Source organism: Polypterus senegalus, chromosome 11, assembly GCF_016835505.1.
Source record: "Polypterus senegalus isolate Bchr_013 chromosome 11, ASM1683550v1, whole genome shotgun sequence".
In the NCBI taxonomy this organism is placed as follows: Eukaryota; Metazoa; Chordata; class Cladistia; order Polypteriformes; family Polypteridae; genus Polypterus; species Polypterus senegalus.
In genome coordinates this window covers 13193949-13246270 of record NC_053164.1, presented here as the reverse complement: position 1 = coordinate 13246270, position 52322 = coordinate 13193949, and the positions used below count along the sequence as shown (strand labels likewise).

Genomic DNA, 52322 nt, shown 5'->3' with positions numbered 1-52322 from the left:
AAGAAGATTAAGAGGAGACCTGAGTGAAGTGTTTAAAATTATGAAGGGAATGAGTCCAGTGGATCAAGACGGTGACTTTAAAAAGATTTCATGAAGGACACGGGGACACAGTTGGAAACTTGTTAAGGGTAAATTTTGCACAAACATTAGAAAGTTTTTCTTTAAACAGAGAACGATAGACACTTGGAATAAGCTACCAAGTATTGTGGTAGACAGTAAGACGTTAGGGACTTTCAAAACTCGACTTTAATGGTTTTTTTGGAAGAAATAAGTGGATAGGACTGGTAAGCTTTGTTGGGCTGAATGGCCTGTTCTCGTCTAAATTGTTCTAATATAATGCATTGAAGTCAAATGGGAAGAAGGAACTGAATTGGTTTTATGTGGCTTATAATGCTGCAATGGTGGTTTAAGTGTCCAGGAAGGCTAATAGAAGCATCTACCAACTTTGTTAAGAGGATTATTGTGGTCAAAAATGTGATCTGAGTTGTGAGACAGCAGTGCTAATTACTGTGCCATGGTGCCTCAAGCAATGAAAGCTGCAAATGGAATGAGAACAACAAACAAAATACAACAAATGGCAACTTTCAATATATAAAATGTCACCACATGGTTGCACAGCCAGACTCCAACACCCAGGCAGCACTGTGATGCCACAAGGGATCATTGCCACCTGCCATACTTGCAGCCACTACAGACCTCCAGGACTATAACTGCTTTAGATTGATTGGACTGAACTCAGATTGCCAGCACTTTTGAAAGAATAATCCTCAGTTCACTATATGTATCTTTTAATTCTTTAATTGCAGTTTTAAAAGTTAAACAAGTCTGATAACTCTCAGTGTTAGTTTTTTGGCCGAGTGTTTTAAACAAAAGCATACTGTATTTATCTCACATAGTGACTGTGATGCCTCACTGAACACACTCCAGTGCCCCATTGTCCATTATTTATCGTACAGGAGGCATTCCTAATATTCGTTTAACTCAGCTACATAATGAAATCCGAAGGGAGGGCGGAGAACACCACATTCTTCATCTCACATGACATAGGGCTACAGCTGCCAAAGAGAAATGAGCCTCGTTAGAAATCCTAACTCAATCAGAAATCTCAAAGGCATTCAACTGACTTAACTGGAGTTACATGTGGACTCGCAGGTTAAGGTAATGTGGAGTATTTAATTGAATATTCAGCATGTGTATAATCTGAACTCTACCTATTTTTATTAACATGCATTTTTAAATGATTTGGTTTCTCAACAGTTTGCACTTTTCTGAAATATGCTAACTATACATTTCAATATAGGTCTTTTTTTTTTAATAATTTTGACTTCTATGACTTAAGACGTATTCAGTTTGTTATTTTTATGCAGTAAACAGGTAAATAGGATGGAAAGTGTTTCTTTGCTACATTTGTTCCTACTTTCCGTTTACCATTTATTCCAGTTTATTATTGCATATTTTAAAGAAAATAAAATGGTAATTTTTTTTAAATAATACAATGTTAAAAGAAGTAGGGAAAAAATTTTATTTCCGAATCTTGCAAGCGCTATGAAAAATTTTAATTTGTTGGAGTAGCAGTAAAAGAAGGGAAAATAGACAGGGAGAGAGAAAGAGAGAGAGAGACAGGGAGAGAGAGAGAGAGAGAGAGAGAGACAGGGAGAGAGAGAGAGAGAGAGAGAGAGAGAGAGAGAGAGAGAGAGAGAGAGAGAGAGAGAGAGACAGGGAGAGAGAAAGAGAGAGAGAGAGACTAGGCGGTAGACAGTAAGAGAGAGAGAGAGAGAGAGAGACAGGGAGAGAGAGAGAGAGAGAGAGAGAGAGAGAGAGACAGGGAGAGAGATAGAGAGAGAGAGAGACTAGGTGTTAGACAGTAAGACAGAGAGAAGGGAGAGAGAGAGAGAGAGAGACTAGGCGGTAGACAGTAAGAGAGAGAGAGAGAGAGAGAGAGAGAGAGAGAGAGAGAGAGAGAGAGAGAGAGGTAGACAGAGAGAGACAGGGGGAGAGAGAGAGAGAGGGAGGTAGATAGAGAGAAGGAGAAAGAGAGAGAGAGAGAGAAAAAAAAGAGAGAGAGGGAGAAAGAGAGAGACGCTTTACTAACTGCTTTCTCGCAGGGTGATTAAGTCGCATTCTTTCATAAAAAAGGCGTCAGTCTTGGCACATACATTCCGGGCATTCCCAATCCTAGCATGGGTTGGCATAAAAAGGTGGTGAACCTGAGAGGGTACAAATTGGCACGGGCTGCAGACACGGAATAGGAGAACAAGGTCAGTTCGAACAAGCGGTAAAGGAGGGGAGACACAATGCAGAGGCACTGTGAGACAGAGTAGTGGACCTGATACGCAGCTCAGCATGCACAGTACTCTCGGGTCTGAACGCTGTGTGTAACTAACGGTTCTTTTTAAGACCCACATCCCCGAACCTCTCTATTTGTGTGTGCGTGTGTGTGATAGTTGCCTCCAGACCGCACTTGCTAAGAACTGCAGCACTAGTCTATGACTACATTGTTACAGAACGACTTTCATAACAAAATTGCAGAACAATTTCAAAAACTACACTAATAAATTTAAGGACGGTCTTCAAAATTTAAATTGATTTCTTTTGTTTTTAATGCCTGCCTCGCCAGGAGCATACCACAGCGACCCAGCCACAGCTTGGCGGTCCACACTTTGAAAACCACCGCACTAGTCTACTGATGATCAATTGATAGGAATCCATTGGCTTTGTGCACCTTTATAAGGCAGAAACTTGTGATGGGGCAGCAGAGCATTCGCAGGCATGAGCACACTCTTTACTTCTGGGCCAGTTTAGAGAGGCTCCTCCAAGTTTTCTACTTGGGAATGGAAACTTGGCACATAGAGAGCACCCATGAAGACAGGGGAACATAAACTGGGACATTCATTGAAGAAATGGCTCCTGTGTTAGCCCGGATGTAAACTTTTTTAATAGTAAATGTAATTTTTTTTTAGTTTGGAGTGTAATCACACAGTATGTGGATAAAACCGAGCAAGATGTTTTGTGGGGTTGGCCAGATAGGGCCAGTGAAAATCATGGGGTGGCACAGATAAAATAGACAGGATAGGCAAATTACAAGGTGTAACAGTTAATATTGTAATAGGATTATGTAATGACAATATTACATTAAAGAGAATAGAAATCAGATCATTCTTTGATAGGGCTGGATTAATCATTATGCAAAAAAAAAAAAAAATAATAAATAAATAAAATAAAAAAACATGTGCTTAGGGCATTAAGAGAAGGGGGGCACAACAGAAATTTTCCATTACTGGATTTGCCATGGACCATATATAGGGTAAAACTGCAAAATAAACATTATTTTCCTTCTTACTATAAACTTTGTTTCATTGTGAAAAACACAATTTTATTTTATGATTTATTATTGTTTCTATTTTGAATTAGATATATATAGGGGCAAAAAAATCTGTAAAGTGCTTAGGGCCTCTTAAAGTCTTAATCCGGCCCTGTTCATTGGCCAGATATACCCGTTGCCAAATTCCAATTTGAAGGTTCCATCTGCATTTGCCTACTGCTTATGGATATTAATAGGGTTATGTTTTCTATTTTACTGAATGTTAAATTAAGACTGAATTCTGAATTGGGGTGGCATAGTGCTGCCTCACATCCTGGTTCCTCTCAGTTGGCACTCCACCTGCAGGTGTCCTTGGGTGCTCTGATTTCCTCCCACAGTCTACAGACGTGCAGGTTAGGTGAACTGGGGATTCTAAATATGGCCCTGGTGTGTGTGTGTTTGCCTGTGATGGGTGGGCGCCCAGTCCAGGGTGTGCTCGCGCCTTACACCCTATGCTAGCCACTGCGGCACTTACTTGGATTAAGCAGGTTAGACAATGACATGACAAAATATGAATTATATGTTCATACCATAGAAATGGGAGCTCAGTGGTATGTGTCGGTATGCAATGTTGTATTGACCAATGGTGTCTTCACACTCCTAGTTTGTCTGCTTTGTTCCAAATCAGGGGGTGATTTGTTACTTTCTTTCAATTTCCAGGTAGTTTGGTTGCATTTCACACTGCAATGTCTCAAGAGAACTAAGCAAACAAATAAGCATCCTGCGTCCACATTGTGGACTTTTTCATTGGCTGGTACTTTTTTTTTCCTGGGGAAAAAATATCAAGGAAGGTTGAAAAACAATATTTTCCCTTATTATGTTTATTTACCAAACACAGCTGTGTGAGCAAAGTGCCTTTTATTCAGCATCTTGAAAGCACTTCAGAAGTATGTCTCACCAGGCATGGTAGAGAACGGGCACATTTCAAATATGGGGGTGTAAATAAAGAAGGCAAGCTCTGCTGAGGGCACACACTGAATGGCATCAATGCATGACAGTAGACGTGCCAGGGGAGTTTCATTTAACTGTATGATGTTAGGTATTTAATCGTCAAGTAGCCCCCCCAATGAACCTAACTTCAATATGAGTTCTCTCAAATCGCGTGTGTTCTGTTGTAACTCTGGTAACTGTTTGTTAATACTGTTCATCTGGGAATGTTTGATTAACATTTATTGCATACAGACATGTACAAATTTGTTGGTGCCCTTCAATGATAAAAGAAGACCCCACAATTGTCTTGGAAATAACGTGAAAAACTGACAAAAGTAATTGGTACCCATCATTGTTTATTTCGTATTTAACAAAAATCAGACTTTGCTCTGGAGATTGGATTCCACAGAAAATTTCAAATAAGAACACAAATGAAAAATGGCATGGACACAAATGATGGGACCCCTAACCTAATATTTTCTTGCATGACCTTTAGAGGCATTGTCTGCAAACAAGCGATTCCTGGAGCTCTCCGTGAGATGTCTGCACCTGTCCACAGGTCGTTCGGCCCACTCGTCCTGAGGAAACGGCTTCAGCTGTGTCAGGTGTGAAGGGGTCTTCTCTAGCCTGCATATTTCAGTTCTTTCCATAGATGTTCAGTGGGATTCAAATGAGGGCTCATAGAAAGCCACTTCACAATAGTCCAATGTTTTGTCCTTAGCCATTCTTTGTGCTTCTCGCTGAGTGTTTTGGCTCCTTATCCTGTTGGAGGGTCCATGACATGTGACTGAGGCAGAGTTTTCTGACACTGGGCAGCACATTTCACTACAGCATGTTCTGATCACCTTGAGATTTCATTGTTCCCTGCTCAGACACGAGGCACAAGATGTAGCAAAGCAGCCCTAAAACATAACCAAGCCTCCTCCATGTTTTACAGTAGCTATGGTGGTCTTTTCTTTGAAAGCTTAATTTTTTTATCTGTAGACATAGAGCAGATGTGAGTTGCCGATGTGACTTGCAAGACTAAAGTGTACATAACAACATAACATAATGTAGCTGTTTTAGATTTGCATAATCCAGTTCAGGGTTCAGGTAGAATGGAGTGTATCCATGCAGCATCAAGTGAAAGGCAGGAAACAAAACAAAAAAAAAGAAACAGCTGGCAAGGCTTTGTGTTTTCTTTTTGTTACTCTAGTTTCTTGAAAACCATAAAGAGAAAACAGCATGGGTGGCTTTGTACTTTTTCTGTGGACCAAACACTTGACTAACTTCAGTTTGCAAGTATTTGCATTTTTCTCTTACAATGTAAAACCAATGAAAGAAATGATTTTCAGTTTGTGACATAGCTGCTGCATAAGCTTAAAATGAATATGGAGGGAGGCTGAACTTGCAATATCAGCTTTTTGCCTACATCAAAAACACAAGAACAAAATGTATATTTTATATATTGCTGGGTGCAAGTGACCGGCAGAGTCTGAAGGAAAGTTGTGGTGCCAACCCAGCCACCCCACTTAATACCGAAAGAAGAAAAAAAGTAGATTTCTTATCAAAATAAACAGGTGATCAATGGCACAAGCAAAGGGAAAAGAAAAACAAAAGTACTTCAGCCTCTGATGGCTCCATGCTAAGGGCCTGCCAAGACTGAGACGCCTCCTTCTGGGAACTGTTGCCTTTATATGGTTCAGACAAGAAGGGGCAGGGCATCTCAAAGCGATGAAGGCAGGGTCAGTGGTCCTCATTGGGTGTCTTTTTAGAGCTGCGGAGGGAAAAGACAAGACTGCTAGTGACAAGGCTTTTGTCCAGGATATCCCTGTACTTGGCTGCATTCATCTTTCCCTCGATTGCAACCAGTTGTCCTGTCCCTGCAGCTGAAAAACACCCCCACTGCATGATGCTGCCACCGCCATGCTTCACTGTTGGGACTGTATTGGACAAGTGATGAGCAGTGCCTGGTTGTCTCCACACATACCGCTTAGAATTAAGGCCAAAAAGTTCTATCTTGGTCTCCACAGACAAGAGAATCTTATTTCTCACCATTTCAGAGTCCTTCAGGTGTCTTTTAGCAAACTCCATGCGGGCTGTCATGTGTCTTGCCTCTCCTCAGTGTGTGGAGACAACCAGGCACTGCTCATCACTTGTCCAATACAGTCCCAACAGTGAAGCATGGCGGTGGCAGCATCATGCTGTGGGGGTGTTTTTCAGCTGCAGGGACAGGACGACAGGTTGCAATCGAGGGAAAGATACATATAAAGTACAGGGATATCCTGGACAAAAACCTTCTCCAGAGTGCTAATGACCTCAGACTGGGCTGAAGGTTTACCTTCCAACAAGACAATGACCCTAAGCACACAGCTAAAATAACGAAGGAGTGGCTTCACAACAACTCTGTGACTGTTCTTGAATGGCCCAGCCAGAGCCCTGACTTAAACCCAATTGAGCATCTCTGGAGACCTAAAAATGGCTGTCCACCAACGTTTACCATCCAACCTGACAGAACTGGAGAGGATCTGCAAGGAGGAATGGCAGAGGATCCCCAAATCCAGGTGTGAAAAACTTGTTGCATCTTTCCCAAGAAGACTCCTGGCTGTATTAGCTCAAAAGGGGGCTTCTACAAAATACTGAGCAAAGGGTCTGAATACTTAGGACCATGTAATATTTCAGTTTTTCTTTTTTAATAAATTTGCAACAATCTCAAAAATTATTTTTTTTTGTCTGTCAATATGGGGTGCTGTGTGTACATTAATGAGGGAAAAAATTAATTTAAATGATTTTAGCAAATGGCTGCAATATAACAAAGTGAAAAATTGAAGGGGGTCTGAATACTTTCCTTACCCACTGTATAATGTTACATATATTTATCAGTATGCTGCTGCTGGAGTATGTGAATTTCCCCTTGGGATTAATAAATTATCTATCTATCTATCTATCTATCTATCTATCTATCTATCTATCTATCTATCTATCTATCTATCTATCTATCTATCGTGATAAATAACCATGCGGTGAAACAAAAAGGGGTTTGGGACGGCCTCCCATATAGTTGGAAATGTCTGCAAAATTAAAGAAAGAGGTTGCAAAAAAATGGTCTTTACAGACAAGAGTCTAAAACAGACCTGATGATTAGGACAGACAGGGAGGAAGTGATGTCTTTGAGGTAGAACTGGAAGTGATGTTAAAGGGCCCAGGCAGAATTTCCCGCATTTGGTCTGTGGGGTAAAAAGAGAAAGGGACAGTGCACTCTGCCACTCCTTGGTCAGACTGGGAATTACACTTCTTTCGAGCCCTTTTGGTGCCTCCCATGCACACATATGTGATTGTCACAAATTCGACAAAAGAAGGCACAAAAAAGGTTTGGGGCAGCCTCCTTATATTATATACCTATATATTATTATATACCTATATATTATTTTCCTGGCTGAAAAATAGTGAAGAGTTGTGTACATCTTTCAGTCCAGAACAGAACTGACTTGAACAAAATGGCGCTTTTAAAGACAGGTACAGGAAGTGACTTCATCAAAGTGGCCAGAACCAGAAGTGATGTCATCAGGGACAGAAATGGAAGTAACGTGATCAGGGCCAGGCTAACTGGTCTGTAGAGAAGTGAGGAAAAGCTGGTCTGGCTTGGAATTAGTCTCATTCAAGCCCTTTAGCTGCCTCCCATACACATGTGTGTGACTATATATGCATATATATATATATATATATATATATATATATATATATATATATATATATATATATATATATATATATATATATATATATATATATGTAAAATAAACAGAAAACAAACTAATAATGAGTTGGAGATTCCACCACATATTGTTGAAAATTAGGCAGACATGAGTTCAAGGCAGAACTGAACTACAACAGAAATCATGGCATTTATATATATGATAGACAGGAAGAAGTGGGTTCCTGGGGACTGGAACCAGAAGTGATCTCTTAGGAGGTTGGTTCTAGGGAACCAGAACCGGAAGTGGCATCTTTAGGAAGCAGGTTCTGCTGATGGTCTGCAGAGAGAAAAGCCGAGAAGGTGTTAGAAGACAGTGCCAACCCCTGGTCCAGCTGAGAAAAACATTTATCTGAACCTTCAAACTATCTCCCATGCGTACATGTTTGACAATACACACACCCACACATATAAATATAGAGTTTATTGAAGTTTACATGAAAGTACATTTTTGTGAATTTGTTGACTCTCTCCGGGAGCTCAGGCTTTATTAAGGGGGAGACTGAGACCCCCAGCTCCCACAATTTCGTAGTATGCTTGGCACCACAATACATTCAAAATCAAAATGACTCCAATGATTCAGTCACAATTAAGCACCTAATTAAGGTGCTCTAAAAGATTAGCAGTGGTTGAATTTTCATCCTTAAACAGCTGGATAGTTTTATACTGAAGTTATTGCATTTAATATTGCTTTGCCCTTTATTTAATAACTGCAGTCTGAAACGACACAACACAAGTCAAAGCTCATTATGGTGCCCTTTGATCAGAGCTCCAGCCCCAGCGCCTGTTTTTACTTTAGCCCACTGACTCAAAATCCAGTGACTCAAATTTAATCTTTAAATGAAACATCACGCTTCAGAGTCACTGCTTGGATAGAAATTAGAAGAGGATTAAAGTCTGGAATATCAAAAATGCGCTGAAAGGACAGAATGTACTGCTAAAAGCAATAGCAATTTCCACTAATACTGGGATAGAGTGAAAATTGCATCCAGAAATCAACCTGTGTTATGTTTCATCCTGGCTGGTGTTCCAATTCTTTTTATGTGTCTTTTTTTCTCATGTTCGATTCATTTGTATTAATATTGTTATTTATATTTATTATTTGTATTGTTAGTTTTGTAAATTATTTCATCTTTATATGTGTATGCTTGTTCTATTATGTTCCATGTATTTTTGCGGGTGGCTCCCCAAGAGGCAGGGCCACCTGTCCATCTCCGTCAAATGACTGCCTTAAATGCTATTAAGGCTAAGGGAGCAGACTGTCCCCTGCGGTTCATTGAACATGTTTGGTGTTGCTGTGATGCTGAGTTCTTTTGTGATTATTACTTCACTTATTAATTTTTCTTTGGAGTCCTGACCCCTTGCTCTACTTTTAAACTTCTCTTTGTATTTCTGCTTTTTTGGGGATTTGTTCACCAGTGGATGGCCTATTGTGTAATGGCAACAGTTTCTGGGCAATTTTACCTTCTTCGTGTTACAGAGCATTTTTTGATAAATAAATGTTTTATTTAATGTTTGAGCTTTTTTGGTTTTCATGCAGAAGATTGATATCCCTTTCACTGTGAGGCTTTTTGCTACAGTTTTAGTGACTTTGTGCAAAAGCACTCTCTAGTTCTTGACAATTTGGTTTAAACTAATCTATATCAAAATTTTTATGAACTATTTAGTATTTGAATACTTAAAATTGTGTTTGGACATCATCATCATTATCACTGTGCTTGCAAATGGTACAGAATCATTCACACTTACACCAGTATAGGAAGACCAGTGTCTACCCACAGATCATAAGATTACTGAATAACCAGTCAAACTCACAGTATTGTATAAATTATGGCACATTTATATATTGCACATATTGTGTGCGAGTGCATTTCATTCTATATATGTATGCTTTTTATCTGTGTTTCGTTTTTGGGGGGTGTGGCTCTTGCAAGTTTTGAGATATGCATTTAAGAATTTCATTGTACTGAGTACACATGACATTAAATTGACATCACAGGTGCAACTGTCATGGTCATGTGACGTGATTCCCATGCCTGTGTTATTCTGGCAGCACTGGGAGGAGAACAGGATCCATCCTTGGGCAGGGTTTTAGTCCATTTTACGGCCCTCAGATGCTCATGCCCAGAGGGTCTCTTACTCTAACCTGCTCATGTTTTTGGACATTGAAGGAAAATAGGGGGTATCGCAATAAACTGTGACGCCCCTATCCAGAGAGACACCCTGAGAGGAATCTTCTTGGGGCCCCACCACAATCCCACAAAACCCCCACCCAAAGCACCCTTCCCTGAATCTACAGTACAATAGCAATTGTAAATCGTAATTGCAAATTGAGAGCTTTGCCTTTTGGATCATTTCTCTCTCTCTGTCTTTTTTTCTTCACTATTACTAACCAGTACAACGTCGACATAACTGCAGACACCATCCCAAACCATTTGTCAACATCTTGACCTTTCATCACTTGTGAACAAGTCCCTGAGATACTTAAACTCCTTTGCTTGAGATAGCACTTCCTCCCCAACCTGAGAGGGGGCACTCCATCCTTTTCCAACTGAGAACCATGACCTCAGAGATGGAGGTGCTGATCCTCATCTCAACCGCTTCTCACATGGCCACAAATGCTCCCAGTGTTGGTATGATGTGCTATATGGAATAGCACTAAATCAAATTAAAATGGCCCAGTCGTGCTGCTCCTCATTGATTACCGTCTTACCCTGAATTTTTCAGTTCTATCGTGGAATATGAAACAACACAGTTATGGATTCACTTCAATTCACTGATTCCCTGCTTGTCCCCAAATCACCCATTAGTACAGCAGTAGATATGCATGGTCATGCATATTGTGATGGTGCTCTCTGTGAAACATGCTCTGTAAAATAAAGACTGATTGATTGGTACCATCAGGAATTTGCTAATGATAAGAAGGCCTGATTTGTCTAGCTCAGGATATCTAACTGTCTCTTACATTGTATTTTACTGAATTTTTTGTTCGCCCCCTAGGATGTCTCCGTTGGCGATGAGCTGTTGTCATTGGTGCATATTGATACTAACTCTCCTCTGCCTGTTGCTGGAGCTCATCATCAGCAGATTGTGCAACTCCCTCATCAACATGGTGGACAGCTTTCACACTCTTTTTGTGCTCCTACACCTCTGCCTGCCCGTGGTCCATGGCCTGCTTGCTAATCGGTCAGTGACATTCTCCTCCTCATACGGTTTGGCCAGGATGCAGCCATTTGGTGTGATGGTTTCTGCCCTGCTGCTCGCCTCATTGTGCACCTCCATCTCCCTAGACATTCTGAGTCATTTTCTGCGGCCGCACCCCATCCAGAGGCCTGAGCTTGCACTTGCCGCTGGAGTGGTAGGCATTGCCTTTAACCTGGCCATAGCGTGGACACGCTGCACTGGATGGTGGAGTCTAAAGGATGACAATTCATTGATATGGAACTATTCTTCAGGTCTGGACCACAAAAGTAAGCAAAGTTTGCCAGACGGTGAGTTGGAACCTACTGGGTATTCAGAAAGCATTCAGGCCCCTTAACCTTCTGCACACTTTGTGGTGTTGTAGATTTAATTTTAAGTGGGTAAATTTTACATTTTTTCCCAATCAGTCTACAATCAGTAACCCATAATGACAAAATTTAAAGAAAGGTTTGCAAATTTATTACAAGGGTTATTTACTAGGGTGTTGTACCGTGTTAGCCATTATGGATGTGGTGAAAAGTTAAGCAAAATGATCCCTTTTATTGGCTAACTTCTCCCCAAATCAAAAAACTGAAATATTTCATTCCTCTAAGTTTTCAGACTCTTTGCTCTGACCCTCCAAATGGAGGTCAGGTGCATCCTGTTTGCTTTAATTCACTTTGAGATGTGTCTAGAACTTGTCTGCAGTCCATCTGTGGCAAACTGAAATTGGTTGGACTTCATTTGGAAAGGCCAACGTCTACCTGTGTATATTAGGACCCACAATTCACACTGCAGGTCAGGACAAAAGCCAAGCCATGAAGTTCAAGGAAATCTCCGCAGACCTCTGCAACCAAATTGTGGAGATGAATGGATACAGGACATGGGATTAAAACCATTTCTAAACTATTTGAGTGTTCCCAGGAGCACAGTATTCTCAATAATTGTGAAGTGGAAGATGTTTGGATCCATGAGGAGTCTTCCTAGAGTTGGCCATTAGGTCAAACAGAGCTACCTGGCAATAAGGGCTGTGGAGATCAGACAGATAGACACTGAGACATACAAGTCCCAGAAGCACACGTTTATTTCTTTTTCTGTCCTTTACACCGCTGTGCACAATCACCCACAGCACTATTGCTTAGTCCTTTTCCCTCTTTGTCCTTCACTTTGTCTTTTCTTCTTCTTCTTGTTCTCTGTCACCCTCACTCCTCCAGTCACAAGCTCCGCCCTCTGCCTCCCAACTCCAGTTCCTGGAATGGTCATGAAAGGGATTGGAAACCTACACCAACAAAATCCATGGTAATATTAACATACAAGAGTTCCAGAAGATCGTCCTCCTTGGCACTGCTCATATACTGAGGAGGACTTGATCCATCAAGTGAACCATCACACCCTCATGGTAGCCCTAAGCTCAAGGGATGGATTCAGCTTCATGAGTGAATAGATCAGAACTTTAAGGAATAAAAATAATAATAATAGTAATACATTTTATTTGTATGGCTTTATTGAATGCAATTTAAATGAATGGGTTAAGATGTCAAATGTTTTCATTTCAAACAAATCAACAGCACAGTAAATTCTGCAGAAAATGTAGATGTATGAATGCTTTCTGAATCTACTCCATAGTGCAAACAAGGTGTGACAGTAGATGGCGCTATACCAGCGCTTAACCTGGCACAGACAGACACAAGAGGCACACTTACACAAATTGACGCTTTTTATTCTCAGTTCTCTTCTTTACAGTCCTTTGCACTTCACACACTCCTAGGTGCGCTGGAGGTCCTCTACAGGGCTCTGTAGCTCCCCCTAGCGGCCCCCACAGAACCCAACAGGGCTTCACCAAACGCCAGTTCCCGGCATGCCCTGTGGAAATCCGTGGTGTCACAGCCACCCAGGAGGGCTGCCCTCTAGTGTCCCAGGGGGGAGGTATTGCCTCAGTTTCCCCTGGTCCTTCCACCTTCCAGGTGTCCTGACTGGGCATGAGCCCCAGCTGTCCACCACAAAGGAAAAAGAAATTTAAAAAATTTTAAAGAAAATGTGAAAACAACTGACAATTTTCAAGAAGCTGCTAAGCTTCCTAAGTTGAGCCTTTCTGTTTGATAAACATGCAGTTGCCACATAACACAGCACATGGAGAACCCGGAAACTGCACAATGACACCATATTTGAACCTAGAGCACCTTGGGATTTTGTGACTTATCTAAACTGAACATTTACTGGGCAATGCACCTGTCTTGTTATGGCATTGTTTCTTTCAACCAGCAGAGGGCAGGTTAAATCCATACATGAAAACTGGAGGAAATTGCTAGAAGCCCTTCCTCTGTCTAAAGAATTCATTTTGACAGATAGCACTGTCATGGTACATTGTGCAAGAGCAACATTAACACTGTCAAAGTTAGGTTAGATCAGGGGTTCTCAAACTCATTCCTGGGGGACCCCTGTGGCTGCAGGTTTTTGTTCCAACCAGCCTCTGTTTTTAATTGGACTCCTGGGCTAATTAAGTGAATTGTTGTTTCCCAGATTCCCTGTTTTGGGAACAATATACAAATTAGAAAACTAAGTTTGGTTAAAAAAAAAAAAGTATTAAAATGTACTAAGCAATTATATGTATTTTTTCTTTTTAAGAGTATGTTCATCTTGATTGTCATTCTACTTTTCTAGGTGTTCTAATTGTTTAATTAATCCGTTATTTACTACTTTGTGGGGCTGACGCTAAAGTAGTTGCGTCCTTTCACGATTGAGTGTTGTTTGCTTGGGTTTTTGCTCTGCTTGTTTTTAATTGTCATTATTAAGATTCAATGAAGGGAGCAAACTGCACAGAGAAAGGGCAAATATAATAAAAAGAGAGTTAAGCATTTAAATCTATAGCAAAAACAGAAATATTTCTAAGTTTCTTATAAATGTAAAAATCATGCTGCTGTGCTTTTCTGAATGTAGAATAAAAGATAATACCAGCTAATTAAATGAGATCAGTGCTATCAGGTGTTGTCATTGATTAGGAATCTGGTTGGAACAAAAACCTGCAGCCACAGGGGTCCCCCGGGACCGAGTTTGAGAACCCCTGGGTTAGATAAATCTTACATCTTAAAGTTGGCAAAATCTTTAAGTAGACTAAACCCGAAAAGCATAAGTAAATTAAATGCTTTTCAATTTGTTTCCAGGTTGCCCTTCCAGTAAAGCAGCAGAGAAAAGTCAACCCGAATGTGACACTACAGTCATTTTCCAAAACCCCCGAGCACACCAAGACGACCGGCAGGCTGAGTCAAGCAGTGCACACTCACAATCTGGGTGCTGCATGTTGGGAAACCAACACAGGATGGGCATCTCAGATGTCAAGGACAACTGCTCAACAATACACTGTGAAGTAACAGAGATGGATTTATCACTTGAAAAGCCAAGGAGCATCTGTGAAGCGATAGAAGAACCAAACTCTACAGGTTAGTAAAAAGAAGCCTATAAAGCACTCCAACTGTGGCGGACACACTTCAAAATGACATATTCTGTGATGATTGGGTCACTGTATGGCACATCCTCTTCCCAACAAACAACACCAGATAGTCCAGAAGTGATCCTTCAGTCCAAGTATTAACATCACAAAGGAGAGTAAAATATCAGAAACATAAGGGAAAAAGAAACAAAACAAACACAATTGCATTCTGTCTCCTCTAAACCTACTCTATCAAGTCATGGTTCCTTCAAACCTTCTGAATTTCCTATGGCTTTCTCCTCTTATCCTTAAAGGAGAAAGTAGGGTGAAAAGACACCTTTTATTGGCTAACTAAATAGATTACAAATGCATGCTTTCGAGGCAGCTAAGGCCCCTTCATCAGGCAAGGTATAACAAAGAAACTGAAAAATACTCTTGCTTATATTGGGACAGCAAAGTGATTTTTTGCTTTCATCTTAACAACTGTTTTGTTCGAATGTTAGCAAAATTAATAAACCTGAGATGAATTAACCCTTAAAGAAGAGAACAATGAACTAATAACATGTAGAGATAAGATAACCATCACTAGAGAAAGTCCTGTAAGGTTTATTTGAAGTGCATTGTCTGTAAGATAGGCCTCTGATGTAGTCAGCTGGTCAATCAGTCTGTTAGTCCAAATATCTGGTCATAAAACTCTTGTCTCTGTTCAGACCATTTTGTAGAGTATTGATTTTAAGCATAGGAGTTTGCATGTTCTCCTCCGGGTGCTCCGGTTTCCTCCCACAGTCCAAAGACATGCAGGATAGGTGCATTGGTGATTCTAAATTGTCCCTAGTGTGTGGTTGGTGTGTAGGTGTGTTTGTGTGTGTGTGCCCTGTAGTGGGCTGGCACCCTGCCCGGGGTTTGTTTCCTGCCTTGCGCCCTGTGTTGACTGGGATTGGTTCCAGCAGACCCCCGTGACCCTGTAGTTAGGATATAGTGGGTTGGATAATGGATGGATGGAATTTATGCATAAGTTTGTATTCCCATTCTTTCCACTCCTGTTGGGTCTTGAAATTACCCATAAGCACAGAGACCCTGAGATCCTTTATGCTGTGACCATTACTGTTAAATTGTGCTGCCACCGGAAGATCAACACTGTTCTGATTGACATGAAATCTATGTGAGTTCATTCGCTGGCGCAGTGTCTAACCAGTTTCCCCAACATACAGTCCAGTGTTGGGGCACGTTATGCACATAATTAGGTCGACCACATTAGATTTTCATGTGAACGGACCCTTTATTTTATGCTCCTGCTGGCAATGTGGTATAACTACCTGATCTGTCGTGTAGATATGAAAAAGTTTTGGAACTTCTCTTAATTCCTTGGATTTTTGTTTATCATTGGCTGAGCTTTCAAAGTAGCAACTTCCTTTTAATATATGACATGTCTAATGGAAAGAGTAGTATTTCAGCAGTGACATTAAGTTTATGGGATTAACAGAAAATATGCAATATAACAAAATTAGACAGGTGTATAAATGTGGGCACCACAACAGAGATGTGACATCAATACTTAGTTGAGCCTCCTTTTGCTCCTTTGAGCCTCTAGACGCTGTCCTCCTATAGCCTGTGATGAGTGTCTGGATTCTGGATGGAGGTGTTTCTGACCATTCTTCATACAAAATCTCTCCAGTTCAGTTCAATTTGATGGCTGCCGAGCATGAACAGCCTGCTTCAAATCATCCCATAGATTTTCGATGATATTCAAGTCAGGGGACTGTGACGTCCATTCCAGAACATTCTACTTCTCCCTCTGCACGAATGCCTTTGTAGATTTCAAACTGTGTTTTGGGCCATTGTCTTGTTGGAATATCAAACCCCTGCGTAACTTCAACTTTGTGACTGATGCTTGAACATTATCCTGAAGAATTTGTTGATATTGGGTTGAATTCATCTGACCCTCAACTTTAACAAGGGCCCCAGTCCCTGAACTGGCCACACAGCCCCACAGCATGATGGAACCTCCACCAAATTTGACAGTAGGTAGCAGGTGTTTTTTTGGAATGCAGTGTTCTTCCATCATGGAAAGCGCTTTTTGTTCTGACCAAATAACTCAATTTTTGTCTCATCAGTCCAAAGCACTTTGTTACAAAATGAATCTGGCTTGTCTAAATGAGCATTGGCATACAACAAGCGACTCTGTTTGTGGCGTGAGCACAGAAAGGGCATCTTTCTCATCTCCCTGCCATACAGATGTTCTTTGTGCAAATTGCGCTGAATTGTAGAACGATGTACAGATACACCATCTGCAGCGAGATGTTCTTGCAGGTCTTTGGAGGTGATCTGTGGGTTGTCTGTAACCATTCTCACAATCCTGCTCATATGTCGCTCCTGTATTTTTCTTGGCCTGCCAGACCTGCTGGGTTTAACAGCAACTGTGCCTGTGGCCTTCCATTTCCTGATTCCATTCCTTACAGTTGAAACTGACAGTTTAAACCTCTGAGATGGCTTTTTGTAGCCTTCCCCTAAACCATGAGACTCAACAATCTTTGTTTTCAGATCTTTTGAGAGTTGCTTTGAGGATCCCATGCTGTCTGTCACTGTTCAGAGGAGAGTCAAAGGGAAGGAAGCACAACTTGCAATTGACCACCTTAAATACCTTTGACCACTCGTGATTGAACACACCTATCTATAAAGTTCAAGGCTTAGCGAGCTCATCCAACCAATTTGGTGTTGCAAGTAATCAGCACTGAGCAGTGACAGGCATTCAAATCAGCAAAATGACAAGGGGACCCACATTTGTGCACGGCCAGTTTTTAACATTTGATTGAATTTCATACAACTAAATACTGCGTCACTAAAAATCTTTGTTCAAAAAACACTGCAGTACTCCAATGTTCCTAGGAAATGAAAGACTACCACTCCTATCTCTATTGTTGAAAGGAGAGTAAATTATTATGCAGGCTGAAAGGGGTTCCCAAACTTTTTCCTATGACTGTATGTGCAGAGGTGCCACACCTGTTCTATAGGCAGGGAGATGTGCCACTTGCTGCTGAGCCACACTTATCCTTGTAAGGCAGGGATGTCCAACTCCAGTCTTGGAGGACCGCAGAGGCTACAGGTTTTCATTCTAACCATCTTCTTAATTAGTGACCAGTTTTTGTTACTAATTAACTTGACTCGTATCCCTTAGTTGTTTCTTCTTCCTTAATTAGCAGCCAAACAATAATGAGACATAAAATGAGCCACCACATGACCAGCTAACCTCAGTATCTGAAAATCAAGAAAGGTGAAGGTCTCAGTAACATTGATCTGCTCAGATCACCAAATCATTTTGACAGTGTCCTTACAAAAAAAAAGAAACAGAAAATCAAGCTTTGGAAATGGCAGAATGAGAGCAGCAACAAGCTGTGGAATTAAATAATGGTTTTAATTAACAGAAAGAATTGGCTTCTCATTAAGAAACTGGTTGGACTGAAATTTTGAGTTTGCATCCCAGATTTAGCTGGTCATCTGTTAACTCGCTTCATCTGATATTTTTGTTTGGCAGCCATTAAATGAAAAAAAAAAGAATCATTTCAGAGGTCTGAAGCCTTGAAAAACAGGGATATTAAAATGAAGGGAAAAGAAGTTAATTAGCAGTGAAAATGGGTCACTGATTTAGGAAAAAAGGCAGAATGAAAAACTGTAGCCACTGAGCTGGACACCGCCATTGTAAGTGGAGCCTCTGCTACAACGTCTCACTCTATTCCAAGCCCCCTTGACAGAAGAGATGGAGGCATTTAAGAAGCAACTTCTGTGAGTGGTCCATTAGCCTAAAGAAAGCAATTCCTGGTCCATCTGCAAAGTAGAGTGAATTTCATTTTTGTGTCGTGCTATAGTTGCAGATTTACAAGCACTGTGTGCTGAATGAGAATGAACATCAGCATCATTCTTGCCATTGTGTTGTATTAACATATTGATGATAAAAAAGAAAGAAAAAGTCACATTGCACAGTATAGCTGAATGTCCACAGCAAGATGCTATACACAGTCATGTATAAAATGGAAGTTTGCCCTCAAAACATAAGACGCTGTCAGGTAATAGGTCTGAGCGGGAGACAGAATGTGAGTGGATCTGCCCTGTCCCTGGAGACAAATACGTTTGTCGTGGAGCTTTTTCAGTCGTACAATGAGGAATATCTGACCTGAAACAGCACAGTGTAAGTGCCACCCATTTCTGAACAGCTGAAGTGCAGATGATACAGAGTGGAATCACTTGATTCCTCATACCTCACTCAGACAAGCAGACATGATATGTTATTGCTGTTTAGTTAATTGTATGTTATCTGTTACAAGTGTAAAATAAGGACACAAACACCATCAAAGATTTGGGGGGATCCCCCATATACTGTAGTACAAAAAAATGAAATGACGTCTTCACAGACAGAGTTCCAAAACGGAACTGACAAAAAGAAAATGGAGGCAGTATATAGAGTTGGCAGCAGGAAGTGATGTCAAGGGTGAAAGGCATTCTGGAACCGGAAGTGACATCAGGAAGAGGTTGTGAGGGTTGGACCCGGAAGCGATTTCTTTATTGTGTAGATTCTTTCAGTTGTTCTGCAGGGAGATTGGAAAAAGAGTTAGAGGGCAGCGCCAACCCCTGGGTCAGCAGGTAACTGCATCTGGTTGCCTCCCAAACACACGTATGTGACACTATTCAAAAGAAGTTTTGCTCAAGCTTTATAACACACTGGTGAGGCCTCATCTGGAGTACTGGGTACAGTTTTGGTCTCCAGACTACAAAATGGACATGGCAGAGCTAGAGAAAGTCCAGAGAAGAGCAACTAGGCTGATTACAGGGCAACAGGGGATGAGTTATGAGGAATGATTAAAAGAGCTGAGCCTTCACAGTTTAAGACAAAGGAAATTAAGAGTTGACACGACAGAAGTGTTTAAAATTATGAAGGGTATTAGTCCAGTGGATCGAGACGGTGACTTTAAAATGTGTTCATCGACAACACGGGGACACAGTTGGAAATTTGTTTGGTAAATTTTACACAAACATTACTACGTTTTTCTTTACACAAAGAAAGATAGACACTAGCAACCAAGTAGTGTGGTAGACAGATGGACTTTATGGACTTTCAAAACTCGACTTGATGCTATTTTAGAGGAATTAAGTGGATACGACTGGCGAACTTTGTTAGGCTGAATGGCCTACTCTTGACCAGATTGTTCTAATGTTCTAATAGCTGAATGTATGACAGAAGGCATACACTGATGTGCATCAGTTTTATGACAGGAGACTTATCACATAATTTTCATTCAATTGTATGCAGATGCATATTTAGTCTCTTGTAGCCACAATATGAATGTAACACCAAAAGTTCACCTTATGAGAAGGATTTAGGAGTCGTAGTAAACTCGACAGAATCAACTGCCAGACGGTGTTCAGAAGGCTAACAGAATGTCAGGTTATATAGCGTCTTGATGTGTGGAGTACAAGTCCAAGGAGGGTATGCTCAAGCTTTATAACACACTGATGAGGCCTCATCTGGAGCACTTTTGGTCTCCAGGCTACAAAACGGACATAGCAGCAAAAGAAAAAGTCTAGAGAAGAGAAACTAGGCTGATTCCAGGGCTACAGGGGATGAGTTAGGAGGAAAGATTAAAAGAGCTGAGCCTTTAAAGTTTAACAAAAGAAGATTAAGAGGTGACATGATTGAAGTGTTTCAATTATGAAGGGAATTAGTCCAGTGGATCGAGACGGTGACTTTAAAATGAGTTCATCAGGAACAGAGGGACATCTTTGGAAATTTGGTTCAAACATTAGGAAGTTTTTCTTCACACAGACAGTGTCGTAGACAGTAGGACTTGATGGTATTGTGGAAGAATTAAGTCAATAGGACTGTCGAGCTTTGTTGGGGTGAATGGTCTGTTCTCATCCAGATTGTTCTAATGTATTTTAGCCTACATTAGCCTATATTATGCCGTAACTAATAAAACTAGGCAATAATCTGTGAAAACTGATCAGGCAAATATTTCCATCCCTTTGGACGGAAGGTTAAGACAGACTTAGTTTATCAATCATAAATAATAAATTCTATGATAATGTGTAATTTAAAACATCTAAATAAATAAGTCAATCAGATACTTATTTAGAAGTTTGCCCATTTTATTTTTTGTTATTTCAAAGCATAATCTACAGTATACTCATTTTCAATCTAATGAATGACTTCTTCTCTCCAGGTAACAGTGACGGAGTTGACTCGTGTATCTCACAGTTAAACATATGACCTGAGCTCTACCATTCTACCAGTGCTGACTGTGCACAACAGATGAACCAGAATTTGATGTTGTGTTTTATTTTAATATTTAATTGTATGTGTAGTTATTAGTGCTTTTGGTATGTTATCTTGCAACACAGCAGTCCAAACCAAATATATTGGTCTTTCCAAATATTATAACAAACTCCAAGGGTTGGTGATCCTTGGGGCGTTGTTTCTGTTACTTGAAATTGTTCAATAAAGTAACTGGAATAATTTAATATGCATAGGCAAGCAATTATTAAAACTGTTTTTTTTTTTTATTAGAAATCAATCGCTGAGTTATTTCTGGCTTATAGAAGAGCATTAATAGGCTTGAAGGAAATACAATAAATTGGTATTAACAAGCAGTTAATTTCGATTTGAAAATTTTAATTGTTCGATTCATCACCATTCAAAATTTAAAAATAAAATAATAATAAAAATGTATATAAATTATGGAATAACAATTACAATTGAGTACTTAACTATGGCGTTACAGGCAGCACGGTGGTGCAGTGGGTAGCGCTGCTGCCTCGCAGTTAGGAGACACGGGTTTGCTTCCTGGGTCCTCCCTGTGTGGAGTTTGCATGTTCTCCCCATGTCTGCGTGGGGTTTTCTCCGGGTACTCCGGTTTCCTCCCACAGTCCAAAGACATGCAGGTTAGGTACATTGGCAATCCTAAATTGTCCCTAGTGTGTGCTTGGTGTGTGGGTTTGTTTCCTGCCTTGCGCCCTATGTTGGCTGGGATTGGCTCCAGCTGAACTCCGTGACCCTGTAGTTTGGATATAGCGGGTTAAATAATGGATGGATGGATTATGGCGTTACACTGTATTACGCAGTAAGTACAAGGTTATAACAACTAGTTACTCTGTAATTAAACAGGTAATTACATGATAAGGGTACAGCATATTTAGGACACCTAACCTAAATTTTAAATGAACAGCAGCCCTACATTTAATCTTTCCTCATAACTCATTCCTTGCAGTCCTGGAATCAGCGTAGTCGCTCTTCTCTGGACTCTTTCTAGTCAAATCAAGTGAAGTCAATTTTTACTTATGGAGTACATATTTAAAACAACAGCTAAACAGTTTCTGTAAATATACCAATAAATATATAGTAGAGGGTGCCCATGCAGCACCTCCGCCACACCAGGAAGTGCTACAAGAAGACCATCAGAGAGCACCTGGAGTAAATCTGGGTGCATTTTAAAAGGGGCCGCCTCACTCCATTCAGAGAGCCGGAGTCGGGAGGCAGAGGACGGAGCTTCTGATTGGAAGATTGAAGGTGGCAGAAGGAACGAAAAGGAAGAAGAAAAATAAGGGATGAGAGCAGAATTTATTGTGGTGGTTAATGCACTGTGTGTTAAGAAGGAAGAAGCCAAATAAAAAGTGTGTGTCTTGGATTTGGCTGTCCCAGTGTGTCTGTCTGTGTCCGGGCTGATCTTTTACAACACCGAAAGTGACCCTTGAGCAAGGTCGTTAACCTGCAATTGCTCCGTCCTGGGTATGATGTTAATCTGCATCCAGTCCTGCATAAAGGCCCTCAATCCTGCAGGGAAAAACCTGGCAGGATTGGCACACCGGCCACCATAAAAAACCTCACACTGGTTCCTTTCCATCTGAACTAGTGTGGTGCTGAGGGGTCACCTGTTGTATGGCTGCACTCGGGTCCTAATCTGGGATTCTGAGTTGATTTGTCATGTGGTGGGTACAGCAATGCGCTGTATCAGCTCCTGCTCCTAACCTCTCCTTTCAATTGAAGCACAGGCAGATGAAATAGTGGTGTCAGAAGTGGGATTTTAGCCCACAACCTGAGAGTTCAAAGTTCAATAGCTTAACCACAATGTCACACCGCCTGCCTTTTCTTCCATACTGAGTATGATCTAATTGGTGAACAGCGCTATAAATTATACAGAAGCAAGGACAACAGTTTTGTAATCATAGTGAAGTGTTTAACACCACAAACAACTGTTCGTACATTTCACCATTTATTACTGAGCACACAATGCAAATCTCAAAAAAAACAAAAACAAACATGTGGAGATACTACTTAGAACATCCGAGCCCATTGTGTGACTTTACTGAGATCTCTGATGAAACTCGAGAGGAGACCCTTGTGGTATTTTTCTCTGGCTCTGGCTAAAGAACGTGTCACCATTGTATTTCTTTCTGACCTCATTGTTGTCAAAGAGAAACCAATAAGATATTTAGAAGATCTCTCTTTTTAAAATTTTTTTTTTCATCCCTAATGGGATGTCAGCAACTTTTTAAGACAAAAAATTGGGGAAAATTCTCACGGACCACTGATGTTGTGAAAGAACATTTAGGAACAGATGGGTTAAGGAGAGTGTTTATAGTGTTAAATACAACTCTAGGTCAGTGAAATTTATTGAGATTAATATCTGAGAAATACTTTGTTTGAGCAGATAGATGTCACAACTTTTTGGTAGTCTCATAAAATATTTAAAGACTCCTATAGCTTGTTGTGTTCACATTTACACTCTGCTCGTCTAAAAGTACAAATGGCATCATTTAACCATCGCTCAGGTTTAGGTTTAGATTTCTAGCACTGCTCTGTCTTTTTTGTGGCCTGGAGATTAAAACTGTGCACAATAAAATATACAAGTCAACAACTCAATAAAGTGTGCAGAAAGTGAAGGGGTGGTAATGCTTTCTGAGGCCACTGTATTAATGTAGTGTTTATATTATTTTCTCATGAGGTTAAGCAGTTGATTCTGTCTGTCACCTTTTTCAAGCTGGTTATTGTCACTTATATGTGTCATATTCCATATTTGATAATGGCAGTACATTGTGAAACAGAGGTGCACTGACTCTGTAGTGTGACATGTGAAGAAGAGGCCTATCATGATGATTAATAAACATAAAGACATGTTTGACTGACATTCGTGACCTTCTTCCTATACTTTCAGATGAAGCAGCCACCAGAAGACCAGAGATTGAGCCGACATCCACAGGCAGTCTACAGTCATCTTATTGTCTCTTTGTTTCAGCTTTGGTAAATGGGAAATGTATGGTGGGACCTGTGCTGGTGGTAGCCAATGGGCTTGCACATCTCCTGATGAGCCATGACTGCATGCATGGATGGCGCTGTAATCTTTTCCTTTACTTGGATCCAATATTCTCCTTTCTTACAGTGTTAGTGCTTTTGACTTCAGCCCTGCCAGAAGTGAAACACCATGGCTTCATTTTCCTTCAAGGTGTGCCAGCTCATATTCACCTGACCAACATGGGGCACCAGATCAGCCAACTTCCTGAAGTGGTGGCTTTCCATGACTTGCATGTTTGGCAGCTGGTGGGATCCCAACTGGTGGCGTCTGTTCACGTTCAGTGCTGTGACAGCACCAACTACCCGGCCCTCATTGCAGGAATCTCTGCAGTGTTTAATAATGTGGGCATACAGCAAGTCACCATCCAACCGGAGTTCACGACCCCAGCACAGAAACAAATGCAGTGTTGGCTGGCTTGTGGAAAAGCATGCTCCCAAAAACTATGCTGCCATAAACCAGAAGAGAGCGAGAAGCAGTTTAAGAAGAAACAGGAAAGTGAAGAGGAACCCAAAGATTTGATTTTAAAGAACATTTACATTTGAGTCACTCCTTTCACTTGACCTCAGGATCCACAGATACAAAGTGGACCTCAAAGTCTTTATTTTTTTTCAACCAATGAAATGTTTTCAGGATACGTTCAACCATGCTTTATCGTTTAAAAAGATAATAACTCTGGGAATAGGGACACTTCTTTATGAAGTCAAACTAGTACTATTGAGAGTGGAACTGCACACATTAATCCAAAGAATCTGCAACATGTTTGTTTTTAATGTAAAATATTATTTTTTTATGCTGGGTGCTCATCACCACTTTCCTCAATATTGTATTGTAAATCATAGGCAGGAAGTGAGGCCTAGTGTTAAAAGAACTGGACATATGATCCATTTGGTGAAGTTCTCTTGTATTTGTGGAATTCCCATAAGACAAGACCACCATAATGATCTACAGTATATCTACCATTAATAGATAGATAGATAGATAGATAGATAGATAGATAGATAGAGTTGTGCTTGAAAGTTTGTGAACCCCTTAAAATTTTCTATATTTCTGCATAAATATGACCTAAAACATCATCAGATTTTCATTCAAATCCTAAAAGTAAACCAGTTAAACAAATGAGACAAAAATATTATACTTGGTCATTTATTTATTAAGGAAAATGATCGAATATTACATATTTGTGAGTGGCAAAAGTATGTTAACCTTTGCTTTCAGTATCTGGTGTGACCCCCTTTTGCAGCAATAACTGCAACTAAACGTTTCTGGTAACTTTTGATCATTCCTGCACACCGGCTTGGAGGAATTTGAGCCCGTTCCTCCGTACAGAACAGCGTCAACTCTGGGATGTTGGTGGGTTTCCTCACATGAACTGCTCTCTTCAGGTCCTTCCACAACATCTCGACTGGATTAAGGTCAGGACTTTGACTTGGCCATTCCAAAACATTAAATTTATTCTTCTTTAACCATTCTTTGGTAGAACGACTTGTGTGCTTAGGGTTGTTGTCTTGCTGCATGACCCACCTTCTCTTGAGATTCAGTTCATGGACAGATGTCCTGACATTTTCCTTTAGAATTCTCTGATATAATTCAGACTTCATTGTTCCATCAATGAAGGCAAGCCGTCCTGGCCCAGATGCAGCAAAACAGGCCCAAACCATGATACTACTACCACCATGTTTCACAGATGGGATGAGGTTCTTATACTGGAATGCAGTGTTTTAATTTCTCTAAACATAACGCTTTTCATTTAAACCAAAAAGTTCTATTTTGGTCTCATCCGTCCACAAAACATTCTTCCAATAGCCTACTGGTTTGTCCACGTGATCTTTAGAAAACTGCAGACGAGCAGCAATGTTTTTTTGGAGAGCAGTGGCTTTCTCCTTGCAACCCAGCCATGCACACCATTGTTGTTCAGTGTTGTCCTGATGGTGGACTCATGAACATGAACATTAACCAATGTGAGAGAGGCCTTCAGTTGCTTAGAAGTTACCCTGGGGTCCTTTGTGACCTCGCCGACTATTACACGTGTGCCTTGCTCTTGGAGTGATCTTTGTTGGTCGACCACTCCTGGGGAGGGTAACAGTGGTCTTGAATTTCCTCCATTTGTACACAATCTGTCTAACTGTGGATTTTTGGAGTCCAAACTCTTTAGAGATGGTTTTGTAACCTTTTCCAGCCAGATGAGCATCAACAACTCTTTTTGTGACGTCCTCTGAAATCTCCTTTGTTCGTGCCATGATACACTTCCACAAACATGTGTTGTGAAGAGCAGACTTTGATAGATCCTGTTCTTTAAATAACACATGGTGCCCACTCACACCTGATTGGCATCCAATTGATTGAAAACACCGGACACCTGACCTTCAAACTAACTGATCATCCTAGAGTTTCACATACTTTTGCCACTCACAAATATGTAATATTCGATCATTTTCCTCAATAAATAAATGACCAAGTATAATATTTTTGTCTCATTTGTTTAACTGGTTTCTCTTTATCTACTTTTAGGACTTGAGTGAAAATCTGATGTTTTAGGTCATATTTATGCAGAAATATAGAAAATTGTAAAGGATTCACAAACTTTCAAGCACAACTGTAGATAGATAGATAGATAGATAGATAGATAGATAGATAGATAGATAGATAGATAGATAGAGTCAATAACCAAAATGTTTCATGTAGCCTTAGTGAAAATGCAAAATGTAAGTCAAAAAAGAGAGAAGAATTCATAACCAGAGGCATCTTTACCAATAATAATGCAAGAGTCATTTTGTTTCATTTGATTGATCCATAAACTTGGACATTTAGAAAGTCTATGATGCTGACATTTACAGTACATTGGCATGGGAATGATGTCATGTGGCACACACTTCTGATCATCCTGCCTTCTAAAAGTCTGGCATCCGTGTGTCACAATGTGCAAGCAATTACAGCGCCCATAATAAAATGGAATGGCATTGCAGGAACATGTATTTGAAAAATAACATCTTTAAAAATATTCATAGTCAAACAACCCAGAATGGTTTCTCTATTATTTTTAGAGACCAAAGTAAATGCTAAAAAAAAATATAAAACAAAGTACAGATCAGGAAAGCTCCTGTTGCGTCTAGAAGAGGTGTTGGTGAGGCCAGCAGAGGGCACTAACCCCAAGTTATGTGTGTGGATTCCAAAGCCTTATTACAGTCATGAAGACACTGTGCTGTACAAATGGTGCTGTCCTTTGGATGAGATGTAAAACTGAACTCCTGACAACCTTCGTGGTCCTAAAAGATCTCTGAGCACCCTTTGAAAAGAGAAGGGTGCTCCACCATGTGCTGACAAAATTGTCCATCAAGGCTTCATGTATTCGGGCCCCTTAATCATCCCCTATCCCATACTTGCTAACTATTACTCTCATCCCTTAACCACTTAATAGTTCATGTGTGGTCAGCCTACTGGTGCAATAATAGCTGTTGTTGTATCATCTAGGTGGATTCTACATATTGGCATTGGCTGAATTGGCTACCCGCCATCTGTGTAAAGTGTTCTGAATTTCTAGAAAAGTTCTATATACCATGTCGTCCTTAATGTTTAAGACAAGGACACATTTTCTTTGATGTACCCCTCACTTCACACATTAAAGTTAAAAATCAAATAATTCAGACATAATTAAAGTGTACATTACAGACTTTCCTGTAATGGTATTACATACATTTCATTCATACAATGTAGAAATTACAATACTTTTTATACATGGCCCCCCATTTTAGGGTGCCATAATATTTAGGACATAACAATGGCAGGTTATTAAAGCATTTGTATTTATGCATCATGCAGTATATTTGATATACACTGAAAACTGGTTTAAATGAGTTCAGTGCTCTTCACTGACCATCTCAGCCATTGGATCTGAATCTGAATCCAACAGAACATCTTTGAGATGTGGTGGAGCAGGAGATTCAGATCAGGAATGTACAGCTGACAAAGCTGCAAGATTTGCAAGATACAATCATGGCAAAATGGACAACAATCTCAAAAGAATGTTTCTTGCATTTTGTAGTCCATGCTACAAAGAGTTCTAAAAGAGTATTAGTATACTGTAGTGCTCCTGAGAATTTGCTCAGTGTGTAAATTTCTATGATGCTATGTGTTGCTACTCATAGGACTTATGCTCTACTTAACATGTGATGTTATGATGACAGGATAAAACTTCTTTCATTTGGCTATCTATCTATCTATCTATCTATCTATCTATCTATCTATCTATCTATCTATCTATCTATCTATCTATCTATGATAATAATAATAATAATAATAATAATAATAATAATAATAATGCGGTGGGCTGGTGCCCTGCCCGGGGTTTGTTCCTGCCTTGCACCCTGTTTTGGCTGGGATTGGCTCCACCAGATCCCCGTGATCCTTTAGTTGGGATATAGTGGGTTAGATAATAATAATAATAATAATAATAATAATAATAATAATAATAATAATAATAATAATAATACATTGCCTCGCAGTTAGGAGACCCGGGTTTGCTAAGTTTGAATGTCCTCCCCGTGCCTGCGTGGGTTTCTTCCGGGTACTCCGGCTTCCTCCCACAGTCCAAAGACATGCAGGTTAGCTTCATTGGTGATTCTAAATTGTCCCTAGTGTGTGCTTGGTGTATGGTTGTGTGTGTCTGGCGCCCTACCCGGGGTTTGTTTCCTGCCTTGCGCCCTGTGTTGGCTGGGATTGGCTCCAGCAGACCCCCATGATCCTGTAGTTAGGATATAGCGGTTGGATAATGGATGGATGGATAATAGATGTATTTGTATAGCACCCAAGGTCTTTTGTGGTGCAAACAGTGCATGGTAATTCCATCTAGATGTGTATGCTCAGCAATTATGTTTAAATTTCAAAGTCATTGCACCGTGTTTATTATGCTCTATTATACTTTATTGTCTGTTTCCATGTATAGTCTTACTTGAAAATGTGCACAACGTTCTGAATTTTACAGTACTGCATATTAATGGATCGAAGAGAATTTAAGAAAAATTACATTAAAAAGTTTTGTATAAAACCGAGTTCGCTTATCGAAATTATTTTGATTTGATATGACCGTCTGGTTAGTTCAGAGAATCAACGGTTTCTAAATCGAGCCTTCTGAGAAGCGGCAGGTCTAATGTGATTCTCTTATCTCCCCCCAAAGCGCATCCCCAACCTTCTACCAACTGCAAAAGTGCGTCTTCTTCGCAGTGAACTTCGCCCATTCACCCCACTATAGAAGCACACTTCAAAATGTTACAGATTTGAAATCTGTATTGTAAAAAGTTGGTAACTAAATTCTACACGTTTTTAAATTAAAAGCAAAGTTTCCGTTCTTTTATTTTTAATTCAGTTCTGCACCTCTGATTTATGCTGTTTCTTATTTCTAGTTAGGTCACTCAGTCTTGGATGTGTTACAGATTTCCAGTCGACTTCCATCAAAAGTTCAGTGATACAGACAATTGTAGACCCGTCGTCAGCTTTATGACCCTCTCAGATCCAGCGCGTTTCAGACTTTGGCCGCCTTCCCTGGCTGACAAGAAACGTCAGAAAGGCAATCAGTTAATAATTGAGCCAGGATTTTACGAGGACCAATCGGCTTTTCGCTGTTTTGCATTTATTCCCACTTTTAAAACAAACATTGCTTGTTTGGTTTGCATTCTCCTTTGCCTAATGATCTTTTTTAAACGTTCTCTAAGAGTCAAATCTGATCGTTTTCTCAGACGTACATTGTGGATTGCTCATTTGTTTAAATAAGCTTGATGAATAGGTACCACATTGTAAAAGCAACAGTAGCACAACCAGCTATATATACTGAGAAGCCGCTCTTTAATATTTGCCCGGATGACCCTCGGTGGTCCGGGGTGCAGGCTTCAAACCTGTAGCTGCCTAGCGGCAGAGTGGTTCAATTCCACCTTCCGGGCGGAGTAACGTTGAGTGTTTTTAGTGACTAATTTATTCTGCCTTTTGTAAAATATTGAATGAGAAGTCAAGAAAAATGTCACATTTTATTGGCTAACTGAACAGATTACAACATGCAAGCTTTCAAGGCACCTCAAACCCCTTCTTCAAGCCAGTTGTAAGATTAACATAACATTAGCCGTTCTGAGATTTGTTAATCCAACACTGTTGCTATACGCTTTGACCAGATGAGGTCCTCAGAGCACCACGTTTATAAACGCCAGGGGCCTCATGTATAACGCCGTGCGTAGAACTCGCACTATAACATGGCGTAAGCACAAAAGCCGAAATGTGCTTACGCACAGAAAAATCCAGATGCAGGAATCTGTGTGTACTCCAACTTCCACGTTCTTCCGTTACATAAATCCCGATCAGCGTGAAAACTAACGCTCGTGCACGCGCATTATGTAACGCCCCAAATCCTCCCAGAATTACGCCTCTTTGAATATGCAAATCAATATAAATCACCCTTAAGCGCAGCCTTCTGTGAAAAGACAATGGGAAAAGCACGGGGAAAATATAAGAATTTCAGCGAATACCAAGTGGAGGCAAATGAAAAACATACTATTTGTTCAAATAAGCCGTGTTATAATCAACAAAAGGAAGTTGATCGAGTGACATAGCGTGTTGGAGAAACTTGAAAGCTCACATTCACAAAATCGCACAGTGCCGGAAATAAAAAAGAAGTCACATATCAAAGTCGCCGTGAAAAGCCGAGTTGTAAGCCCACCGTCTGAGTGTCATATGAAAGTTTATTAGGGTACAGAGAAAAAGGCACACGGTGGGGAAAAAGCACGAAATGTCAACTTCAATCTCGACATTTCCACTTTAATCACGTAGTTTATTTTGTCATTTAGTAGAACATTATAAACTTCATCTTAAAATTGTTTAATTAACCAGTTTCTCAAATCACATCGTAATTAAAGTAGCACGTTAAATGCTTTGTTTTGTATTTGATCTTCTATGTGCTCTGTGTGTGTGAATCACTACTTGCTTTTAAACTGGCTCTCTTCCTCCAACTGGACACAGAGTCCATTACATTTGTGATATTACAGCTCTCTGAATAACTAAAATACTGAGATGTATACGTGATGTCATTTTCATGATGATAGGAGTTAAAGCACGTTATTAAACATGTGTTTCACTTCGATGAAATAATTTATTGCAGCAGTACAATCAGGGGCGGCTCTAGGCTTGTGGTGGCACTGGGCAGAGGAAGAATCGGTGGCTCCTTCGCCGCCGTCAGTAAGGTAGCTTATGCACAGTGGATGGCTGCATAGCCGCCTCGTGCTCATGACACAAGCATTTAACTTTTGCCGAAATTTGTCGCTGTGTTTTTAGCTGTGTTGTTATTTTCTCTTTCTGTTTTATATTCAATATATATTGGCGTAGCCGTCATTGCAGTCAGTGCTTTTCTTTCCCCAAGTAACCGATCGCCATACAATCAGCTCTGTAATAGACGTTAAGCCATCTGTAAGCTTAGCGCCGATTCTTCAAAACGTTTAAAGAACATTGAAATATCTTCGTAGTACATGTTTAATTATTCTATCCTTAACGACACTCCCAGTGAAGAATATAGATTATTTAAATGAAGTTAAAGTTTTATCTGTATAATTTAATAAACATATTTTGCTGAATTTCACCTTATAAATGATATCGTCATCATATTTAAATACGCGCTTTACAAAGTGGCTCAGGTTGTGCGATATTATAACTGTAGTGCAAGTTTACAGTGAGGTGATTGTAATTATAAGTACAAACAGTTCTACAAGGAGCAATTGATTGAGTGCGTTTAAAGTTCTTGGGATGAAACTGTTTCTGAACCGCGAGGTCCGTACAGGAAAGGCTTTAAAACGTTTTGCAGTGGCTGAGACAGCGTGTCCTTAAAGCTGTATACTGATAATTCCCTTTCCGATCAGCTGCTGGTGTGATTCACACTCAGATACAGTGATATAAATACTCTGAGTGGTACAGTGAGAAAAATATTGAAAAAGATGATCCGCTGTGGCAACTCCTAACAAGAGGAGCTGAAAGAAGAAGAAGAAGAAGAAGAAGAAGAAGAAGTGAGAGTAACAACGCTAAAGCAGTTATGGTATTTGGAATACTATGGCTGTTCCCTCTACCATTATATTGTTAGAAGTTAATTACAATCAGATGCATTACACTAATAAACAATATGCGGTTAGTTTCTGTGTATTTATAAAGCCGCGTCAGGAAAATAAGGTGTAACCACACAGGAACAGTCCCATTGCTTTGATGCTGGGTGCCGCCAGTCTGCAAACCTGAGCGGAGAACTAGCGTACGACAAGGTATGAGGTACCGTGGAAAAGTGCGTGGATTTACGCCAAGTGTAGGTTTTATACATCGCGATTTGAACGTGGAAAAGTTCTTACGCAACCTTTCTGTGCATACGCACCGTTTATACATGAGGCCCCAGGCGACAGACTGTCACTTTACAGGGTCCTGCAGGGTCTGCTGTAGTGGCAGAGGAAAAATCTTCTAGTATCGAAGGAAGTGCTGGTTGAAGCCTACATGAAACTCTAAATGAGGTTCACCACTGGTACCACCTCCCATCCTAAAAACACGCCAAAGTAATTGCATAAACAATGGAAATAAAAATCACAGATGCCTCTGCTTAATATGGCAATCTAGTGCTTCACGAGAGAAGAAAGCAGAGCAAGTCACGTTTTCTTGAATCTGGTAAACTATTATCCTTTATTCATCACAACACACTTTAATCAGCGAGTGACGCACTTCTGACCTTGTCACCTCGCTCCCTCCAATATTGTAACGCATGCGAATTGTGTTCTTGCACTAGCGCAGCACCTATAGCCACTACACAGGACCCCCAGAATTCTCAAGTACAGACATTATTGTTAACTTGGTTGGGACACACACTCAGGCAGGTTTGGGCTCAGTAGGCACAAGTGCATCAATGGCTGTAGGACAACGGTTATTAACAGGGGACGGAACTGGCTTTAGGTGATCAACTGAAATTGTTTGCCATTTGCTACATTTGTTAAGCATGAAGGCCTTGTTTCCGTGTTTCAAGACTTGGAATGGGCCATTATGTGGTGGTTTCAATGGGCCTCGGTGTGCTGCGTGCCAGACAAACACATTTCTGACCATGCCGGTTAGTATATGGACTGTTTCAATAATTTGAAGATTATATGTGTTGTAAAATGACTGATAAAAGTCAAATCCTGACTACAGGGACACTGATGGAAACATATTTTGTAGAAACGTCAAGAAGTTTTAACTCATACAGAAAACCACAAACACAACGAACAAGTGAACATGTAGCGAGGTGGACAAGAGGACTTTAGGGACCTTCAGAACTCAACTTGATGTAAATTTGGGGAAATTAGCTGAATAGGATGGGCGATCAAGGTTGTTTTAATGTCCTTTGCAGTATTTAATATTGTTATTGCAACTGTAAATTTACAGTAAATTACTGGCTACTGAGTTGCATTACTTTTACAGCTGGCATGTAAAAATAAAGTAGATTAATGTAAACTGGAAATGGTTAACATACTGCTACATGACAATAATTTTGTTCCCCAGTTTACTGTGAAGTCACTGTGTGGTATTGCAATTTTATTGCAATATACTGTAATATGATGCAGTAAAATATGGTAAAAGTAATAGAACTAGTAGACGGTAATTTATTGCAAATTTACAATCAAATTTTATACAGTGAAAGGTGATGCACGAAAAACCGAACCGTCTCTGACTGGCTGGCTTGAGCTATTATACAGGTGGGTGCCATCGTGACATGGATGGAGCGACATTTCACACTTCTCACGAGTCACTTTCTTGAATTCACGACGTCTTCACAGAAGAACGAACTGTCAGCAAAGGTTTGTGGCCACCAAGATCACTGGACCTATCCACTTGTGATTTTTACTTCTGGGGCAATCTGTAGGGAAAATTTTATGTCAATAAGGACAATAAGGAACTGAAGGATGATATTCGGAGTGAAATTGGAAAAACTGAAGCGGCTGAGCTGCGTCGCGTCTATGACAATATGGTGCGGCGTGCAGAAAAGTGTATTGACGCACAAGGAAATCATTTCCAGCACCTTCTCTAACCAGTAAGTACAGATTTTTGTATTGCATATCTTTCGTTTCTTGTACGGGCTAAGAAACGTACATCGACCTTGGAGTCGGAGATGGTTATATCATTTTCATAATTAAAAAATGACCTTTATTATGACCATAAAAAGAAAAATATTAACAATATATACAGTCAAAAGACAATCAAGTCCAATTTTCAGGATAAAACAAAAAGGTATATATCAGACAACCTCCACTACTCCCCCTTTACACTCCTCCTACTCCGCACATAAATAATATAATCAAAAAGTTAATTCATTGTAACTAAAATACCACCACTACTCCCTCTTTACACTCCTCCTACTCTGCACATTAATTAGTACATGTTGTTGATGCCCACCAATACTTTTCATTCCCAACTGAGCACCAGTTCGCCCCCCTCCACAGCACACAGTACCTGTTTTGTCCCCCACATGTCGCTAAACATTTCTAAATTGTTCGTTAGTTTGTGATGCATGAATTCACGTTTCAGGCGACTTTTGATTAAAACTTTGAAGAGCAGCAGAGCGTCGGTCCCCATGAGGTTTTTCTCTTTGTTTCTCCTTGTTTTTAAGATTGCCAACTTGGCCTGTCCTAAGAGGAAATTCCCAATAACACATTTATTCCTGTTTTTTTGATTATATGTAATACCAAAGACAAAACAAATTTTTGAAAACTTAAACCCAAAATCACTAAGAATACAATCCAAGAACATGAACAACGGCCTCAGCCATTCACAGTGAATGAACAGATGAAAGATGGTCTCCCTCGTGTAGCAGAATGGGCACTGCTCAGTCTCTGAAGTTTTAATTGTATTCAGAAATGAGTTTGTGGCTAAGGCTGAGTGCATTATCCTCCTCTGCAGATCCCCAAGTCTTTTCTGCAATGGGAGTTTATAGAAAGCCCTCCATGAAGGTGTTATGTTCTCTGAGACCTGCAGTTCTTTCCTCCACAGAGTATCTGGCAAATCTTTTAACTGGTTATAAAATGTCACTTTGACACACAGTTTATACAGTTCTTTTTTGTTAAACAGTTCAAAGTCTTTCTCGACTAGAGTCCCAAACTTGAGAAGGTGTCCATGCCTGTCAGTGTGGTCAGTGACATTTGGCTTTAAAATAATGACAGGTGATGTCATCTCTGCCTCAGGTGTCCCCCCACCCGTGAAGTACTCGGCACACAGAGAACTCGCGCCTGACCTCTGCAGTGCTGTTTTTACCTGACTGAGAAAAAGGTCAATCAGGCGTATTGATCTGATCCCCAGGACTGTCGCTAGGTGGGCAGGGGTGTGCCAGCACCTCATGTTTGTATCAATTAAATGTTTTATTTTCAAAAATTGTTTTGTTTAAAAGAATTGATATGAATGATTCAGAAAGCAATAAAGGACATTCTAAAAGAGGATTCCATACTAAAGGTTCTTCCAAGAACCAAAAAATACTCTCCAGATTTAGCCTGGTTCTCTTGAGTTTTCTGTGCCAGACCTGAAGTGTAAATTGATAAAACTCCGGTAGGTCAAACCTAACAAAGTTAGCAGAGTGTAATAAAAAATAATGTTCAGCAAAATTTTATCCCCTTACCCCACGGAATAAGACAAAGGCCAGCTGTCTTTACGGCAGGTGCTCGGGGCTGTATAAGAGCCGATGTAACGCCTGCAACCTAAAGGCCTCCATCTTGCTCACCAAGTCAATGAGTCCCTGACCGCCCTCTTCTACAGGCAGATACAGGACACTGTGCTTCACCCAATGTAGGCCATCCCAAAAGAAATCTAAACTAATGCCCTGGATGGATCTGAGGACAGATATTGGGGGGTCAACACACGGTAACTTAATGCCAGAACATGGAGGCTATTAAGTTATTAATAATGAGGTCCCTGCCTCAACAGGAGACCTCCTTTTGAAGGTATTTCCATTTCTTCAGTCTGGCTCGAACTTTTTCTACCCAGTCTGCCCAGTTTTCATCAGCTACTCCTCCCTGTCCTAAAAACACCCCCAGGTATCTGAAGACTCTCCTGTTCCACTTAAGACCACCAGGCAGGCCCGGTGGTTCCCCATCCCTCCAGTTGCCAATTAAAATTGCATTACTTTTGTCCCAGTTAATTTTTGCCGGTGACAGTTTCTCAAATTCATCCAAGCAATATTTCAGTGCCGTGATGTCTCCAGGATGACAGATAAACACGGTCAAATCATCCGCATACGTGACCACCTTAAGTTGTAAGTTCGGGCACTGAGGGATGTTCAGACCTTGAAGGTGGATGCGAAGCTGTTGCAGTAGCATCTCGATGGAGAGCGAGAAGAGCATACTGGACAGAAAGCAGCCCTGACATATCCCTCTGGTAACCTTGAAGGGTGCTGTTAGTGCTCCATTAAGTTTCACGAAACTAAACACATTGTGATATAAAAGTCCAATGTGCCGAACGAACGAATGTCCAAAGCCAAAGGCCTTCAGCACCACTAAAAGATAATTGTGGTCCACCCTGTCAAACGCCTTCTCCTGATCCAGGAATAAAAGACCTGTGTCAAACCCAAAGAGTCTGGCCGCATCAATCACATCTCGAACTAGGAAGATGTTGTCCAGAATGCACCTTTTAGGGACACAGTATGTCTGCTCCAGGTTCACGATACATGCCATGACTCTTCCTAACCGGTTAACCAGGGTCTTGGAGAAAGATTTTGTAATCAGCACACAGCAGGCTCACTGGACGCCAGTTCTTTCGCTCCGTGAGGTCTCCTTTCTTTGGGATTATTGTGATAACTGCCCTGCGACAGGAAAGGGGCAGTTCACCCACTCACAGACTTTCACAGAAAACCTCTGCCAGATCAGCGCCAAGGTGAGACCAAAAGGTATTAAAAAATTCAACAGGCAACCCATCAATTCCTGGGGACTTCCCAACGTTCAGCCCATTCAAAGCTGTGGTCAACTCATCCAGAGAGATTGTAGTTTCCAAGATGTCTTTTTCTCCATCTGGAACCTGAGGCAAGACCTGGAGAAAAACTGACGACTCTAAAGGTACCTCTGCAATGTCCTCAGAAAACAGTCGCTGATAAAATTTGTGTGCCCAGGATCGAAGGGCTTCAGGCTCCAGCAGGTCTTGACCTTTGTCATTCTTTAAGCAGTTAATGGACTTACTTTGGCCAATTGTTTTTTCCAGTTTAAAAAAATATTGTGTGGGAGCGTCCATCTGGGTGAGCGACTGCATTCTTGAGCGGACGAGTGCGCCGTTGACTCTCTTGTCCATAAGATCCATCAATAATTGTTTTTTAGTTTTAAGGGACTCAAAAGTGCTGCCGTAAAGTTCCTCGATTTCCTTCTCTAGCTCAAAAATGGCCGCATGCACATCCCTGGTGGTCTGCTCGGTGTATTGTTGGCACAATACATGTATTTCGGTTTTCGAGCAATCCCAACATTGCCTCAGTGAAGAGAGGTTCTTCTTTTTGCATCTCCATTGATTCCAGAAGTGATCGGATAAGCCAGTTGGAAGAATGGAGCAGTTAGCTATGAGATTCCTGTGATGTTTCTGGATGTAGAATCTGTCTAGTCTAGCCATAGAAAGCAGCCCAGCTGAGCCCTTCACCTACGTATTTTGCCGGACCCCTAGATGAAATTCTCGACAAATATCAATGAGATTATTGTTGGTGACCACAGACCCCAGTGCTTGGATGGACCCTTGGTGCGGTTCTAGCCCATTCCTGTCCAGCTGTGCATTCTCTGTGCAATTAAAGTCGCCCCCTACAAACACCAGCTCATCATCGTCACATGTCCCCAGGACATCATTTAAAACTGAGAAGCAGTGAGTTCTCTCAGTACCTGCATTTGGGCCGTACAGATTAACAAACACCCACTTCTTCTCCCCCAGCTGTGCTTCTACCTTCAGCAGCCTCCCCTGGATTAACTCCATACAAACCGCACTGTTTGCAGGTACAAAACTTTTAGAAAATAGGATCGCGACACCTGCACTGATATTGGAGCCATGACTTAGATGTGCCCCTCCTGGCCACCCTCTGTGCCAGTCAGACTCATTAGCCGTGTCAGTGTGTGTTTCTTGAAGGAAGGCCATGTTAATTCTTTTTTGCGCTAAGTGCTCAAATAGCACCGCTCTTTTCACTAATTCTCTGCAGCCGTTCATATTTAAAGAGCACAGGCATTGTACAAGAAAATAAGGTGGCGGTCAACAACACTACGTTAGCCAAAGAAACGGGGGATTGCATTAAACCAGCCATCATGATTGCACTTCTAAGGACCCTTTCACTTTGCTTATAATGTTCTTTAAGTGGACTCTCTGTTTGGAGGTCACGCCTAGTTCAGCAGCCCGTCGCCGCACTTGTTTCGCCGAGCTCAGAAACAGATGAAGATCAGGAAAGTGTTCGACTATACTGACCCCGCACTTCCCTTCTAAAAACTCTAGAAAACGCGAAATGCTTTCTGTGCTGTAAGCCTCACGTAAGCTCGAGTGAGATGGCAGATCAACTCTGATCGACAGGTCAGATTAATTGCCGTCTTCCCCTCCTTCCTCTCTCACTGTGATTTCAGTGCCGTCTGCCTGCTGCAGACCACTAGCGGTGACCTCTACACCTTCAGTTTTCGTGCTCTTCTTGGCGCGTCCCCCTCTGGTTGTTTGCTCTTTTCTTTTTCTTGTTACCGGCTTCACCAAACCGTGTCCATCGTTACCGTCTTCAATGAGCATTTCTCCATTGGCCCCTGTCTCGTGTGTAACTTCATCAGTCAATGACTGCACAGCCAGCGCTATCTCCTCTGCCCTCCCTTGAGAAGATGCGGTGCCTGGGTCGTCTCTGGAGCAGCAACATTCTCAGTGGGTGTCTTTTGGAGAAGCGCTGCAGAGTCATCTTTATAACATTCGACCCCTGGTGCCACCTTAGCCACCACCTCCTACTCTTCATGGCTGACTTCAGCCTTCTTATTCCCATTACTTTCATTAATCTGCCCATCAGTTTTCGCTGTTCCCGCAATCATTTCAGCCCTCAGGTTTTTTTCCATCGCAGGTTCTCCGCTGGACACTTCTAGCTCACCTGCTTCATGTCCCGGGCCTACTGTGATACTTTGTACCACTGTTATTTCACCCTGATCTTCAGCCGCTTCATCAGAATCATAACTCTGATCCTCCATTTCTGAATCACTAATCACCGACTCGTTCTCTTCATTGTCCGATATTCTATTAAGGGGTTCTCTGTGCTCACCAGATGGTCCCGGCTTATCTGAGCTGTCTGCCATCTCACCTCGCTTACATTGACTCGCTTTGTGCCCTGTCTGACCACACTTAAAGCATTTAATTAATTCTGTAGAGATAAATACAACATATTCATAACCCTCTACTTTAAATTTTAAGGCCACATCAAGCTCCTCGCGCAAGTTATTTAGTGCCATGTACACCTGTCTCCGGAAAGACACGAGATGATTTAAATCCAGAGAACGTCAGCCAAGTGGTATCATTACCAAGTCTGATATGACTTCACCATATCTACAAAGTTCACTAAGTAAAAAATCATTTTTCAAAAAAGGTTGAACATTTGAAATTCTAACTCGTTTAGCAGGAGTCGATAAAGGCAGCACCGGGACTAGCGAGCCATTTATTACTAGCCCCTCCTGAACCAGAGTATTAGCTATAGCTTCATCGCTCAAAAACACTACAACCATTTTGTTCATGCGAGAGGCCGACTTTACATTCCTACAGCCCACTCTTTGCGCCACCTCAACAACACACGCCTCAACAGAGACCATCAGGTCCACAACTACCTTAATTCCGTTTTTTCTGGAAAGGTGTTCAAAGTTTCGCGGGTTAAGCCCTGGAGGCTTTGCTCAGGATGCGGCCATGGTGGCGAGCCGCAGCTGCGTCCGACTATTACAACAACAACTAACAATAAACAATAGACTTTCAAATAAATGGCAAATCAGTAAAAAAAAATCTTTATACATTAAACTGATAGTAAAGAAAGATAGAAAAAGAAAACGAGAAATACTCACAGAGGCCCTCAGCGAACGAAGTGGACCTACAACCAACAACCACGCCCACCCAGACCAGAGTAAACGACAGACAGAAAGGATAGATAGATAGATAGATAGATAGATAGATAGATAGATAGATAGATAGATAGAGTGAAAGGCACTATATAATAGATAGATAGATAGATAGATAGATAGATAGATAGATAGATAGATAGATAGATAGATAGATAGATAGATAGAAAGGCAGATAGATAGATAGATAGATAGATAGATAGATAGATAGATAGATAGAAAGGCACTATATAATAGATAGATAGATAGATAGATAGATAGATAGATAGATAGATAGATAGATAGATAGAGTGAAAGGCACTATATAATAGATAGATAGATAGATAGATAGATAGATAGATAGATAGATAGATAGATAGATAGATAGATAGATAGATAGATAGATAGATAGATAGATGGGCGGCATGGTGGTGCAGTGGTAGCGCTGCTGCCTCGCAGTTAGGAGACCGGGGTTCGCTGACCGGGTACTCCCTGTGTGGAGTCTGCATGTTCTCCCCGTGTCTGTGTGGGTTTCCTCCCGCAATCCAAAGACATGCTGGTTAGGTGGATTGGCGATTCTAAATTGGCCCTAGTGTGTGTGTTCTGCGGTGGTTGGCACCCTGCCCAGGATTGCTTCCTGTGTTGGCTGGGATTGGCTCCAGCAGACACCCGTGACCCTGTATTTGGATTCAGCGGGTTAGAAAATGGATAGATAGATAACCAAAATGTTTCTTGTAGTCTTAATGAAAGTGCAAAATGTAAGTCAAACAAGAGAGAAGAATTCATAACCAGAGGCATCTTTGCCAAAAATAATGCAAGAGTTATTTTGTTTCATTTGATTGGTCCATAAACCTGGACATTTAGAAAGTCTATGATGCTTCCATTTAAACTGGCATGGTAACAATGTCATGTGGCACATATATCTGATCATCCTGCCTTCTAACAGGCTGGCATCCGTGTGTCACAATGTGCAAGCAATTGCAGTGTCCATAATAAAATGGAACGGCATCGCAGGAACATGTATTTGAAATATAACATTTTTAAAAATATTCATAGTCAAACAACACAGAATGGTTTCTCTATTATTTATAGAGACCAAAGTAAAATATAAATATTAAAATAAAAAAATATAAAACAAAGTATAGATCAGGAAAGCTCCTGTTGCGTCTAGAAGAGGTGTTGGTGAGGCCAGCAGAGGGCACTAACCCCAAGTTATGTGTGTGGATTCCAATGCCTTATTACAGTCATGAAGACACTGTGCTGTACAAATGGTGCTGTCCTTTGGATGAGATGTAAAACTGAACTCTTGACCCTCTGTGGTCCTTAAAGAACCCTGAGCACCCTTTGAAAAGAGAAGGGTGCTCCACAATGTGCTGACTAAATTGTCCATCAAGGCTTCATCCATTTGGGCCCCCTAATCATCTCCTATCTCATATTTGCTAACTATTACTCTCATCCCTTAACCACTTAATAGTTCATGTGTGGTCAACCTACTAGTACAATAATAGCTGTTGTTGTATCATCTAGGTGGATTCTACATATTAGCATTGACTGAATTGGCTCCCCGCCATCTTTGTAATGTGTTCTGAATTTCTAGAAAAGTTCTATATACCATGTCCTCCTTAATGTTTAAGACAAGGAAACATTTTCTTTGATGTACCCCTCTGCTTCACACTTTAAAATTAAAATATTTCAGACTTAATTAAAGTGTACATTACAGACTTTCGTTTATCGGTATTACATACATTTCATTCATACCATGTAGAAATTACAATACTTTTTATACATGGCCCCCCATTTCAAGGTGCCATAATATTTGGGACATAACAATGGGAGGTTATTAAAGCAGTTGTATTTATGTGTCATGCAATACAGTATATTTGATATTTAGTACACTCAAACTGGTTTCAGTGAGTTCAGTGCTCTTCACTGACCATCTCAGCCAATGGATCTGAATCTGAATCCAACAGAACATCTTTGAGATTTGGTGGAGCAGGAGATTCAGATCAGGAATGTACAGCTGACAAAGCTGCAAGAATTGCAAGATACAATCATGGCAAAATGGACAACAATCTCAAAAGAATGTTTCTGGCATTTTGTATTCCATGCTACAAAGAGTTCTAAAAGAGTATTAGTATACTGTAGTGCTCCTGAGAATTTGCTCAGTGTGTAAATTTCTATGATGCTATGTTTTGCTACTCATAGGACTTATGCTTTACTTAAAATATGATGTTATGATAGCAGAATAAAACGTCTTTCATCAGGCTATCTATCTATCTATCTATCTATCTATCTATCTATTAATAATAATAATAATAATAATTATAATAATAATAATAATAATAATAATAATCGGTGGCGCAGTGGTAGCGCTGCTGCCTCGCAGTTAGGAGACTTGGGTTCGCTTCCCAGGTCCTCCCTGCGTGGAGTTTGCATGTTCTCCCCGTGTGTGCGTGGGTTTCCTCCGGGCGCTCCGGTTTCCTCCCACAATCCAAAGACATGCAGGTTAGGTGGATTGGCAATTCTAAATTGGGCTTGGTTTGTGTGTGTCCTGCGGTGGGTTGGCACCCTGCCCAGGATTGGTTCCTGCCCTGTGTTGGCTGGGATTGGCTCCAGCAGACCCCCGTGACCCTGTATTCGGATTCAGTGGGTTAGAAAATGGATGGATGGATAATAATAATAATATTAATACTGCGGTGGGCTGGCGCCCTGCCCGGGGTTTGTTCCTGCCTTGGGCCTTGTTTTGGGTGGGATTAGCACCAACAGACCCCCGTGACCCTGTAGTTGGGATATAACGGGTTAGATAATAATAATAATAATAATAATAATAATAATAATAATAATAATAATAATAATAATAATAATAATAATAGATTTCATTTGTATAGCACCTAAGGCCTTCAGTGGCGCAACCAGTTAGCGCACGGTAATTCCATCTCGATGTGTATGCTCAGCAATCAATTACCGCAGCTTTCTAACAAACTTCAGGAAGTAGATTACTCTTAACAAATCTCAAACTATATGCTTTTATGTTTCAATTTCAAAGTCATTGCACCGTGTTTATTATGCTCTATTATACTTTACTGTCTGTTTCCAAGTTTAATCTTCCTTGAAAATGTGCGCAACCTTCTGAATTTTAAAGTACTGCATATTAATGGATCGAAGAGAATTCAGGAAAAATTACATGAAAGTGTGGTATAGAACTGAGTTCGCTTGTCGAAATAATTTTGATTTGATATGACCGTCTGTTTAGTTCAGAGAATCAGCGGTTTCTAAATCGAGCCTTCTGAGAAGCGGCAGGTCTAATGTGATTCTCTTATCTATACAATACAATACAATACAGTTTATTTTTGTATAGCCCAAAATCACACAGGAAGTGCCGCAATGGGCTTTAACAGGCCCTGCCTTTTGACAGCCCCCCAGCCTTGACTCTCTGAGAAGACAAGGAAAAACTCCCAATAAAAACCTTGTAGGGAAAAATGGAAGAAACCTCGGGAAAGGCAGTTCAAAGAGAGACCCCTTTCCAGGTAGGTTGGGCGTGCAGTAGGTGTCAAAAGTAGGGGGTCAATACAATACAATATACACAACAGAACAATTCCTTAAGACAGCATAATAAAAATTTTAGAATTACGGTTTAACAGTAGATGATATGACATAATTAGGTTTCGATATTTTTAGAGTCCTGGAGACCTCATCCATCTAGCTGCATCTCCATTTGGCCATGCCACGGCTTATCTCCTCCCAAAGCGCATCCCCAACCTTCTACCAACTGCAAAAGTGCGTCTTCTTCGCAGTGAACTTCGCCCATTCACCCCACTATAGAAGCACACTTCAAAATGTTACAGATTTGAAATCTGTATTGTAAAAGGTTGGCAACTAAATTCTACACGTTTTTAAATTAAAAGCAAAGTTTCCGTTCTTTTATTTTTTATTTAGTTCTGTACTCCTGATTTATGCTGTTTCTTATTTCTAGTTAGGTCACTCAGTCTTGGATGTGTTACAGATTTCCAGTCGACTTCCATCAAAAGTTCAGTGATACTGACAGTTGTAGACCCGAAGTCAGCTTTATGACCCTCTCAGATCCAGCGCGTTTCAGACTTTGGCCGCCTTCCCTGGCTGACAAGAAACGTCAGAAAGGCAATCAGTTAATAATTGAGCCAGGATTTTACGAGGACCAATCGGCTTTTCGCTGCTTTGCATTTATTCCCACTTTTACAACAAATATTGCCTGTTTGGTTTGCATTCTCTTTTGCCTAATAATCTTTTTTAAACGTTCTCTAAGAGTCAAATCTGATTGTTTTCTCAGACGTACATTGTGGATTGCTCATTTGTTTAAATAAGCTTGATGAATAGATACCACATTGTAAAAGCTACGTTTTCATACACAGCTATATATACTGAGAAGCAGAACTTTAATATTCGCCTGGATGACCCTCGGTGGTCCGGGGTGCAGGCTTCAAACCTGTAGCTGCCTAGCGGCAGAGTGGTTCAATTCCACCTTAAGGGCGGAGTAGCGTTGAATATTTTTAGTGACTAATTTATTTTGCCTTTTGTAAAATATTGAATGAGAAGTCAAGCAAAATGTCACATTTTATTGGCTAACTGAACAGATTACAACATGCAAGCTTTCAAGGCACCTCAAACCCCTTCTTCAAGCCAGTTGGAAGATTAACATAATTTTAGCCGTTCTGAGATTTGTTAATCCAACACTGTTGCTATACGCTTTGACCAGATGAGGTCCTCAGAGCACCACGTTTATAAACGTCAGGTGGCAGACTGTCACTTTACAGGGTCCTGCAGGGTCTGCTGTAGCGGCAGAGGAAAAATCCTCTAGTATCGAAGGAAGTGCTGGTTGAAGCCTACATGAAACTCGAAATGAGGTTCACCACTGGTACCACCTCCCATCCTAAAAACACGCCAAAGTAACTGCATCAGCAATGGAAATAAAAATCACAGATGCCTCTGCTTAATATGGCAATCTAGTGCTTCACGAGGGAAGAAAGCAGAGCAAGTAACGTTTTCTTGAATCTGGTAAACTATTATCCTTTATTCATCACAACACACTTTAATCAGCGAGTGACGCACCTCTGACCTTGTCACCTCGCTCCCTCCCATATTGTGATGCATGCAAATTGTGTTCTTGCACTAGCGCAGCACCTATAGCCACTACACAGGACCCCCAGAATTCTCAAGTACAGACATTATTGTTAACTTGGTTGGGACACACACTCAGGCAGGTTTGGGTTCAGTAGGCACAAGTGCATCAATGGCTGTAGGACAACGGTTATTAACAGGGGACGGATCTGGCTTTAGGTGATCAACTGAGATTGTTTGCCATTTGCTACATTTGTTAAGCATGAAGGCCTTGTTTCCATTTTTCAAGACTTGGAATGTGCCATTATGTGGTGGTTTCAATGGGCCTCTGTGTGCTACGTGCCAGACAAACACATTTCTGACCATGCTGGTTGGTGTACGGACTGTTTTGAATGTAGCAGCGGTGTCACCGAGAGCAGAGCCGTAGCGTGGCACAACGACACCTGGTGATGAAAGGGAAAATAAGCGCTATTCTTCCATCAAAATGGATAAAACAAATATTGTATTCACAAAGAAAACAAAAAAATATATATTTTTAATTTTATTTATTAACATAAACAAATTACAATACTTTTCATAAAATTAACACTATATATATATATATATATATATATAAAAATAAAGATTCAGGACAGAACGAAATTCAGCCTTGTGTAACGGTCGAACGCTTTGCGCCCTATCAGGCTTAATCAAAATCTAATTAACGTCAAGGAACTCACATATTAGTGGCGTTGCGGACCTTTACTTTTTTTTTTTTTACTTCTGGTTGAAATCCATTGTTTTAAAGTATTTGAGTACTCACGTTGTCTTTCGGGACGTTTTTTTTTTCTTTCAGATTTTGTGCTCCCGACTTCTTTATAGGACCAATTTTCTGTCGTGAATCAGGAATAATTATGAGACTTCCAAAAGAAAAAGAATTTGATTTGCTATTATTAAACGTCAGTTCAACATTCATTATTAGCATAAAAACATTCTCTCATGTTTAATTTTATTCGATTTTTTTTTGCCAAATCTATAAAACGATATAACCATCTCCGACTCCAACGTCGACGTACGTACATGAAACGAAAGATATGCAATACAAAAATCTGTACTTACTGGTTAGAGGAGGTGCTGGAAATGATTTCCTTATGTGTCAATACACTTTTCTGCATGCCGCACCATATTGTCATAACCACTACGCAGCTCCAGGGCCGGATTTAGACTTGATAAGGCCCTAAGCTATTTGAGACATGGGGCCCTTTATAAGTCCAGATATTCTATCCATCCATCCATTTTCTAGCCCGCTGAATCCGAATACAGGGTCACGGGGGTCTGCCGGAGCCAATCCCAGCCAACACAGGGCACAAGGCAGGAACCAATCCTGGGCAGGGTGCCAACCCACACACCCAGGCCAATTTAGAATTGCCAATCCACCTAACCTTTGGGATTGTGGGAGGAAAACGGAGTGCCCGGAGGAAACCCACGCAGACACGGGGAGAACATGCAAACTTCACGCAGGGAGGACCCGGGAAGCAAACCCGGGTCTCCTAACTGTGAGGCAGCAGCGCTACCACTGCACCACCGTGCCACCCCAGATATTTTATGTAAGTGCCAAATATGATTTGTTTTGGGGCCCCCAAAGAAGGCTGGGGCCCTAAGCTATAGCTTGTGTAGCTTATATGTAAATCCTGCACTGCGGCAGCTCAGACGCTTCAAATTTTCCAATTTCACTCGGAATATTGTCCTTCAGTTCCTCTAATGTCTTTGGATTATTGACATACAATTTTCCCTACAGATTGCCCCACAGGTAAAAGTCGCAAGTGAATAGGTTCGGCGATCTTGGTGGCCTCAAAACTTTGCTGACAGTTCGTTCCTCTGTGAAGACGTTGTGAATTCGAGAAAGTGACTCGCGAGAGTGTAACATGTCGCTCCATCCATGTCACGAGGGCACCTGCTTATATAATAACTCAAGCCAGCCGGTCGGAGACGATTCGGTTTTTCGTGCGCCACCTATTACTACACTGTAAAACATTTGATTGTAAATTTACAATAAATTACTGGCTACTAGTTGTATTACTTTTACCGTATTTTACTGTATCATATTACAGTATATTGCAATAAAATTACCATACCACACAGTGACTTCACAGTAAACTGGGGAACAAAATTACTGTCATGTAGCAGTATGTTAACCATTTCCAATTTACATTTGTCTACTTTATTTTTACATGCCAGCTGTAAAAGTAATGCATCTCAGTAGCCAGTAATTTACTGTAAATTTACAGTTGCAATAACAATATTAAATACTGCAAAGGACAATAAAACAACCTTGATCGCCCATCCTATTCACCTAATTTCCTCAAATTTACATCAAGTTGAGTCCTGAAGGTCCCTAAACTCCCCTTGTCCACCTCACTACATGTTCACTTGTTCGTTGTGTTTTTGGTTTTCTGTATGAGTTAAAACCTTTCGATGTTTCTACAAAATATGTTTCCATCAGTGTCCCTGTAGTCAGGATTTGACTTTTATCAGTCATTTTACAACACATATTAATCTTCAAATTATTGAAAATGAATAAAGTTAAACAAAAATAGAAACAAAAACACACTATCTATTTTACATATTTATTCAGCATTGTCTTTTTTTTTCAAAAGTAAATGCACAGAATACCTCAAGTACACACTTTTAAATTCAATAAATGTCAGGCAGTTCAACTTTTATTTTTAAATTGCACAAACAAAAAGACCTAAACCTCACATACACAGTACAGTATATGTACAACAACTACAACATTTATTTATATAGCACATTTTCATACAAAAAAATGTAGCTCAAAGTGCTTTACAAAATGAAGAATAGAAAAATAGAAGACACAATAAAAAATAAACATAAGTCAACATTAATTAACATAGAATAAGTAAGGTCCGATGGCCAGGGTGGACAGAAAAAACAAACAAAAAAAAACTCCAGACGGCTGGAGAAAAAAAATAAAATCTGTAGGGATTCCAGACCAAGAGACCGCCCAGTCCCCTATGTACAATAAATAAAACCACATTTTTACTGTACAGTATTTCTAATATCATCTGAAGTGAACAACTTGCCACATACCGCAGTGCCTGCAGTTCTTATTTGCTGTAGAGGAGTAGTTTGAACTTACCTTAAATAACACACCGAGAGCGTAGAGATACGAGTAGACAGCGGATCACTATGAGAGTGTAATGACTGCTTGTGCATCGCGTCTCCCACAGAAAAGGCGATCACCGCTCAGTTATGTGTTTAGTGGCGTAGCGGATTTCAAGCAGTACGTCATTCTCATTGTTATTTTACTTAGAACTGCACTTCTATATCCAATAATTCAGCTGTGATTGAAAAAACAATGCAAACACATTTCAATGTGCAAATTGTTACAAAATCATAAAAAGTAAAGGGAAATATCTATAAATATTGGACTAATTTTCAGTGATATTAATGTTTTTATTATTTTTTTTTCTTCTTTTCAACACAAAATAACCATGTTGTCGATTGGCGCCCTTCGAAGATGTGGATGCACAGTTAGTACCATCCATACGGCTCTGGCTGAGAGCAGTGCCGGCAAAGGCTGAAGGGGACGAAATATGAGGGATGAAATCCCCAGGTACATGGAGTGGCTGACCTTACAACCTGTTGAAAAGATGAGGCTTGCAGATCTTCTGTAGGTGCTTTCCAAAGCCCTAATAGCATCCACTGTGAACAATTAATCCAGTGGTCTTTAGTAAGTGAGGACTTGAAAGCTGACTTTCATGACCAGTGAAATCACTTGCAAAGACTGTGAGCTTGAGGGTGGTAGGCAGTGGTATGATGCAGTGTTGTCCTAAGGTACAGTGCCACCACATCCCAAAGTTATCAAGTGAACTTTACACATCATTTGGAAGTAATGAGGGTTGGTATTCCAAACCTTGCAACCCAATAGCTAATTTTAGCTCTGGCTATGTTAGCAGTACATGTGGGCATCAAAAGAACTGCTTCAGCCCATCTGGCAGCCCTGTCAACAATGCTGAGCAAGTGTGTTAAGCTGTGAAATGGAGGAAGTGGGCTTACCATGTCTATGTCAACATGTTCAAATTGGTGAGCTGGCAACAGGAATGGTGTCAGTAGATCTTTAACATGGTGGTGTATTTTAGCCTTCTGGCATGCTACACAAACTGCTACCCAGTCCTGAAAATCTTTTTTGAGGCTCTACCACACAAACATGCTCGCCATTAAACATTTGGTTGCCCTCCGTGCTGGATGTGAGAGACCATGTACGGCATCAAAAGGGCACCTTCGCCTGGTGTTAGAGATAATTGGATGAGCCTGTGGTGGTGTAGGAGCTTAGCAGAGTGCCTGTCCCTCTTACATCCTGGTTCTTAGCTTGGTCAGCCGGTCACTAGGAGTAGTCAATTTCAAAGTGTATGGTGGCAAGTGTGGGCCAGAAGAAGCAGTCAGCAACCACATTGTTGTTCTTCTTCTTCTTTAAAATGGTGGACATCCGTGGTGATCTCTGACATGTAGGCCAGGTTTTGTTGCTGCTAGGTGGACTAGGGCTCACTTACCATGGACATTATGAGAACTAGGGGTTTGTGGTCAAGAAATGCAGTAAATGACTGACTTTCAAGCAAAAAGTGAAAATGCTGGAAGACCAGATACAAACTCAGTAGTTCATAGTTGAACTTGCTGTACTTATCCTCGTTGCTTCTTAACCTTCTGCTGAAGAATGCCAATGGCTGCCGAGCATCATCAGCCCACTCTTCAAACCCAGCCCCCAATGTATGGTCCGAAGCGTCAGTTTTAAGAGGATGAAGGATTGTGTAGCAGGAACTTGAGGATGATCTTCTCTACTAATGTCTGTTTGGTGTTTTTGATGCCTCATACCGTTCTAAGGACCACATGACAGGGTGTTTCACTCTTTGTTCCCTTAGCACCTCATAGAAAGATTGCATAATGAGGCTGCCTGAGAAATGTAGCAATGTTGAAAATGAACCATTCCTACAAATATCTGGAGGGTGTCCACGGTGTGGAATTATGGAAAGTCAATGAACTTTGGAAGGCAAATGAATTGCACACACATTTGAAATTCGATGTCCCAGGAAGTCAATAACAGGCCCTCCGAATGGGCACTTAGCTGGATTAATAATAAGCCCATGTAGGCTAAGACACTCGAACAAGTGTAGGAGATGAGCGAGATGTTCAACCCTGGAAAGGATGGCAATCAGGATGTCGTCTAGATAGAAGAAAAGGAAATCTTGATCAATCAGGACAGAATCATCGTGATCTGAAGTCAGACCAATTCAGGTTTGACATGTCAGCCTCAGGTTTCCAAGAAATCTGACTTAAAGGGTCATTCTAGTTAAAAATTCCAACATGGAACTTGGAAATTCCAACTTCACGCTTCAAATGGAATGCAGCATTAGTCCAACTTCATCCGAAATCACATCATGAAGTCAATCCAAAATAGTGATTTACACCACAGTCTTCAGTGATAGCTGTAGTATTACATTGTTTATGAGCACTTCTGTCTATTAGTACCTCATTACATCAGCTGTACACACAGTACTGTCCAACTTCTATTTGAAGACACGCTTTTACAGTGTTTTGATATGTGAAATACCATAAAATGTTTTGATACCAGTCAGTCAGTCATTCTCTAACCAGCTGTGTCCTGGGGTCTGCTGGAGCCTATCCCAGATAGCATAGGGCGCAAGGTAGAGAACAAACCCTGGACAGGATGCCAGTACATTGCAGGGCACATACACACCAAGCAAACACCAGGATTAATTTAGAATCGCCAATTCAATCAACTGCAATTTATTCCCACAATAAAGTTTTTCCTCGACTCGTCCATATCGGTTTCCCGATTTCTTTACTGACACGTGAGCGACTTAAGTGCGACGTCATTCCCAGCGCCAACATCTGACTTCGGATGGAACGCAGCATATGATACCCCTTTATAGCTTTGTTTTGCATGAGTGGAGATCAAATATTTTAATCCTCGTTTATTAACAGAAGTACCGGTGAAAACAAACAAGCTTCATTTTACCAATTCCGTCAACACTCTTAAGATGTTTATAAAGATTTCCTATGCCGCTCAAATTAGATTGTTGCGTTGCTTCTGCCTTACTTAACCTACATCGCGCAGTGAAAGCGATTGTTTCGTTTTGTGCAGTTACGTGAATGATCTGTTTAAAAACACTAGGATTATTCGATGATTCTGTTTATCCATTTTAGAATTTTTATTTATTAATTTTTCAAGAATAACCCCGATGCACTGACATTTTAAAGTAAAAACCAAAGTTCCGTTGTCTTATGACTCGCTAATGTTATCTCTAGTTGCGCAGTTTCTTTTGCTTTTATTTGTTGCAGTCTCGAGGATGTTACACATGTTGCACATTTTAAGTTTACTTTCATCAAATACGCAGCGACGCAAACAATTGTAGAAAGTCGTCGCTCTGCTTTAATACCCTCACAGGTCCTGAGCGCTTCCGACTTTGGCCGACTTAGAAAATCAATCAGTTAATCTTTGAGTCGTGATTTAAGGAGAACGAATCGGCTTCCTGCTGTTTTGCATTTACTGCCATTTTAATACCAAACATTCCTTACCGCCTGAATTATCTTTATGTTTTAATGTTTTATTTTAGTAAAGAGTGAGAGAATGAGAGATCGGGACTCGAATATTTTTAAGTTGTTCAAAGATGAACAAATTGCCTTGTAAAATATTTTTTGTGTGAAGTGGACACCACATTCTAAAAGTTACACACACACACCAGCTATATATACTGAACAGGTGACTTTATTATTTGCCCGGATGACCCTCGGTGGTCCGGGGTGCAGGCTTCAAACCTGTAGCTGCTTAGCGGCAGAGTGGTTCAATTCCACCTTCCGGGCGCAAGCCACGCAAAAGCTGATAATCATGTTTTAATCACAAGCGCGTTGTGCTTCAAAGCTATAATGACATTCCAGGTGTTTAGAGGCCTGTTTTGTCAAACTCTGCATGTATACTCTCTAAACACATGAGATCCCCACTGCACCATCGTCACTCGGCGGTGTCTTGCAGCACCTTTAAAAACAAGCGATTTAAAACAGACAGACTCCGCCGTTTTCTCTAATTTGCTTGAAGTTTCCGGTTGATTTTGCGACTTCTCTCATCACGCTAAGTACCATAGTTCGCTTGCGGTACCGATGTATTTATGCAAAT

At 40.7% G+C, this 52322-nt stretch overlaps 1 protein-coding gene and 3 non-coding genes across 4 annotated transcripts; all 4 read left to right on the top strand.

Annotated features, from left to right (window-relative positions):
- The first annotated feature begins 1087 nt into the window (after positions 1-1087).
- On the top strand, positions 1088-24950 carry LOC120539737 (zinc transporter 1). The gene is made up of 4 exons (XM_039770118.1): positions 1088-1158; positions 11025-11494; positions 14366-14641; positions 23832-24950. The coding sequence occupies exons 1-4, from the start codon at positions 1139-1141 to the stop codon at positions 24509-24511; spliced, it is 1446 nt and encodes a 481-aa protein (XP_039626052.1). The 5' UTR covers positions 1088-1138; the 3' UTR covers positions 24512-24950.
- Positions 24951-29813: 4863 nt separating this feature from the next.
- On the top strand, positions 29814-29900 carry trnastop-uca. Its single transcript has one exon. It is a non-coding gene; the product is annotated as a tRNA-Sec (tRNA).
- A 14557-nt stretch (positions 29901-44457) lies between these two features.
- On the top strand, positions 44458-44544 carry trnastop-uca. The gene has a single exon. It is a non-coding gene; the product is annotated as a tRNA-Sec (tRNA).
- Positions 44545-51926: 7382 nt separating this feature from the next.
- Positions 51927-52013, top strand: trnastop-uca. The gene has a single exon. It is a non-coding gene; the product is annotated as a tRNA-Sec (tRNA).
- The last annotated feature ends 309 nt before the right edge of the window (positions 52014-52322 follow it).

Excerpts from the sequence above, each read along its gene's own strand:
- LOC120539737 (XM_039770118.1), top strand. The coding sequence starts at position 1,139 with ATGTGGACTCGCAGGTTAAG. Across the intron at positions 1,159-11,024 it reads ATGTGGACTCGCAGGTTAAG|GATGTCTCCGTTGGCGATGA; the intron begins GTAATGTGGAGT and ends TTCGCCCCCTAG. Across the intron at positions 14,642-23,831 it reads AGAAGAACCAAACTCTACAG|ATGAAGCAGCCACCAGAAGA; the intron begins GTTAGTAAAAAG and ends CTATACTTTCAG.